This window comes from Haliotis asinina, chromosome 6 (genome assembly GCF_037392515.1).
Source record: "Haliotis asinina isolate JCU_RB_2024 chromosome 6, JCU_Hal_asi_v2, whole genome shotgun sequence".
Lineage (NCBI taxonomy): Eukaryota > Metazoa > Mollusca > Gastropoda > Lepetellida > Haliotidae > Haliotis > Haliotis asinina.
In genome coordinates, this window is record NC_090285.1 from 54,060,399 (window position 1) to 54,128,590 (window position 68,192).

A 68,192-nucleotide genomic window follows, 5' to 3' on the forward strand; every position below is an offset into this window, starting at 1 on the left:
TTAGACATACTTAAAGTCCCAGAAAAACGTTAACTGATACCATAAAAGAACATATCAAAATAGATACAGTTCTAAATAAAGCAAGAGCAAAACGTCACATTTCAGAAACTAACGTAGTCTCTGAACGGCATCTAGAAGTGGTACACGTAAAAATGAAGAAGACAAAGTCATCACTTTCCCCCGCAATGGCAAAATACTTTTCATGAATCAATCGGTAAATAACAGAATCTGGACCAGATAATCCAGTGATTCGGTGATCAACTGCATATGCATCGATCTGCACGAATGATACAGTCATACTTATCTAGTCTCACACATAAATGTCGCTTTCTGACTGGCTGAGCACTCTTCTATTATTTTCAATGTCCCCTGCTTTCAAGCGAGGTGCATTGCAATGCACCTCGTTGCCAATGGCAATTCATTCGGTACTTCTTGGTTGTGCTTCTTTATGTCGAATATCATTGACTCACGTAATGACGTACGAAAATTACCGATGTTTTGTGAATTAAAGTCGATGGAAGGATGAGTGAGTGAGTGTAGTTTAACGCCGCACTTGGCAATATTGCAGCTACATGGCGGCGGTCTGTAAATGATCGAGTCTGCATCAGACAATCCAGTGATCAACAACATGAGCATCGATCTGTGCAATTGGGATCCGATGACATGTGTCAACCAAGTCAGTGAGCCTTACCACCCGATCCCGTTACTCGCCTCTTACGACAAGCATTGTCGCCTTTTATGGCGGCGACTCAACTAAGACAATACCTGCGGGAAAACAGGTATATACAGCTCAAAATTAACATTGAGGTGTTGGGTAAGATAAATACTCGTACCTCGCTCACTGGTCCCTCGGGGACCATGGGTTGAGGTACCCTCTGTTTATGGGCTCAGGGAACATTAACAAACATCGAGGATGCCTCAGCCCATGTCCCTCTCGTGACAGTGAATAAATTATAGTGTCAACCGAGGCTGTAAATATATTACAAAATGGAAGGAAAGTACTTTAAAGTTCTGTTCCGGAAAAAGAGCACTACCACCACTTCCAGTCAAAGTAAAACTTGTTGCCATGGATATCAAAAAACATATTTCATTCAGAAAACCGAAACTATCTAAGGGCGCCACTACACCCCCTGAACTATCTAAGTGCCAAGGTTTGTAAAGAAATATTGCACGGTCTGCTCTGGACAAGCTGGCATCCTCATAGTCACAGCCTAAGACGCGTTCCCATGGAAATAGCAAAAGCTGAAATTGATATCTGGGTCTAAACCCCAAAAGGCACATCTCGGCATCTTGCTCGATATTTGTACCAAGTTTGATGAAACTAGCATGTAGAGTTTAGGAGATCTCCTCCGGACAAGATTCATGTTTCCATGGAAACAACTAAAGATAAAATTCATATCTGGGTCACATCTGGGTATCATGCTTGATATGTGTACTAAAGTTTTGTTAAGCTATCACGAAGAGTTCAGGAGATCTGCTACGGATAAAGTGTGACGGATGCCCGGGCACTCGAAGGGAAGCACGGACGGAGGGACTTAACTCGTTCCTATATTCCCTGCAACTTCGTTGTTACAATAAAGAAGTTTACATCTTGCCATTTAACAGCTTGGCCAATATTTAACTTGCCCTAACATTCCATCTATCCATTGTACTACGCATGTACCCAGGCTAGGAGTCACACTAGACAAGCAAACACAATTCTAAGACAATATTTATGAAGGAAGTACATACCAACGTGTGACGCCGTCTTCATTGGTGTTCAGTTTGTATGCGAAGGTGAGTCCAGAGGTGGAATATGTCCACATCCTACATGTCAGTTGCTTGTTCTTGGGTTTCAAGCAATACCAAGGGAACCCATTGTTCGCCATGGTAAAATTACACCAACTGCCCGATTTTTCCTCGCCTGGCACAGTTATGGAACATCTGCTTGTTTCTTGAAGCTTGTTCTTTCTGAATATAGCATATGTGATCCACAAACTGGTATACTTTTCGAATATTTTATAATAGTAAACAATCTCTTCTCGCCGTGTAGCAATGAACGCTCTTATGGTGCCGTGGCCCACCCAAACAGCTTTGACGACAGCAGTGTAACTTCCGTTGTTGTGATCGAAAACCTGACCGGAAACGGAATTTGAATTCTTGGTGTCTTCCATCCACACTCTCAAAAAATCACCTCCAGTTTTCTTTCTTTTGCCCTGAGAATCATACAGATCTATATGGACTTGGATGAGGTCACCCAGAGAATAGGACTTCCGTTTTAAATACATAAGTGATTTATTTGCATCAGCAAATTTTGAAACATTGTACTTTGGTCCTTTCCGTAAAGTCTCTTCTTTCAAATATAGAGGTCCCCCTGTTGCTGCATCGTTGTTTGTAGTGTTCGGCCATCGATGTAAAAACCTGAATAAACTGGACTGGGAAATCGTCAAGCTGAAACGTAAATTGAAAATAAATCAAGCTACATGTAATATCAGAAAATAATTACAGTCAGCTTCTATGTATAACACTAATAAATTTCTGCTTCCGGAGTCCATTGCATGACTCGGATTATATCACGATTCCCTATCGATTACTGATTATCAGTGATAGTATAGTGATGGTCGGTCAGAGCTCATCGTGTCCTGGTCCATGGAGGGTACCATCATAATCACGTGCAATGATAAGTCAAATAAATAAATCAATTAACAAACAAACTAAGAAACAAACAAATCAATAAATAAATTAAAAAAAACACACGATCCAATCATTCATGGTCATTCAAGTCACAGTAGGCGCTAAAACCAATCAATCAATCAATCAATCAATCAATCGATTGAATCAATCAATCGATCGATCGATCAATTAATCACTCAAATAAATAAATAACCCATTCGATCCAACTATACATGGTCTGTGAGAATTGATGAAGTATCAATTAACATTTTAATCCTTATCGACATGTATACCTTAGTTATATGAATATCTTGTTATACATATCGTTGACTCAGCTATGCTCATTCTGACCAGTGAAGGTCCCGGGATAGAATGGGCCTTCAGCAACCCATGCTTGCCATAAAAGTCGACTATGCTTGTGGTAAGAGGCGACTACCGGGATGGGATGGTCAGGCTCCCTGACATTAGTTGACACACGTCATCGGTTCCCAATTGCGTAGATCGATGCTCATGTTGTTGATCACTGGGTTGTCTGGTCCAGACTATTATTTACAGACCGCCGCCATATAGCTGGAATATTGCTAAGTGCGGCGTAAAACTAAACACTCATTCATTCTTGCTTCATCGGCTCATCGACTATAAAGCGCACTAGAATGAGTTTACTATTTTTAACTTTCAAGTCAGGTTAGGTCAACATCTGAACATGGGAAATATAATCCAGGGTCCATATTTTCGAAGCTCTCTTAGGTTTAAGATAGTTAATGTTAACGTATGGCACTTACGACTATCTTAGCACTAAGACAGCTGTGAAAATCTAGGCCCAGGTTTGTCCAGGAGAAATGGATATGAACAAAGGAAATAATAAACTATATGTAACACGCTGATCTGAATAGGAAGTTAATAAGGTAAGTGAAATCATACAAGGAAATACCAAGTAATACGTGGCTAACAAACCACACCAATCTGCCATCGCTCACGATATTTTTAAATGGTCCAGACAACCAGAAAGGATGTACACTGGCTATGCTCGAAACGGAGGCTAAGAAAGGTTAACATTTTCTTTGGTCACTAATCACTATTTCCTTTGGTCATCCTGATCACTACATTCAAAGTTCAAAGTTATGTACAGCATCATACTCTGTATCCCCGTCATCGTCTACATTATAAAAAATACTTTTATTGCACATTGAAACAAGACTTTAGTAAATACAGCAAAGAGTGTAGGGGTACGACGGAACGTATATAACTGACTGAAGACAAATATGGCAAGACCGTACCTGAAATGCTTAGGAATCCAACAAGCCTGACTGACGCCTTAATGAAACAGTCATCTGAACTCTCTGCTGCATTCGCATATTTTAATCCTAAATTTAAAGGAATGCGTATTCACCTCTCCCTCTCTCTCTCTCTCTCTCTCTCTCTCTCTCTCTCTCTCTCTCTCTCTCTCTCTCTCTCTCTCTCTCTCTCTCTCTCTCTCTCTCTCTCTCTCTCTCTCTCTCTCTCTCTCTCTCACACACACACTATAACGTGATGATATGTATATACGTACAGTGAATACTTGATCGACCCCTTGGTCATATAGATCACACATAGTCCACACCAAATTGTCACACCGATGAACACGCATGCCTTTCTTTTGTTGATGTTCATGACAAATGAGTCCATATGTGCAAACAAGATGACGTATTTCACACCTTTATCCCGACAGTATGTCACACAGCGGTGTTCAAGCCAAGCCGCGCCAACCACTGACTGTGATAAGCCGTGATAAGCCGTCGTATAGTGTCAGCAGCATATAGATACCACTCTCTGCATGGAGTAGTTACAGTGCTGTGCTGTTTGTCAGGTGCTTCACCTGCACGACAGACTGGTTGTAATTTAGACTGCTGGGGTGTTTTTCTTCATTTTATTATTTTATAGCGAACCTGTCTCAGATTGTAAATCAGACCTACATCACTGATCCCCTTACACATATACCCAATACCCCACACGCCCAGCCATAAATCATGAACGGTCCTTAGGTATGGAATCCGAGAAGGGACATTGTCGCGTTGTCGCGTTGTCGCGTTGTCGCCCTCTCAAAAACAAACAAAATGAGGCACAAATTAACCAAAGCGCGACAATGCGACAATGCGACAACGCGACATTTCGCCTATTTGTTGCACTGTCGCGATGTTGCGTGTCGCGTGTCGCGTGTCGCGTTCCGAATATTTTCTCTGTTCCTCCAAAGTTTTCAAGATCAAAATATGTCGCGTTGTCGCATTGTCGCCCTATCTAAGATATGTAAGAATTCACTAAAACGCGACACGCGACAATGCGACAACGCTACATTTCATCAAAATGTCGCGATGTCGCACTGTCGCGTGTCGCGTTTTATTAAAATATTGACCATAGTATGCAGTTAACAAATTGACTGAAACGCGACACGCGACACGCGACACGCGACACGCGACAATGCGGCAAAATGTATGTCGCATTGTCGCGTTGTCGCCCTTTTTGTTGCCGATGCGCATGTGTAGAAAGTCAATTCATCTACTTATGCGCAGAATATGTTATACTCGATTCCAGACTTCACTGGTCTTTCGTTACCTCCAATGGTTTTTAAAATGAAGTAGTGCTCGAAATGGCAATGGGCCTTTTCTTCTTGAACTTAATGCAAATCTTTCTTTATTGTTTTACATATTGCAAATGTATTTAGCCAGTCAAGTGTGTTCTAGAAGCAAAACGAATTAGTAGCACAACTATTCATTGTAATCATGGGGCACTGTACCCCTGTCATTCAAGGCGGGGCAATGTGCTGAGCAGAGTTAGTCTCTTAGTCACACCAGATAGCTATTACCATACGTTCGAATACCAGCACCATACGCATCAATCACTTTGGAGATTTCGATGACAGGTTGTGATTACAGGTTGTGAGAAACTAAAATATTGTTAAAATTCAAGCCACGTCGGCAAATTCATCAGGTGATGTCCTCGAATGGGTCTCTATGTTCCATAAAGTGGCTCCTGACAGTTTCGTGGTACAGTCCTGTCCGACGCTAATGAATTTGTCTGAGATCTGCCTCTGTTCAGCCAGCAGTGGATGGATACCAAGTAGAATGAAATATCACTTAACCATCCGTCACCTCAATGGCAGTTTAGGTCGGCTTTGAACGTGATGATGGGAAAACGCCTTACGAATGGACTGTTAACAGTAGGATATTAGAAACAATGACATGACTTGGTAGAGTTACGTACACTTGTAGTTCCAGAAACCAGCCTTCCCTCCCTCACACCTCTCACTCTTTTCGCCGCTCCACTCCACTCACCTAAGGTGTATTGTTATAAATAGCACGGTATTTCATTACAATGATGTATTGTGATGCCCGTTTTCCTTTCTGTTTGAATCCTATATTATTAATCCTGCACATAGCCTGATTCACAATTTGCCTCATAATTTTTTTCATATGGATACTATATCCAGCGATACACATGTACTTGTATCGTTTCAAACCTACTGCTGCTATATCAAACAAAAATTCAGCAAAAGGGTCAGTCTGAATAGAACCATTCCGTTAAGCAACGACACTCAACCACTCTGGACTTCACGGCTAGATGTACGTTCATTTATTATTGTTCTGATTTCGATCCCTGGGTATCTGAACCCTTTAAAAATATCGAAAAATAATCATGTTTGTGATAGTTTTTTTACATTCCGCTGTAACTAATGAATTTTTTATGAAATGTCGTATTCACGCATTGCCGTGCGTCGCGCTTTGTTAAAATATTGACCACAGCATGTATAATAAGATATTAACTAAAACGCGACACGCGACAATGCGACAACGCGACATTTTCACGAAATGTCGCGTTGTCGCATTGTCGCGTGTCGCGTTTTAGTCAGTATGTTATAATCCATACTGTGATCAATCTTTTAACAAAACTCGACGCGCGACAATACGACAATGCAACATTTCATCAAAATGTCGCGTTGTCGCATTGTCGCGTGTCGTGTTTTATTAGTTACGGCGGAATTAAAAAACTATCACAAGCATGAATAGTTTTATATGTTTTTTAAGAGCTGAGATACCCGTGATTCGAACTCAGAACAATGATAAATGAACATCCATGTTGCCGTGTTAGTGTGTGGGTTAAGGGTGCGTGGTTAATGGAATGCCGTATTCAAACTGTCCATTTTGCTGAAGAATATTATGATTCAGTAGATGCATGTTTGAAACGATACAAGTACATAAGTCTCGCTTGATCAAGTATCCATATGAGAAATTATTGTAAATTATCTCATATGCAGGGTTAATAAGACAGGATTCAAACAGAACTAAAAACAGACATGACAACACATTATTGTATTGAAGTTCCTTGCTAATTTGCGAAGCTTCCCAAACCTTGAGAGAGAGCAGCGACGGAAGAGTGAGGAGTGGTGTGGAGCGAAGTGGAGAGGAGTGGGCTAGGGTGGAGCGGAGTAGAACGGAACGCCGGAGGAGTGAAGGAGGAGGAGGGGAGAGGAGAGGTATGGTGTGGAATGGAGCGGAGCGTCGCAGAGTAGGAGGAGGGAGGGAGGGAGAGTTGGTTTCTGGACTTCAAGGGTACGCAACACTACCAAGCTATTTCATCGTTTCTAATAAACCATCCCTCCAAAAGGAACGCATAGGCGATTTGTGTTTTTACAACTCTTCTGTTGCCATGCGTCTGAATGTTAGTCTGAGCAAGGTATAATGACTTGCAGCTGGCTGCAGCCAAACAGATATAAGAAATCACCGCCCCCTTTCAGGCAGGCCTAGAGTTACCACTGCAACTCAAATAGGTACATGCGGGTACTACAGTTGCGTGATGGTACACCAACGGGTGAGAGTACAACAGCCAGGGCACCTGGGCTTCAGAGGATGTCAGGTCAAACTGTACAGAACAGGCTGAAAGAGGTTCGTTTGAGAACCAGAAAACCCGACGTCAGGGTCGTGCTACGTCGTCATCAATGTCTTCGCTGTCTAGAAGTATATTATATGTTTTATAGACATTACCTTCTTCTGAAGCACATGCACTCATTACTGATGTAAAATTCATGCACTAAAGTCTATTTATGGACGAGTTATACACGTTTTCTCAACAGATTTCTCGTCTATGTGTTTATTTCTTGGGATAGTATATCACAATGATAACAGTCCATTTGTATGGCGTTTTCCCATTATCACGTTCAAAGCCGACCTAAACTGTCTTTGAGGTGTCGGGTGGTTACGTGATATCTCGAGCTCATTCTACTTGGTATCCATCCACTGCTGGCTGAACAGAGGCAGATCTCGAACAAATTCATCAGCGTCGGACAGGACCATACCATGAAATTGTGTCAGGAGCCACATTGTGGAACATAGTGACCCATTCGAGGACGTGACCTGATGCTTCTGCCGATGTGCCTCGAATTTTAACAATATTTCAATTTCTCACAACCTGTCATCTGGATATCGGCGAAATGTTCAAAGTGATTAATGTGTATGGTGCTGGTATTCGAACGTATGATAATAGCTATCTGGTGTGACAAAGAGACATTAATCTGCTCAGCAAATTGCCCCGCCTTGAATGACAAGGCAAACGTGTGCCCTGATTACAATGCAAAGTTGCGCAAATATCTGTCTTGCTGCTAAAACACACTTCATTCACTAAACACATTTATATAGAAAATAATTTTCAAACCAACAATGAAGATTTGCATTAAGTTCAAGAAAAGCAGTCCAACTGCCATTTCAAGCACTACTTCATTTTAAAAACCATTGGAAGTAGCAAAAGGACCATTGAGGTGTGAAATAGAGTTTAACTTTTCCTGCGCATGCGCACTATAATTGACTTTCTAATCGAAAAGGGCGACAACACGGCATTGTCGCGTTTTAGTAAATGTTTAGGGGTTTTTTACACATCGTAGATAGGGCGACAATGCGACAATGCGACAACGCGACATATTTTGACATTGAAAAGTGTCGCTATGTCGTGTGTCGCACTTTGGAGGAACAGAGAAAATGTTATTCCAAACGCGACACGCGACATCGCGACAGTGCGACAAATAGGCGAAATGTCGCGTTGTCGCATTGTCGCATTGTCGCGCTTTGGTTAATTTTTGCCTCATTTTTATGTGTATAAAATATTCGTCCTCCACATTTTTGCGAGCGTGATGACACGACCCCCTTGAACGTCAGAGATGACATCAGGCAGCTATCCGCTCTCTTTACACCGTAGGCTCCACGATCAATAAATATAGTCGTATCGCCCACTTGCCCTCTTGTCTTTGCGAGGATTAAAGATTTTAAATATAGTGCTTTTGATATCACATCCGACTCAAAATACTTCATGGTACAATGCATCATGACAAGAAAGGACACTTGTGTGTTCTCACTCTCGCCCACCAACCTACACGCTTGCAGTGCTGCAGATGCGACAGAGAACACTTTCGCTCAGTTCAGCATTTCCCAAACTGCTGCATTATTGCTAAAAATGCCGCGTAAAACTAAACTCACTCACCCACTCACTTTTCTAACGTTTCCATGAAATATTTCCACACTGTGAACGTTTGAGTTAAACAACGTGCACCGGACAAGGTACTCGTTGTCATGGTTCAACATTGACAGCATAATGCGTACTGAAGACTAAAGGAGGGTAATATTTTCTGTTGTTGTTTTTTAAGGCAACAAATGCTACAGAGGGGAATATCATATTATCAGTGATGGGAATAAGGAACAGATTTTACCTTCGCAGGCCCCATTTCGCCGTGTATTCTACTAAGGTCCGGGCTCCCATGAAGAGCCACCTCCTCGTGGTGGGTGCTGAGTAACGCTAAGAGCTCGTCAGCCACGCTTTGTGGACCAGGGAGTATTTTGGATCCACCAACCTGTTTATCGAGGGTCGGTTGGGGACGGGATTCTGGTGCTGAAATCACTAAGAGCCATAAACCGTGTTCCTTTAGCTCAACACACCACTTTGGCCCTGACTTCACCTACATGGGAGATAGAACTGGCCTGGTTCTATCGGTCGGATGGTCACGCCATGTCCTGTGCATAGAACTAGTTTTGCACCTTTAATTTACTGGGTATTGGTGATTGTAATGTCTAGTATACAAATTATTTTCCAAGTGTTCATGATCTTATATTACCCACAGTTCTATGCCAGAAGGCGGTGGCTCATGGGCCAATATGGTAATGTCATCCTCTGAATTCCGTATGTCTCCAGTTACCTGTTATGGGCCGAACCAGCCTGGCAGCGTTTTGGGGTAGGCAAATACTGGTACGTATTCAGCTTTTGACCTTTCTCTCACAGATGCAGACTTATTAAAAAGAATTTCAACGGTTACTTTACTACGACCTTTGTGGCAGTGATCACCTTCCCACTATTCTGAAGGCCATGACTCCAACTGCAGATTCATAGTCATCTTAGTGGAATTTAAAAAAAGCAAATTGGCAAATGTATGAGATATTACTTACTTCAAACCTAACAACTGATCGTTTTGATAATTCTGAAGATCAATCATAATATTTTCAGATCAGGTCAAAGACATGGCTGATCAAACAAAACCTAAGTTCTCTGAAAATCCTCACATTCGCAAACCATGATTTAATAACCAGTGTAAACAGGCCAGGAAAAGAAGGGTAAAAAGCCGGAAAATATTTACGACGACACCCTACAGCTCACAGTTTGGATAAAGTTAAAAATGCCAAGGCTCGCCGCGCATTTAAACAAAATAAGCGTCGGTCTTGGAGAACTTATGTTTCAAAAAGAATTCGCGCACACCCATTTCAATGGTGTGGAACATGATACAACGAATATAGGATGAAGGTTCTAAATCTAAATAAAAAAAGTTGTTTAACAAACTGTCATTAAAATATTGATACATTTCACTGTTTATTAGGAGGGAAAGGTATTTCAATTCATCCTATCCGTGATCTAATGCATAAGAAGTGGGACACCCAAGTAGGTAATAATAAATAACATACAGCACAGCCTTATATTGGTTATACCTACTTGGGGTGTCAGTCCAAATGTGAAGAGGTCATACCAGATATATTCTTGAATACCTACTGAAAGGTAGGGATCCTCCGTTTGGCATCCCTTGTGATGAAAGAATCACGATCAAGCATGTCTTGCTTGACTGTGTTGAATATTCCATCACAAGGGATGATTTTTTAAATCACGTACTATAAAGGGTCTTTTTAATGATAACTTTATGATTTACTGATTTGTAAATAGATAAATAGTTTATTATTGGAAGTTTGAAAGAGTAACTAAGATTGTTATTGACTGTATCCTCGTGGGGGGAATTAGCACTGTGAAATTATTGTCCTCCTAAGAGGTCAAATAAGTCCCGAAACTTTCAGCTAAATTTAAATCTTACCATTATTTTTAAAAAGTAAATGTAGTAAATCCAACTAGGGTCCATGCGATCTATAACCTGTTTTTGTATTGTCTCGTCTTCTGTAGTAGTTTAGATTTCATTACTAGACATACACACACACACACGCACACACACACATATATGTGTGACAGACAGGTAGACAGATAGGTAGATAGATAGATAGATAGACAGACAGATAGATAGATAGATAGATAGATAGATAGATAGATAGATAGATAGATAGATAGATCAGCTAGTCCCATGTTGACAGATATTTTAAATTAAATACCTTGTTTTCATCGTTATATTGCTGTAATTTTGCGAATGCGATATAAAGCATTAACTCACACTGTAACCCCGAGGTTGTTATACCAAACTGGACCTATCTAGGGAAGGTGCTGTCGAAATATCTGACATTTAAATGTACATATTAAACGTCTGATACTCATGGTATGACAAGCATTAGAATATTGGGTCTTTTAATTCCAATACTGTTTTTGCTTCGCTGTTCATAGTAAAGAAACGTTGGTAACATACACATGTGCGTGTTCCCGCCTATACATAAACGCAGTACAACTTTTACAGTGCAGGGAAACAAGCATATTTGTGCATGTATGTGTTTAGTCATACTGATTCTGAAGCAAATATACCCAATACAGCTAATGCAAGTCGAGATTTTGTAGCAAGACGAGATTAGGTGTCATCATCGGCGAATAAGACATGACTACAGTATGCAACTGAACATTTAAAGATGCTAGCTTGTTCGTGACATTTGCCTCACAAGCCACTTTCATTATCGCTTGGACCTAAACTTAGAGTATATAAGTACAGAATAATACACATATACACACGCACATGCCCACGCACACACAGAAAGACAAAAGTCTTAAGATCCTTGGTTCAAATATAATGTGTGCTAAAGTGAGTGAGGGAGTTTGATTTTATCCAACTTTCTAACAGGTACGTGAAAGTCGTTATGTCCGACGGGTATCGAAAACTCCCAGAAATCCAGATACACATTTTTGTCTTGAAATGACGCGAATTCTTCATGCCAGATATCAGCATACACAAGACCCCAGTAAGATAGCAAATGTTTTCTCGATCTGAAAAATGCATGTTGCCCACGTACTGCAAGTGTTACATTAGGCGCTCTCGCCAAAAATGCAGAAGTAACAAGTCTTCGAACATGTTGCCTGAACACATTGGAATGGACAAGCGTGAAATGAACGTACAGATATTGCACAACGATGTCCTTGGTAGTGTTCGAGAGATGATCAAGAACCATGTGCTAGGTTAGGTTTGATGATCGTGAATAGTGTGGCTTACCATGATAGAAAGGTAATTCGTGAGTGTGGAAAGAAATAGAAAAGTTGTATCCTGAATCTTCTGTAGCGGGCCTGTGCTCGTGTGATTGTGTGTTAATGCCTTAGAATCCAGAGCGTCCTCTCCCTTTCAAATGATCAGGCAAGGCAGGGTGTCAGTGCACAAAAGTGAATACCATTTTCCGTGGAGAAAGTAGCCATTCGGGGACTTCCGTTGCCACGTTACCTTGGGAGGGAGCCTGATACGCGCAGCTTGACTAAAGGCCTCTGTAGACGCTTTGTTTGCTGTAAGTGGAACAAAAGCCACCCTCATCTTCAGTAGTTTGCAGTTGTTAGACATAATGGATTTGACATCCTGGCGATTAGCAGACTTGATGGTCTTCCCATTGTTGGGAGACTTTACTGGTGGGTCAGTTCCATCTTATCTTCAGCAATTTATTCCAAGCAATGCACATGCTGACTGGCCGTTGAGGCATTCCAGCATTTGTCAGGATATTCCCTGGTGTGTTTAAATCAAAATGGAAATTACGTTTTTGAGATGTAGGTTCAATCTGCAATGACTCAGAGAAAACACTTGGCAATGTGAAAAGGAACAAATTATTGGCTTCCCTACAGATATGCAATGTAAATATGCTGTGGCAGAAAAACAAACAGACAGCTGATGGCCATAACTGGCGATGTCCTAAATGCAGAAAAACAAAATAGTGAGAATAAGTAGCTTCTGGGAAGGGTAGAAGCGTAATGTTGGTACCTCATGATATTCAAAGTGTTTTGCATTGATGTACCTACCCTCTTGGATCTCAAAATGCTTGATACTTGTGGGAAAACATTGTAAAATTGGTACAATCTATACAGAGACTCAATGTCTCGTGTATTGTTAGATGAGCCAGGTATTTTGGGGGTGTTAGCCACACTGTAGAGATGGATGAAAGCAAATGGGGTAGTAAGAGAAAATACCACATGTTTCAGTCAGGGTATTCCTACCTATTGGGTTTTTGGTCTCATAGACAGAGACACTAAAAAGTATATTTAGTGTTGAGAACAGAACCACTGGTACATTACTACCCATAGTACTTGCCCTTGTTGAAGCTAGCACTCAGATCATAACTGACGAATTCAAATTATATCTTTGCTCATAGAGATCTGGTTATGAGCACCAAACAGTTTGACACAAAAACAGTTATGTAGATCCTCATCCCGTGGTTCACACCTATACCACTGAGGGCATTTGGGGTAATGCTAATCAAAGTTCAAATTCATCCATGGTGTATTCAAGGGGCAGCTTGGTGCGCAACTTGATGAACTTATGTTCCGTTGGAGCAACAAGAATGAGTACATGTTTTCCTTCATGGCAGATCTGATTAGGAAATACCAACCCTTTAACTAGTTTTTCTGCTTTGTGTTCAGAACTTTACAGAAACAGTATTTACTTATTGGTAAATTCAGACTGAAATGTATGCTGGCTGTGCATGTACTGGAGAATAGGCGATGAGTGAAAAAAAAGAACGTGCTGGACTCGAATCTAGTCAGGATGTATGTGCCAGGATCGAAAGCTTTACATACACTCACACACACATAGACACTCGCACATACATACATACATACATACATACATACATACATACATACATACATACATACATACATACATACATACATACATACATACATACATACATACATACATACATACATACATACATACATACATACATACAGTACATTCACACACGCGCGCGCGCTCGCATACACTTACACATACACCTCTCAACGTGATGAGAAATATATACTTACAATGACTGATTGAATGACTTCTTGTTCACATAGACAACGCATAGTCCACACCAAATTGTCACACCGATGAACACGTTAGCCTGGCTTTTGCCGATGTTCATGACGAATGATTGTATATGTGCGGCCTACATGGATGACATCAAACTGTGCAGTACTAACAGTACTGTACCAATCCGTGTTGACGTCAATATCCTCCGTGCCAGGTCACACAAAACCCATAAGCACTACCCTAATGCTATGACAGAGAATCATTTTATATACCCCACATGCTCTCCCACTCAATCAGCACACAAGAAATAGTCCTGAATGCAGAAAGTGCCGTAATGTTTTGCCAGGTGCACGACAGGCAGAGATTCGATTACAAGGCTGACTAAGATTTACAGATTATGATTTATACATCAGGGCTTACCGTTCTGAAAATGAGTAATCACGGATTAAACACGTTACACGCGACTGATATGTAGATCTAGACGGATCTGTTCATGTAGAACGGTTATTAGTTTGGGGACAATCACCACTGTAAAACACAAATATATGACATTTACTATGCCAAAACACACCAGGGTAAATTATCAATTTACAAGATGTCATTTTCATATTAGCGAAGAGGTGGGTACGATACGTTCACTAACGAGACTTTCAAAACCGCGCAGGAACAAAATGATGGAACTGAACAGTTGGAATATATTAAAGAAAACAAATATTTACAAGTATGTGTTTGGACGTAAGAATCCACACTAGCAGAAACGCCTCAACGAATCTACAAAGTGTCCTTTCAAGTTTTGCCCAAGAAGAGATTTTAATCCATTTGAATATTTAATATAATACTGTGATAACTATGCCTGCATTTCGAAACCATACAAGAGCTGCTAGTGGATGCAAAGCAAGGATGTAAGGCAATGACGTCATTGTCAGTGCACTATAGAAGATAACACAAGATAACTCGTCAAATTGCACAGACAGGCGGGACGTTACAGGTAATTAAGTAAATCAGAAAAAGTCTGCACTGTTCTATTGCACCAATGCAGTATATGACCAGACCTTTCATATACGAAAGAACAGTACAAAGCAATGGAATCCATATACAAGTCCCTTTGAGACAAAAAACTACCGATGAATTTCAATCTAACACAAAAACTAAAATGCATGAAAAAATCAAGTTAATGCAAAGTGCAATAAAATGATATGATTTGTGTCACAAAACTAAAGAAGTTGTTTGAGAAACTGTCATCACTTATACAGTATATTTTGTACGTTTTCCCAGTTTGTTGCAAGGGCGCAGTGGCAACGAAAGCAACAGCAAAAAGCTTACGGCTTTTAACGTTTGTGTTTGAGGAACAGTGTGGTTTAGATTTTCTTTATTGGTACTACAACATTACATTATATTTTTTCTAAGGTTTCATCCATTTCGAAATATGTCCCATAATGTTATACTTTTACATCCACAAGCCAGATAAGTTGTTGTTAGAAACTCTAAAATGATTGATTTCTAAACGGTAGAACATTCACGCAGCGACTATGGGAGCTTAGAAAATGTTCGGTGACTGTTCTTTGTGTCTCAAACACATGGCGATTATCAGTTTAGGTGCTTAGACGCTCTAACCCCGATTGTCGGTTTAGGTGCTAAGACGCTCTATTCTGGCCAAACCAGAACAATTAGCAAAGGGAATCAACACGAATGTAGCATTGAAGTAAAGACTGAAAGACTCAATTTACTTCCCCTTGCTTTGGCTATCAAACGCGCATAATATGACCAGCATGTTATACGAGACTGATAGCCTGTCACTTAGCCAGATCGTGTCAAAACTCGTCTCTCAAATAGCCACAGAAGTATTTGACTGATTGGGGTTAGTGTTTTGATACCGCTTCGTACAGATGAGCTATGGTGTGTTTCAACAAAATGCTCATATAGTGAGATTAGTCAAGTTAAGAAATACAGTTCGCTCTATACCATGTATAATATATTAAAGCACGCTTTCGCCCTGAACTATTATAACGTTAAAGCACTCGCACGCAACTATTATTTAACTATAATAGTTCAGGACGAAAGTGTGCTTTATTACGCTATAAATGGTGGTAGAGCGAGCTGTATTTCTTTTCTAAGATGCCATTTTTAATACCTACCGACGATCAATGTAAGTCACACACACAAAAATGAAAGAACGATGTTGTGGAAGACATAAATGTACCATAAATGATCCGGGCTAACTGACATACCACGAATGTTGACACGGAACTGTGTCGAGTCAACCTGAGGCGTACGTTCCGTGGAAAAAGTTGATAATATTTCGACCAGACATATTAGCTGACTGGAGCAACTGACTGGAGTGCTAACCGAGTTAGTTGCACTGTATGAAACTGCAGTTTGCAGTGACAACTGACTCGGACAACTTTGTAGCTGCTGTAGCGCTGACACCGTGGTTTGTGTACGTTAGTGATAAACACGCTGCTTTGGAGATTGGTTTAAGAGTATTGTCTTCCGTGGGTTGCTGGGAATACCAACGATCAGGGGTAGGCTTTGATAAAGGACGCTGAAAGAAAGAAGTATTAGATGGATTTCTTTTATCAAGGTACAGAGAGAGGCTTTGTACGGGGCTGTTTAGACTTTTCGCGGTTGTTAATGCCATGATGAGGTTTGTCGGACTCATTGTATGCCATACGGAAATATTTAGCTGTCATCAAAGTCTGTTTCGTGTTTTCGGCAACCAGTTCTAAGATTTTCGATCACACATTTTCTAGCTATATTTCTATGGGGAATTCCACCACGCGGCAGGTTTCTCCTTTCAGAGAAACAACAGATCGACAGTATATTTTGTATATACATTATGTATATACTCATTGATAAAGCGTCAACTGATATACTATCCCAAACGGAAACGCATAGGCGATTTTATTTTTGAAAGTCCATTCTTTACCTATTATGTTAAAACAATCGTCAAAATGTGCAACAAAAGCGTTGATTTACAAAAATTGCACAATTAAAAAAAAATTGAAAATCTTGATTTTGATGAGATTTCTTACAAAAGGCATCGCCAAAAACGCAACAGAAATCGCCTTCCACTTGAAGTTGTGCAGCAGAGAGCATGCACTATCTGGCACTAATATTCCAGCTTACTTTCGCAAATTGGTATTCGTTTTGATGGAGTTTCAAGGCAAAATCACTACGTCTACTGTTGCCAGGCGTCTGAATGTTAGTCTGGGCAAGATATCACGGCTTACAGCTCGTTGCAAACAAACATGTATAACAAATGACCTTTTCCGTACGGACAGACCTCGAGTTACCACTACAGCCGAAGATCGGTATGAGCACAGCAGCCAGGGTGCCTGTACTTCGGAGGATATCCGGTCAAACTGCACGGAACAGGTTGAAAGAGATTGGTCTGAGACCAGACGTCGAGCCCCTTCTACGTGATCGCCATCGCTTTAAACGTCTCCGTTACCTAACTGTGTCCTCTTGGTTGTATACACAGTACCCTCTTCTAAACTGGTGTAAAAAATCATGCACTAAAGTCTGTTTGTGGACGAGTTATACATGTTGAAAATACAACATTTTCGCAATGGATTTCGGGCCTATACGTTTCCTTTTGGGAATAGTATGTATAGCACGTAAAGTAACGTTTGTCAGAAATAACAGAAGTAAGGATGTCAACATCATTTGTATAGACCAACCCCCAAAAATGAAACTGACAAACATGAAGCACTCGGTCATTCAATATCCTATCCTCACTCGTCCAAGACACAGGTGCACTTTGAACCCATGCTACTTATCAATTTCAGCTTGCAGAATCCATTCCTCTCCTCTACTAGAGCTCTGTGGAGTCCTGGAATTACAGTGGTGTGCAGTGACATCTGTACACACATCGATCAGTTGGGTTGAGGTCTGGGGAGCATGCTCATTATATTCATCCGTTTTACACTCTGTTGCTTAAGGAATTCCATGACACCTGGCTCTATGCCGCCTTGCAGCAAAGAGGATCGACCATAAAAGCCACGCATGGCTTGCAGGAATCGTACTACTATAGGAGCCAGTGTCGCCCAGATAAAGCTGTCCGGTAAGACTACCGTCGACCACGTGCTGTGGAGTACGTCCAGTTATCCCAAAACACGACTGACCTATTCTGTGATTCGCTCTCCTGTCGAACACCATGGAAGGACAAACTGAATCTGTTTTCAACTGTGAAGAGTACTCGAGTACTGACGTTGATAGCGGGTCGCCTACGGTAGAGTCCGGCTGTCCTTGAACGTCGACAAAGGGTGCTCCTTGCTTTCCATCCTTACATTGTTAACACTGAAATGTTCTGTCTGAACTTCTGCTGCGTCAAGGAATGTCTTCCGTAAGGAAGTTTTAATCATGTGCCAATCATCTCGGACACTGGGGCGATCTGGTCGATGCGCATATTCCATATGATTTGGATTTTCTAACTTTGCACATGTATAACAGTGTTTGTAATTTGTTAATTATTTATTTATTTGAAGGGGGGGGGGTATAAGTTTTGGATTAAAATTGTGTTGTTTGACGAGTGTTTTATTATCTATAGTATTTCGTTTACTAGTTTTGTTTATCAATTTTTCAATTGCTTAGACGGGTCTGTTACGATTGAAACTGTATTGTTTGACGAGCGGGTCATAAATGCTGTTTCTGTGAGGATTAGTTCAGTCGTGAAATTTGATTGCTTTTCTGGGCGTTGATGTATGGGTGCCAATTTGTCAAGTGTTCATGTATATAAGCTATGTGATATATGTGGTTTGTTTTATTTATTTAGTTGTGAAGATATATAGTTGATGAGTTTGCGGGTTTTTAGCTTTAAGGCTGTGTTCAGTTAAGACACATGCTATTGGTTATTATTGCAAGCGCTTCGAGTGTAGGGCTTATGTTGGTATTTATGATTTGTTTGATGAAGGGATTTCTTTGGGTTGATGCCGAGAGGTTCATGGTTAACTGTTGTCGTCTTGGATTTCGCCTGTTAGTGCTTGTAATAGCATAAGCAGAGCTCCAGATAATTTTTTAAGCATTTAGGTATTTACTCCCATACCTGTTTGTATGAGCAATTGCATTTTGCCTACTCCCACTAGTTTAAAGAATTGAGTACTTTTACACATAGTGTCTTTTCCTTATTGGGTAATTAACACTTCTAAATATGCAAATATAAATGCTTCCCAACAGACCGAAGTTTTTTGTAATTCTTATATTCCTAAATATAGTCGACAGCCATTTTTGAAGCGGTAATTATAACTGGAAGTCACGTGACTAGTACAGTCAACTCCAGACAGTGGCTACGGCTATATTAGCACATGTATATATAGGCTGTTGTAGGGTTCGGGCTCCACTACGAATTATCATATGCAAGCCTGTATTTCTCTGAGTAAAGTATTATAGACATATTGGGTTTTCAGCAATTTTAATGCCTTTTTGTACTCCCAGATTTGTAATTAATTGGGTAAATGTGATTTTTATTGAGTAAAATGTGCAAATACTCTCCTTATCTGGAACTCTGGTCATAAGTGAAGTTGATTGTTGTAATTGTTTTTAGGCGCTTACAGGAATAATAGATCACCTTTCGATCCTTAATCCGTGTTTTTGATGTCTCCAGTCAACACACGAGTAGTGATCAATAATGTTAATTAATCTCGTCTGTCATACAGATCCTGAAACAAATATACCAAATACGTATACAACACATGGAATCCTAAAATATCTGATAATGCTAGATCACCGCAGTTGTTTAAAATGAAGAAAGTCTGTGGGATGCTCGTTATTATATTCATATAAACCTGAAGGCTTAGTGTGCTTCTCACTATATATTAAGTTATCTCTTGTTTTCCCACAATAACCTCATTTGAGGTTTTTGTTTTGGAGGGACATGTTTTAATTTTCGCTAGAAAGACCTCTTCCAAGTTTTTCTTTCTGCAATCGTCTTTTCCAAACACTACATATATGAACATCAACATTCAGATAATATTTGCGGTTTAAAGTCAATTGTAAAAAGTCATTCAGAAGTTAGCTGAAAGTACAACTGTTTTGCCTAGCAAGATTGGAAATGCACTCCTCTGATTTCTAAACAGAAGCTGTACCACACGACCACCGGGCCGCCGAAAGACTTGGGGATGAATTATCTAATAATCTGTTTTTACTGTTTCTACGTGCGCTTCAGTCATTCTTATGTATCTTCTTGAAATGATTATCTACATTGTAATTATCATTTACCGTATATATGCTGGAGAATACACTTCTCCTCGGTTTTAGTAGACAATGTAAAATCAAAGGCGCGTTTTACCCTACACATCAAGTCTAATTTAGGAACCGTTTTGGCTGTAAAATATTATCATTTCAGAGACGAGATGTTTAATGTGTGTTTGTGTGGGTGTTTGTATGTATGTGTTTGTACGTGCATGTGTACGTGTGTAACTGTACGTTTGTGTGCCTGTTGTACGTCTCTCTTGAAAATTCGTCAAGGACAGGAAACAGGAAGAATCATTGTCTCTGAGTATGACCTGTCCATTGTTTAGGCAAAGAGATCGGAAAGGAATGATGACTAACAAGGTTTTGGAACGTATGATTCGGTTTGTATACATGTAGTATTTCGGTGATTTGGGAATACGAAAGAAAACTTTGTTTCAACATGTCCAGAGATCCATAAAGGTCCGTAAGAATTTGATCCCACTAAGCTCACCAAATGTGCCAGTTTTCCAAGCGTTTATAGAGCTGAGCCCCCATACTGAGAACGGAGAGGCCATTGAGAAGAGAGTGCGAAGGGAGACAACTCTTGGGACTCTGCGTATTAACGCGATACAACTACTAATGCTTCTCTTACTTACTTACTTACTCTCTTATCCACCCCACCCATTGGAGGATCCAGAAGGGAATGTGCAGGAATGTGCTCTTCCATCATTCTCCCCACATCCATCCCCACACCCATCCCCCACTCCAGTCATGAAATTTCGTTAAATGACCATTGAAACTTAGGTGAAAATTAAGTGTGCACCCCACCCTTTTCTCAAGGGTGTCTAGTCCAGGCTCGACTATTTACAGACCGCCATCATACAGCTGGAATAATGCTGAGTGCGTCATAAAACTAAACTCACTCTCTCACTGTTCTTGTTATGTAAGTCTTAGGCTTCAATGCATCCCACACCGCACGTGTTTAGGACGTAGACCAGACAAGGATGCAACTATTTGAACTCTTTTTCACAGAAGTTCGCGCTTTGTCTAAAACCTACTTCCGCTACTACCACAACAACTACACGGTCGGTGGTGCGCACACACACACACATGCACACACACACACAGACACAGAGAGAGAGAGAGACACACACACACACGGACACAGACACATACACCTGCCATACATTATGAACATAGACTCCAAGAACCCACTCACCAACCACCCACAACCATCTCATCCACCCATCCACTTCACACTTACCACACACTAACTCACCAGCAAGCCATCCGCCACCCACCCGACGAGTTCAAATGCACCGACACCTGACAAACACGCGACTCACGATTACCAGCACTAAATCTATCCCCGGAATGACCAAGTAAATTTCATTACATGTAATTATCAAGGATGAGAAGAGGATAAACCGCAGGTCTTTCCGGCTGTACCGGGGTTACAGATCTCGATCCTCACGTTGTAGCCTTACACCACTGGAGGTGAAAACCCTCGCCTAGTAAACAGCATGAACCGCGAGTAAGCATGACTATTGACTCGGACGACTATGTACGTGAAGGAAATGACGTGACATGGGCGTGATACATCCCCCTCCCAGCGTCCTCGCCCGCACACCTTTTTCATCCTTCCATTGTCACCGTCGGATCATGTAGTCAAATACTGTTATAAGAGCTAACTCTTTAAAACCATAGTCACTGCGTATTTAATAAGAGAGCAAGTTCTCGCGTATGGTGCGTGCGCCACTGTTGTTTTGTAATGTTCTTTCGTATTGTCATGATTAACACATATAAACGAAAACTTCCTTAACTTTTCTCAGTTACACCCTGCCCTCAAACAAGGTGACCGAACACCGAACTATATTGTAACGTCAGAATGAGTGAGTGAGTTTAGTTTTACGCCGATTTTAGCAATATTCCAGCAACATTACGGCGGGCGACACCAGAAATGGGCTTCATACATTGTACCCATGTGAGTACATCGCCCCTTGAACCATCAGAAACAGTAGTTGCTATAAATGAAAAGTTTCAATGTGTTCACTAACGTATTCATTGCTCCATAAAATATGGAGATTTTCAAAAAGTCGAACTGTGTTGACATTATCCTACTACTAAAATATTTGCCCAACTTCTGTGCGATTCTTGCATATCTACATTAAACGTTCCACATGTCATTATATCGTATTCTGCTATCACGAAATTAGGACCCCACTCAACCCTTGAGTCTCTGTCAATGCCCTGACACCAAACTCGGTGAGGGTTCCGTGTGACCTGAATGAAAAGATTCACCGTGCGGAGACTGTGTGTAAACACAACCTTTATTTACATTTAATGTCCCATTAATAACATTTAGGCCTGGCTCAGATCATGCTTACAACGGCTAAGCGTCCATATATACACTTGACACACATTTTTGAATAACCACTGGGCAGTGTATATCTTAATGAGTCTGGTCAGTGTTGGACGGCACTGGAGTGAAAACTGGACGCATACCACGTCTATTTCTGTCTAAACTGTACACCAGCTTTGTATCATATGTCCCAGACTTGCCTGTACGATGAGTGAGAACTGGAAAGATGAATGGTTTTAAGATAGCAGTGTATAAACAGGTATATATCTTTGCATGACGTCAGTGGCATATAACATAAAGAGGACAAGGCATGGTAATGACCCTTTTGATACATGATTAGGTTAATTTACATGAGTTCAAAAGAATGAGAATCACTTTGTTTCAAAACTTTCAACCCATACATACTCTAGTGTATAGTTACGGCTAAGTATGTTAAACAGGATAAATGGTGATATTTGAGAATGTCAGAAGCAATCTTACATAATGAACAAGAAATGTAGATAAATACATTATATAAACAAACGGGAAAAATGTTTTATCATGAAATTTCTCATGATAAGATTTCCTCTTGAAGTTAAGTCTTTTTTGCATGTGTTCTTTAAAACATGACGATGTTAACATGCGAATGAGCTTTGAGAATTTAGTAAATGTTTACTATTGCGAATAAACATTTTATACCATAAAATATACATTTATTATCAAAATCGGATATTTGCACCGAAACACACTGTGTAATTCACAGGTTCCGCTGTCGAAAAGGGTAATCCCGTCTTTCTTCGTTAGTGCTAAAACGCTACAAGTATACCTCAATAATTTAAGCTATATCATGGTTTAAGGATTGGTCGGTGAGTCAGTATAGTTTCAGATGATATTTGAGTTTGGACAAGCTATGATAGCCTAAGCATACTGTTTAGATGCGAGTGATTACCTTTCGCTGCTACCCATCACCAGTCAGAGGAGGTTACTTTACTCTGAGAGTTTAGTGAGGGAATGAGTTTAGATTTACGATTGGGGACACGAGAAACGGGCTTCACACATTGTGCCCATGTTGGGAATCGAAACTGGGTTTTCAACCAGACGCTTCAACCACAACCCTAAACAGACAAAACAACAAAAAAGCCCCCAAAACAAAACGAAAACAAAAAAACAACAAAGACAAACAAACAACATATATGAGTCTCAAACGGGTTTTTAAATGTTCATGTGATGTAGAATGTTAATGTCAGCTGAACACTATCATCCGGGGAATGTTCGCATACGAACGTGATAATTGTTAAACGTCAAGTTTTATTACATAAGAACAGTCATTCAAAACCAACAACCGTGAGTTGAAACGCCAGTTACAAATACCGATGAATTTAACTTGCAGTGAATATCAGATGCCTTTTGTCGTAACCTAAGACTCGATGTCTAGTGAAAGATAAGAATGGATATTTTAAAAAGCAGTTGCACCAGCTTAGTAAAGAAATTTAACAGTTACACGACCCATCGTTTCATTAAACTGAGGGTTTTGTGTAACAAAAGCAACGGGGTCTTAAGGATTGTACTTGAATATATTGCGTTTTGCGAGATAAGTTTTATCACGGTGTCCACTTACGACGTGGGTGGATGAGGTTTCAGGCCGCTTTTAGCAATATTCTAGCAATATGACGGCGGGTGACACCAAAAGTGAGCTTAGCACATTGTAACCACGTGACGAATCGAACCTGCTCTTCGGTGTGACGAATGGGAGCTTAAACCATTGCGAACTCGCTACCACCCCTTTTGACGTGAGATGAAAGGCACTTTTTATTACGACACACTAGCTATAGGCGAAATGTCTATCGTTTTACAGGCTATTGTTTTAATTAAAGGGCTGTTTCGAAGATCCAGCTCATCACGACCCGGAAACAACCCCACACAATGCCCATCCTGGGCATCCTACGCCATGGGGGCCGATCGGGTCATACTGGTCAAACATGTTTGTCATTGGGTGGTCGGGTTTGTTGGCTTGGTTTACACATGCCATCGGTTCTCGTTTGGGCAAATCAATGTTCATGGTGTTGATCACCGGATTGTCTGGTCCAGACTCGATCATTTACAGACCGCTGCAATATATCAGGACTAAAACTAAACTCACTCACACTGTCATTCTAGTCAAACCGATTGGTCTCCATGGTAACACCCTGTTCGATTTCCCACATGGATACAATGTGTGAAGGTCACTTCAGGTGTCTACCGCCATGAGATTGTTAATATCATAAAAGTGACGAATCCCCTCCCCACTAAATAACATTATCGACTTCGCAAATTGTTTGAAATGATGAATGGCTCTTTACACTACAATGATAAATCCGTGAAGATCCGGGTTAGAATTGTATTTCAGCAAAGCATACTTGTCTCCCATGAAGATCTCGGGTTAGAACTGTTTTTCAGTAACCCGGGCTTGTCGTAACGGGATCGATCAGGTGGTCAGACTCACTGACTTGGTTGTGACACATGCCTTCCTCTATCAGCTGCTCTTGATGTTGATCACTGGATTGTCTGGTCCATTTACAGGCCGCTGCCATATAGCTGGTATATTGCTGAGTGCGGCGTAAAACAATAAATCAACAAATCAAACAACTACAGTGGTGATATATCAACAAAACAGTTATCTTCTTGAATTCCTGTAAACATCATATTTGTCATACGGCAATCATGTTATCTGTGACCTATAGTCTATCAGGCTGTCATTCCTCGCGGGGCCCTCTGTAGTAACGCTCCCTGGGAGTGCTAACCGAAACCAGAATAATTCAACCCAGACATTTACACTAAAACTACATTAGTGGCGCTGATAGAACCCGGTACTGACGTCATCAACATGTACCTAGATGACAGAGCCTCGCGGAGAATCGTGATACATGTATCATGAACGCAAACCATCTCAGCATCATATCAAATTGCATTCAACTATGACGTCATTCCAACTGCAGATCACCTGTCACGGTCACTGACCTGCTTTCTGCAACGCACACTTCATGCATTGATCACGAGGACGTACATTGTGTACTAATTAGCTTGGGGTAACCTAACTCTGAAGATCCGGGTTCGGTTCCCTAAAGGGATACTATGTATGAAACCCGTTTCTGGTGTACCCCTTCGTGGAGTCACCGGACTACTGCATAAATTCATACACACCCACTAACTACAACAGCACGAACTGTATAAATACCTCGGCCAATTCTGTTTAAGATTCTCATTTATTATACACAAAGCACGGCAAAAATGCAAAATGTATGTTTAAATCTGTTTATGAAATTATGTAAACTTTCAGACCGTATTTTTATATTCTGATAACGTAGAATTTTGGTGGTGGTGGTGGTGGGGGGTGTGTGTTAGGCTTTATTCTAAGTAGTGAGTGCGTGATTATTATTAGCAGTATCCCAGAAATATCAAATAGGGGGCCCCAGCAATTGTCTTCAAACGTTATACCTACAATATATGTGGGCAAATGGCCGCAATTTCGGTTCGGTATCAAGAGCAAACGCTTTAACCATTAGGCTACTCCACCGTCTGAGACTTACAAGACATTCGTTCAAGGGGAATCGAACTTGGGTCTTCGTCACGACGTATCAACTACAAAACTACTCAACAGAACTTTAAAACATGTAACCAACGCACATGCATATATTGTGGCTAGTCTAACTACATGACCTAATACCTTAATTCATAATCATTCAACACAAATTCTAAACATTCCTTGATAATCACCATAATACGATTGTTTACCATAGCATATTTCAGTTTTAACGATTATGAAATTATTGATCATTCAGTGTAATTCTGAAATACTTATCAGCCTGTCAAACAGTACACTGTCATTACAAAGAGCAAGGGTTACTCTACATTCCAGGGACGACCAGCTACACCCATGCCCCCTCTCAACAACATTCCCGTCCCCACAGACTGTTAACATTTAAAACAGGTGGTAGCCATTATGACGGAAACGCCGAGAGTTCGCGCGACCGTTGACACGTTGTCAAGGCCGGTCAGTGTTTACGTTCCAGGACGGGGTTGACTTTTCCTGATTTCATGCGCAAATGACATCACGAATTCCTCTACTACTGCAGTTTGGATTTTGGTTTAACGAAGAACGAGTCTTAATATACGAGTCTAGAACAGATAACCACATCTGCAACTACAACTACAGCGGCTCCCATTGAAGATCCGGGTTGTAATTGGTCCTCAGGGCAACCCATGCTAGTATGGCCAGGTTTCACAAAGCTATCGTAACGCTACGACTGTCGTAAGTCTGTGTTACAGCCCAGATTTTCGAAGCTCTCCTAGCGCTAAGATTGTCGTAAGTGCCATACATTAACAATAACTTACGACTATCTTCGCGCTAAGAGGGCTTCGAAAATCTAGGCCCTAGGCTCCGTTTCACAAAGCTATCGTAGCTCTAAGACTGTCGTAAGTTTGTGTTACAATATAGGAGGTACGACAATTGCAACGTTACGACGGCTCTGTGAAACGGGTCCCTAGCTCGCTGTTTTATCTATCACGTCATCGAATCGCCTTTGTGTACATTGATGCCCATGCAGTCGATCACTGGATTGTCTGGTCCAATATTCTGAAACTGTTTGGAGACGTACGTATTGGCTTTTCAGAATAAACAGCAAAATGTATAAGCATATAGAGATCCTCAAACACTGACGTTTTTCGTACTGGTTCGATTCTCATTTTGTGTGTTTAGAAATACACTTGTCATCAGAAAATGGCATTGCTTCTCATTTCGCGTAAAAAGTGGGATATGGGTGTCTATTGTGTGTCAGTCTATATATTCATTAATTGGGCGACTGACACATTGACACAGAAACTTGATACATATGGAATTGTGCCTCTGGACAACTAACACACATACTGAGCGATTACTAACACACATACCTTCTAGTTTGTCGAGTGTGTGTAATCACTGTTACTGCTCACCTACTTCAAAATGATTAGTTAACCGCCTACTCGCCTGTCCAATCGAATGAGCCCGGAACCACCTCCACAGCTGGGATTTCAGAGGCTATGAATGGAACAGCACGGGGATATATAAACACAGCTATTGATCGCGTGCTGGGAAGACCTGTCTGCATGTCATGGACTTAGGGATGGAAGTGTAACACAGGTCTCTATAGACCGAATATATTTCACCTCACTCGTCTCAACATTAGCAACCAGAGCATCTACAGTAGTCAAAGGGAAGTGTTCTTTAAGAATAATGTCCACTTTGCCAGGATAATGTGTTTACTTTAGATCAACAACGATAATCTACCCACCTAGAAAGTCACGTGTGCTGTCATCCATAGACAGGACCTGTGTGGATAGTAGTTTCATCTCAATAGGTCATGATGTGCGTTAACTGGAGCACGGGTAAGAGTCACAGTGGCTGCACCCAGAAAAGCAGTCAGGAAGGGAATCTTACGAGAGTTTCCTAGCCAAGATGTTGTCACCGATACGGTCTCTGCTGTTTGGAGTTTATACTGGGGAGATTTACACGATATTGTGTGATGGATATAGTTGGGTACTTGGGTACATAGACGTAGCAACCTAGAAGACTGTGCTGTGAAGTGTGGATCACGATACAGGTTTGTTGCTATAGTTTGTGAGGCAGCTTGTCAAGGAAGTGAATATTAAGACAGGTTTTGAAGATAACGACGTACGAAATGCAGGATATACTTCATAATTGTGAATTCTGAAGGACGTTTATGTTGCATCACCCTGCAAATTATTCCCTGGAGGCATTGGCGGCTATTTGACAGTTGTGGGTCATATTGAATATATACGAATCCTCGTGGATCGGTGTAGCATGCATCATCACAATCACTAGCCGGAGAGAGTTGTTGGATCCATCAGCTGGGCGAGAGTAGTGGGATACGTTTAGATGCACTCTGAAACAGCCTACAGCCTCTGAAGCATCATCTGGACATGTCTTTGATGGATGTCAGTGTACGGCTGTTGAGCCTTGTTGTGATGCTTCTCACGGGCTGCACAACCTTTACAACAAACATACTGCCGGCTGCAAGAATCGTGGTTCACGTGTCTAAGCGAAGAGCTCAATTCTGGGAGCCATGGGAGGTTAACAAACGTGAGTGTTTTGCCTATTGGAAGTATTGTATATATTACGAGTGTTTGGCATATTGGAAGTACTGTGAATATTGCGACTGTTTTGCATGTTGCGAGTGTTGTACATGTTGCGAGTGTTGTGAACGTTACGAGTATAGAAGATGTTGCAAAAGTTGTACATATTGCAAGTATTGTACATGCTGCGTGTATTGTACCTATTGCCAGTATCGAACATGTGTGAGTACTGAACATGTGAGAGTATTGAACATGTGCGAGTATTGAACATGTGAGAGTATTGAACATGTGCGAGTATTGAACATGTGTGAGTTCTGAACATGTGCGAGTATTGAACATGTGTGAGTTCTGAACATGTGAGAGTATTGAACATGTGCGAGAATTGAACGTGTGCGAGTATTGAACATGTGCGAGTATTGAACATGTGCGAGTATTAAACGTATGCGAGTATTGAACATGTGCGAGTATTAAACGTGTGCGAGTATTGAACATGTGCAAGTGTTGTGCATGTTGAGATTGTATGCGTGTTGGAGAGGCTGTGCTGTTTATGTTTACGAGTGTTGTGCCTGTTTTTGTCGGTGTGAGGATGACAGGCGGGGCTGTGTTGGACTGCACACTGTTGCATGTTATAATGTTTTCATGTTTCAGTGGTTTTTTTTATGCCTTTGAAGTGGCAAACCTTTCAAGAACCATTTCCATGCGGCTTTGAAATGTTTTGGGTGTGTTTTGAAAACAGAATTGAATAAAATGTCCTCTTGTTTGCTCGATATAAGAAAACGTCAATCTTCAAATATAAACACCGTGTTTTATATTAAAGTTTCTTTACCTGACTTCAAATGTTTATCCATTCATGTATACGAGATTAAGCCGACTCCGCCTGTCCGGAAAGGCATAGTCAACGTGCAAGTCACAGAATAACTGATCAACCGACATTCATTTTAACGTACCACTAGTGGCTACAGTGTATATTAAAGATAATGCAGCGTCCCTACTCACTGCCCAAAGTATGTACCATCTAACGTCATTACGTATTAAGCATTTACTCAGGTCAATGCAGAGGAGCTACAACGTCAATACACGGGAAAAGAAATAGTATTTAACGTCAATGCACAATATAAACAGTACATAACATCAGTGCACGAAAACACAATAGCTAACGTCAAACAATTAATCACAATAGCTAAATTCACTATATGTAAATTGTAGCTAACGTAAAAAAATGACAGTTTATCTGTAATGCTAAACACTAGCTACAGTTATCACAGGTAACCAGGCTGAAAGTAACACTACGAGCTTGCTCAGTAGCTAACGGCAGTGAACGTAAACAGTCGCTAACGCCATTACACCTACACACACTAGCTAACGTCAGTGCACGTAAATACAGTGACTAACGCCAATGGATGTAACGTCATTACACGTAAACACACTAGCTAACGTCAGTGCACGTAAATAAAGTAACTAACGCCAATGGATGTAACGTCATTACACGTAAACACACTAGCTAACGTCATTACACGTAAACACACTAGCTAACGTCATTACAGGTAAACACACTAGCTAACGTCATTACAGGTAAGAAAGTACTTACTTAAACAAACGAACAGAAGTTTACTAAATACTGTAGCTAACGTCAGTGCACGTAAATCAAGTAACTAACGCAACTTTACTTAAACACGGTAGCAAAGGTCAGTGGATCTAACTCCATTACAAGTAAACAAAGTAACGCCACTTCACGTAAACCGAAGTTTAACTGAGTAGCTGAATCAGTGCAACAAAATAGATAGATGTCAGTGTAATGATTCTGAAAAAAGTGCATTTGAGAAAGCTGAAATCTGTATGTGCATTTCTTCATTGGCATTGAACTGTGACATTATAGGTCACGTACATGAGAGATGTTGATGATAGTAATACACCGCCCTGACCCGGTAAACGCTTTACGGTGAGATTTGGGATAATGAGCATCTTGCTGGCAGCGTGTGGCGTTCTACACCGTGACGACATTTCAAGGTGTAGACGTTGTAACGATAACGCTTGGACGGGGTATTATGTTACCTGATTTGTTAAACATGAGTATATATGTACACGTGCGGGCACGTGTGCGTGTGTGTGACTGCGTGAGGTGTGCCTTTATCGCTACAAAGACAACTTTTTAGTTTCACAGGCCTAAATGTACATCGCAATATTCAGATTAGCAATATTCCAACAATATCATGGCAAGCAAGGTAACCGGTCTTTACCAAAGTGGAACTCGAATTGGCGTCACGAGCGAACACTTTGACTACTTGACTACCCCAATTTCAAATTAATATTACGCATATTTGGCGTGTCGCTGAAATTTCCAATACTAGTGAAAATTTGGTGTCATGTGATTTGCTATGTTGCCGGTTATACATGGTTGTCGTTGGGACTACTATACGGATCGGGGATCATTCGACTGAATAACAGAGAGTCGATGACATGACGTTGCTTAAGCTATCGACCACACGTTTGAGTGGTTCCGTACTCACATTGCACCGTGATGCATCCAGTTCATAGAACCTTTCCTTTCCTTCACCTATCTATAGTCTGTTTGCAGTGAAAACGTACCGATGAAATTCACTTAAGTAAATGAAACAAAGTGAAACTAAGATTGCAAATGCTCGTACTTTTACCTTGCTACCTGAAGATTTAAATCTCAGAATTTTATTCAACTTATGATAAAAGTTGTTTAACAAATGATCATAGATTCAAATCGCTGTTATTGGATTGTATCACAAGAGGTTAAGCATTGTAGTTGGAACAGTGAAACAAATGCACGCGCGATACGTGATGAACGTCAGCTAAGACCAACCCTTCTTGTTCTCGGCGTTTCAGTTAATGTGCATACCCCTTTGTAATACAAACCAATAAATGGAAACAAGGATCTTTTGTAAACAGCTTTTATCCTAAGATGATGAGATCGAATTGTTCAGTTTAGCAATATTAATTTTAGGTGGGGTAGCCTAGTGGTTAAAGCGTTCGCTCGTCACACCGAAGACCCGTATTCGATTCCCCACATGAGCAAAATGTGTGCAGTCCATTTTCTGGTGTCCCCCGTCGTGATATTGCTGGAATATTGTTAAACGCGGCTTAAAACTAAACTCACTCACTCACTCGTCGGTATGTTTTCATTGCAAACAGACTATAAGTGATTAAAGTGCCAGGCCTCATACCAATATCATTATCACAGACTTCACCCATGTTTGTAATGAACCTTGAGCTTCAGAATGACGAAAACAGCTTTAACTATTAAACTCCCTCACCGCCCGTCAACTACAGTACCTGATCGGGTCAGTTCATTAGCATGCACAAGCGCACCTGTACAGGTAAATACGACCTCGACTCGACCAGTGTGTTTTTGTCTGGTTGGCCCAATCGACGAACTCCGACGCACCCTCTCCGTGGTTAAAATCAAAACAAGTCTCCCACTCCATGTTTTCTTTAAGCATTTCTCAAATTTCTGCACTGTAGTCTTCTGTTAGACCCAATTCCGCATGCACCATCAAGGTACATGTATCATGTTTCTAGGGATTTATGATAGTTCTGTTTGTGACGGTTTTAAACCGAAAGCGTGCGCAAACGCTGTTTTGAAATATACCATAAAAACTGTTGTGGAATTTTAAGTGAGCCGTTCACATGCCCATGTAATAATAATTCGAGTGCATGGAGTTTACAAAGCAAACACAGTGTCGTTCTAACCAAACAGACAGGAGTGAGTGAGTTGAGTTTCACGCCGCTTTCACCTATATAGCATCCCATATGGGAATCGAACCTGGGTCTTCGATGTGGCAGGCGAAGGCTTTAAACACTAGGCTACCCAACCATGCCCAAAACAGGGGCAATTCCCTTATATGCAACAGTAAATCAGTATGTTTGATGGATTTGCTGCTCTTTACGGGTTTCGAACCTATGATCAGCGGATTAGCGCACGGCTAAGGGGAATTAGTGTAGTACTGCTCAATTGTTTGACATCCATAGTTCGGTCAAATCCCGCTGATATGTTCTTAACTAATGAGTTTTAGATTTCTCAAAATAAGTAATTTACGGAACTACATTTAAATGAAATAACCATTTCTCTGGCACCTTATCAGAAAATATCGTGTCCTTTTCTAATTTACTTAGGGGGTTAGGGTAACCCAGTAAATAAAAGTTTGACTCGTCACCCGCTGACCCAGGTCTGACTCTCAAAGTCAGTAGTATTTTGTGAAGCCGTTTTTTGTGTTCCCTATCAAACAATGCAGAAAATAAAATAATTTACTCCCCAATCGCTGTATTTTTCATGCCTGTATTGATGTTCACGCGATCGAAAATTGATATGTTATTCCCTGGCTCAATTGGACATTATATGAAAGTGAGTCGGCATGTTTTAACTCGTATCATATCCTACAGGAACACTCAATGATTTGGACATTGAGTCCCCCATGAAGGTTATTCGAATACCTGTTTGATCTGATCATATCTGTAAGTTCGTCAGAACCATACCCGAAACAGTAGGACAACTGCAGCAGTAAATGTGTAAACCCTTCATTATATCGGGTTTTCCTCACACATCAAAACCCAGTTGTGCAGATCAATGCTCGTGCTGTTGATCACTGGATCGTCTGGTTCAGACTCGATTGTTTACAGACCGCCGCGATATAGCTGGAATATTGCTGCCTAAAACTAAACTCACTCACTTACTCACTCACTCACTCACTCATACGTCAAAAATTCACCCCATGATATAAATAAAGTAGAGTGCTACATCGGCGTTTGGTATGATTCCGATATTCCTGTTCAACTTGTTTTAAAGAAACGTTTCTTTAAAGCCATATGGGGACACAGTGGAAGCATAGTGGGGAAAGCGTGCACTCGTTACTGGAGGTGCCGGTTCTATCTCCCACGTGTGTACAAACCCATTAAGCCCATTCCAGGTGCCTTGTCGTGATATTGCTGTGGTATTGTTCAAAATGGCGAAACATACACTCAATCCATCCCTCATTGCAATACAAAACTAAATCCCTCCGAGCGACACAGATCAAAACAGACCTTTAGGCATCAGGAACTACTGTTAATGAACATCCCATCTTGAAAGACTGTGGGTGTAGACTAAAGGTCAACTAGTTGCCTCCCTCATAGCCCCACTCCCCTTGCTAACTCCCCACAGCTGGCCAACTGTTGCAACACATGGCTGCAGAGGTTAGGTCTCTCTGGTCTTCCAGCACAACGTTCAGGGGAAATTGGTCCTCACAGTTGAATCCTTTATGTTTGATGTGACGGTTCTGGTGTCTTTTACATTACTCTTAGAACGCGTCCGTGTTAACATTTCTCAAGATAAGAAACTCCTGTTGGCATAGCTGTGTGTATTAAAATCCAAACGGAATTTGAAAGAAGGGTGTATTTATGATACGCGATCATGGCAAGAGAGTTAACACGGCGATACGTTGGAGTGTGTGATATCCTTGTGACGGGGGTCGTGGGGGAGCCAAGTGCTAAAAAGGTTCCCTCGTCACGACGAAGATCCGGGTTCGATTCCCCATATGGGTACAATTTGTCAAGCATACTTCTGATGTCACCCGCATTGACATTGCTGGAATGTTGCTAAATGCGGTGAAAAACTAAACACACTCCTGATTACTTCGATGGCTGGGATTCTTCTAAACGTTCCCATGCCGTCACAATGTTTCTAAAAGCGACATGAACCCACTGTCAGTAGCATTGTAGCTATATTACAACTGGATGACACGCAGAGACATGGCGTTGACCATCCCTGACATAGGATGGGCACGCTTCCTCAATGTACAACTCGGGCCTGTATGGAGGGCTATGGTTGTTAAGGCCCCTCTGGGAACACTTCATCTCTGCACCTTCCCAAATGTGTCCATATTTCAAAGGTCACAACCTCCCGTTGTTTTACTGGCTCGTCACTCAATCTTTCGAAACTGGCTAAAATTTGGGGAATACTTTCTTGACATCATGAAATGTCCATAGCAAATTAAACTATTCTGCGAGTTCTTCTACATGGCCAGTATTCCAACATTACGAGTCATCTAGGCCGGGTATGTTTCGTTTTCAGGGCATTAATACTTATTGGGTGCACTGTGACCGTTTATCCAGTGCCCCCAACTACGTTATGGGTGAGTGAGTGAGTGAGTTTGAGTTTCACAAAACTGCATTTGAGTTTTAGCAATATTCCAGCCGATGACATCAAAAATGGACTTCACACAGTGTATCATGTGGGGAATCGAACTCGGGTCTTGATACTCGGGTCAACATGCTACCCCAACGGCCACATACGTTAAGATATATGCATATATATTTATGGTCAGCAATTATGTGTCCCTGGTTTGAACTCCAATCTGTATACATTCTGTAAGTCCTTCTATGATAAAGATGTTTTTGTAATATGGAGGTTAAGCCTTTCGTGTATACACGATCACACGTGTATACAACGCTATTTGGTTCACGGGTACGAGCAGCTTTGCATGTTATCACAAGGCTGACTCGCTGCGCTTGCTTTGTTACCTGAGGACTTTATACACGAGACTCTTTCATAAAGGAATTCCAATTATGTTTGCATAGCATGGCCGCGCGGTTCTGTAGTAGCCATAGACTGCCAACGAAATCTGTGTAAAATATTACAAAATAGACGAATCCATATGGGTGTCTGGGAAACGGAGAGCAAACAGAACCTTGTGAAGCGTTGCGGGCTCTGCGTCTGACAGATTCCTACGAATGTGGTTGGAATCCTAGATTCTCCTGGGTTAAGATTCCAGTTTTTTTGTGTGTGGGTTTTGTTCTTTTTATTGTTCCCATGAATACATATTTGCAGGATATGTATACAGATAGTGATATGTTAGTATACATTGCTGATACATGAAATATATATGTATATATTGCCATGGAAGTTCAACGGTTAACAATGGTAATTCCGGAACACACAGTTGGAATATTCCGGTAGACGAAACCATGTGTATGAGAATTTATCGAAAAAATTGTTTCTTTTGAATATGAATTTTTCAATCATGAAAATGTCTTTTAAAATCTTTATAGAGTTTTCTAAGTTGAGAATTATATTTTTCAGGGAGCAAATATAGATGTGACTTTAGCAGAAAGTATTGTATGATAAAGCAGTGGGTTATTACTTAGAGAACCAAACGTGAAATGTTGTCAGTTGTAATTCTTGTATGCTTGACGTTATTTTCTCATATTCGAAATGTATATGACATGTGTTTTCATTACAGAAAGTACATATTAAATGGTCATCCAGTTTCATCTTTAAAAGTTCTCTTTTGGTATAAACAACTCCATGTTCTAGGTTAGTCAGTTCCCTGCATGTGCTCGAAGGTCTCAGCAAAGGCCTGGAACCTGTATGAATTCGGGCATTCCTTGCACAACAAACTGAAGGACCAAATTGTCTAACTGGGTGTTTGGTGAGGACGAACGCCATCTTTGTCTTTATGAGGAGCCAAACAAGATGAATGCACAAGGTTTTATATGAAGATCGAATTAACTGAATACGACAGGCTACACGTCTCAAAGATGAAGTCTACCTTCAGCTCTGATGGAGTGAGGGCTTTCTCGTTGATTCCTAATTTCTTCCTAAGTCAAAGTTTATGGATAGGGGTTACACTGACACGTGTTTGTTCCACTGGCTCGTTATCAGGGAGACTCGTGATCCTGAAAACACCGCCGATACCGCAACCCAATAGTTTCCGGACGTCATGCAATAGTTCGCACTGAGAGGAAGAAAATACATCAATACTCTAAAAAGACAGTCGACTTGGTAATGTCACCTTTTTGTGAAAAAATTAATCACCTGCCACTAATTCGGCACGTACTGGCAAAGGCAGCCGTTTGCAATTGGTTAGCCTTGCTCCAAGACTGTACTGAATGCTGAGACCATGGATGTATAGTAATTCTTCCTTTAAAGAGGCAGGTCTAGATAAGCCGACAGAAGACTTGCTCCAAGACTGTACTGAATGCTGAGCCCATGGATGTATAGTAATTCTTCCCTTTAAAGAGGCAGGTCTAGATAAGCCGACAGAAGACTTGCTCCAAGACTGTACTGAATGCTGAGCCCATGGATGTATAGTAATTCTTCCCTTTAAAGAGGCAGGTCTAGATAAGCCGACAGAAGACTTGCTCCAAGACTGTACTGAATGCTGAGCCCATGGATGTATAGTAATTCTTCCCTTTAAAGAGGCAGGTCTAGATAAGCCGACAGAAGACTTGCTCCAAGACTGTACTGAATGCTGAGACCATGGATGTATAGTAATTCTTCCCTTTAAAGAGGCAGGTCTAGATAAGCCGACAGAAGACTTGCTCCAAGACTGTACTGAATGCTGAGACCATGGATGTATAGTAATTCTTCCTTTAAAGAGGCAGGTCTAGATAAGCCGACAGAAGACTTGCTCCAAGACTGTACTGAATGCTGAGCCCATGGATGTATAGTAATTCTTCCCTTTAAAGAGGCAGGTCTAGATAAGCCGACAGTAGACTTGCTTCAAGACTGTACTGAATGCTGAGCCCATGGATGTATAGTAATTCTTCCCTTTAAAGAGGCAGGTCTAGATAAGCCGACAGTAGACTTGCTTCAAGACTCTTCCCTTTAAAGATACAGGTATAGACAGTACACATCTGAGGACACCTGTCTGTTTGAGGAACCATGTGTTGTTTTTGTTTATTCATACGACTGTCTATTTATTTTCTTTTTTTTTTAGAATGTTTTATTTGAGCTATAAAATATTACCATTCGAAACTTATGCAAGTCTACCCCTTGGGTAACAACTGGCCTACATAAATGCATGTCAAACTTACAAATCCACCACGACGGTGTATAATCTAACCGAGGTGTCATGTTTTGGGCTAAGGAAAGTAAATGTTCTTAGAGCTCTTTTGGTGGCGTCAGAGTTGAAATATGAGTAACCAGAGAAACAATTAACCAATCTTTGGTGAGTTCCAAGGAGGGAGGGAGGGTGGTTTCTCAACAAATAGTAACCGGGCTCTAGTGACAGACCTGTAACAACATTCGCGCATTACCCAGATGGGCATTAAGTAGACACGAAGAAGCATTACGCTAAATACCAGATTTACGTCTATTACTCAACAGGGCCAGGTTGCGTGACGGTGGAGGTGAGATAACCATTCTGTGATGTTTAAGTGCGGCAGTGTTTTTTTGGTCTTTTCCTTTCTTTTAATCTCCATCATCCCATCTATTGCCGTTGATTGTTACAGTATGTTGTGTCTAATGGAATTGTGATTAATGGGGTTTACTTCAAGTGCTAGAAAGTATCAATTTTGAAACACATTTACTTGCACAGGGTGGTATAAAAAGTTTTATATAACTGAAAACTGGAGGAGCTGTTGAATGTGGTTATGTGTATTTAACCACTTCAATTCAGGTCGTGTAATTCTTTGTGAAAATGATACAAATAAACAGGGAACGGGTATGAAATGAATTTGGCCCCTGCCATGTTTCAAATGTTGATAAAAGTGATAAAATAATTATTGATATTTTTAACCTCATGCGGTGGGGAATGAAGTATCCTAGTGCTTAAGGGGTTTAATCGTCACATCGAAAACCCGGGTGCGATTCCCCACACGGGTACAATGTATGAAGCCCGTTCATGTGTTCCTGGGTGTCATGTTCCGGGAATATTGTTAAAAGTAGCGTAAAATTATATGTCTAATATATATAACTTACAATTTATATATTCAGAGACTAAGCCATAGTCTAATTCACTACTTCAGTGTCCAAGTCCATCGTTAAATGATCACACGTGCATCCCCGTGTGAATATACGCCTTAATATACATTAAACATAAATAAACATGTCGGTATTCCACAATAGTTACACCTTTACACCTCTTCACCTTTCAGCCAAGCAAGTCCTCTGTATAACATTATATCTATTCACCGGCACTGACACACACCTAGGTAGAATTTTCCACGGGTAATTAAGCATTCCTTCCTTGTCAGGTGGGCTAAATATCGCTGAATGAATTTAACTAACAAGAATAGGGTCGTTTCAAATGGACAACGGAATGAACGGATGAAATACTTTGATGCGTAGTTGTACAAGGTATTTATTCAGGTTACACTTCATGTGAAGAAACGTGTATGCATGAGGTGTAAACGACGTAAACACAGGTAGTGTGGGTGATGTGACTGAGACACACCCGGGCCACCTGCAGGTAACTGAGGCGGATGGATTACGTGAATTGTGTTTGTCGTTCACAACGTGTAACCATTGTAGCTTAAGTATATGAAAAATAAAGCAATACCACCTCTCTCTCTCTCTCTCCCTCTCTCTCTACCCCTCTCTCTGTCTGTCTCTCTCTCTCTCTCTACCTCGATCGTTCTATCGATCGATCGATCGACCGACCAAACAAGCAACTAGCATACTAGTCGCAGTGTGTTTGTGTTCCAGGGATCTGTCCGCCGTCCCTGTGCAAATTTTCCGACCCACAGACAGGTGGCCGCGAAGAACAGCCCCAAATACCAAGGGGCACAGGTGGGTATGGTACCGTGCTTTTCGCTTCAAGAATTTTCCTATTTCCATTGATCTCGGAGAAAGGAAGACCCAGCATGGCGATCCAGCAGGGGCCTGTATACAAATAAAAGGCTTTCCATCTGTGTTATTTGGACCCGATAAAATCCAGGTTAGAACTGATCTTCAGACACCCGTGCTTGCTATAAAATGCGACTATGCTTGTCGCAAGAGGCGACTAACGGAATCGGGTGGTCAGACTCGCTGACTTGGTTAACACATGTCATCTGTTCCCAACTGCGTAGATCGATGCTCATGCTGTTAATCACTGAATTGTCTGGTTCATAATATTGACATACCGACGCAATATAGCTGGAATATTGCTGAGTGTGGCCTTACAACAAACCAACAGACCACGCAATTATGTTATTTCACTCAAGATTGTTACTTCATTATGCCAGGTGTCTTGATTGTCTTACGATGTAAAGCATCTCAACTGTCCTCTCGCATCATGTTCATCGCTCTCTCCTGTGTCATCCATCTCAACTGTGCTCTTATGTATCGACATCTGAATCTGAAGTGTTCTCATGTGTAAAGAAGCTGAACTGTCCTCATGTGTAAAGAATCCGAACTGTCCTCATGTGTAAAGAATTGGAACTGTCCTCATGTGTAAAGAATCTGAACTCTCCTTTTGTGTAAAGAATCTGAATTGCCCTTTTGTGTAAGTAATCTGAACTCTCCTTTTGTGTAAAGAATCTGAATTGCCCTTTAGAGTAAAGAATCTTAACTCTCCTTTGTGTAAAGAATCTGAACTCTCCTTTTGTGTAAGGAATGTAATTAACCAAAAGCTCGTAGCAAACGCTATCACAGTCCCATTGTCCTCTGTCCTCAGCGGGCACGCCGTTCTACCAGGGTGACATCGTCTTGAAGAAGGATGACGAGAACTTCATTTACCCCGAATCCCGGAGACGGAGGAAGCGAGCAACCATGAGGTTCCGGAACAAGCTTTGGAAGGACGCTGTCGTCCCCTACATAATGGATGAAGGAATAAGTGAGTGAGAGCGTGAGTGACGTTAGTTTAAAATCCGCTTTGAACAACATTTCAGTCAAACACCATTTAAGTCGTAGACGAGTTCTAAATCCGCTGGACAGTTCAAGCGTGTTATTAGATATGCTACGTTTTCCTAGTATCTGTATGCTGGTATCTGTATGCTGGTATCTGTATGCTGGTATCTGTATGCTGGTATCGGTATACTACATTGTAAACTGGTAGTTATTATGGGAGAACAGATATTGTACAGGGAAAACTAGAGTTTGTGGTGCATGGTTTATTCCAGGTATACTTATATCTCAAAAGGGGCGGTATGAAGCCTAATGGTTAAAGTTTTCGCTCGTCAAACAGAAGACCCGGGTTCGACTGCAAACATGGGTACAATGTGTGAAGCCCATTTCTGGTGTCCCCTGCCGTGGTGCTGCTGGAATATTACTAAAAGTATCGTAAAAGCATACTCTCTCACTCAAATCTCAAACTATTATCTGGATATAGATACACCGTTCATATACGCATTGAAATTTGTCTTCAGCAGAAAGACAAAGATACGGGTTAGAATGCAACCCATCCTTGTCGTAAGAGGCGACTAACGGGATCTGGTGGCCATGCTAACTGATTTGGTTGACACGTCATCGTATCCCAACGGCGTAGATCGACGCTCATGCCGTTGATCACTTGATTGTCTTGTCCAAATTCGATTATTGACAGCCAGCTGCCACTTAGCTAGAATATTGCTGGCTGTGGCGTAAAACGAACCCACTCACTCGCTGTATCCTGCAACCCATGCTTGCTGTCAAAGACGTGACCGGGATCTGGTGGTCAGGCTTGCTGACGTATGATGCATGTCTTCTTAACTTGTTTGTGTACAACGGCCATGATATCAGTCACCAGATCATCTCGTCCAAACACCACTAGTTTCCAGAAGGACGTCATATACAGGGCGGCAATAAATAATGTGAAACATTGTTAATACTAAAAATACAATATTATGCAATTGTAAAATTACTCAATATTCCTGTTTTCAGACCCAGCCTCCGAGAAGGTGATCAAGCGCGCCATCCAACAGATTGAGCTCCACACTTGCATAAAGTTTAAGAAGAAGACAGAGAAAGACAAGGACTATGTGCGGTACATCAGTGAACCAGGGTACGTAGTACGACACATATACCCATACTCGTAGGCGTGAGTATGGGTTTACGCCGCTTCTAGGAATATTCTAGCAATACTGTGACGGGGGACACCAGAAAAGGGCTTCAGACACTGTGCCTATGTAGGGAATCGAACCCAGGTCTTCAGCGTGACGAGCGAACGCTTTAACCACTGGGCTACCCTGGGGCCCTTACGCGATCTAGTGGAAGAGTATGGTTTTATGCCACTTTTAGCAATGTTCCAGCAATATCACGGGTGTGGAACTTACCCCTCTCTTTTGGGGCAATCAGTTTATCAACAAAGTTCGCTGTTAAAGGTAAAATGTGTACAATGTGTGTTAACGCGTAAACCCGATCCGACTTTTTCCAAGTGAACCCAGGGACTGGACTGGGGTCACTGATACACTGCGGTCACTATTTTTCATTCCTTAACTGTTTTAAAGTGTGTGTAACCATTTATTTTCTGCGAACTGTGCCCTGAGTGACTCCACAGGCTGGTACAATGGAACAAGACGACGATACATAGCGCCGTAGGGAGACCAGGGGACAGAGGGGAAGCAGCCACCACCCCCCCCCCCCCCCCCCCAATTTTTTGTACAGATTCGTTTCTGTTTATCAATACTATTGATTTTAACATATATAATGTTGAAAGTGCCCCCTCTATTGAGAAAAGTTAAGTACAGTCCTGATCCACATACATGTACACGGATGTTGACGGAAAGGAAATACCTATGCTCCAATTAGGAAACCAACTTGCACCTGGAAAAATAGGAACAGGAATAAAAGCGAAACGAAAGAATGCCATGCACATGTTAAGTAGACAGCCAAACTAGCGTCCTGCTTGTAACAATTGTGGGCACGGCATTGGAGACTGTATGTCATTTGTATGTTAAGTGTGTACACTTTACCGGTGTTTTTTGCCTGGACTGTTCAGTGTGAATGAAACACAGGAACTGGTGACCGGCTCTTGTGAGCAGCCTGGTTCCCGGGTTCTGCTGCTCTACGAAGCGCAACGCAGCAGACTCCGGGAACAGGGTAGTCTAAGGCAAATGCCCCTGTGTACATATATTTCTGATAGTAACAAATAAACTCATTTAAACTGAAAAGGAGCTCCAGTGAGATGGGAGATTCACAACCTGGGGAAATGTAGACTTGCTTCATTGGGGATTAAACATTGTAGGGAGGACTACTGAAGCATTACGTGAAATAATGTGGTTCAGGATCTTTATCTCGGACTAGGAACCAGGCTGACCGTGTCATTTGAAGAGGAGTTAAGGGGCCTGATGAAGGAGTAAGCATTAACTCCGAAACGTTGTGTTCTCATATAAAGAAGTTGATATCCATAAAATCTTCATTCTTATGCATTTCACTTCTAAATGCCCTTCAAAGACTTGAGTTAAGGGACGGACAGTAATATGTTTACACTGGTTCCACAGTGGGTGCGCACAGCAAAATTTGCTAGCAACTAAGTGACGCGACGAAAAAGTGGCTCATTACTATTAAAACCGATTATAAGTTCGCAAGTGGAGCGTCCTAAAACACATTAGAAAGAAAAAAACTGAATACATATCTATAACCCCACATTAAGTACTGGATTATGTTCATTATCACTAACTAGTCTGATGGTGAGAGCACTTCAAGTTCACAAACTTTCCACAGTCCTCTGTGTATTTCATTACCTACAGTAAAGTTATATTTAGAGTTGTGAAAACACATCCTCTAGAAAAGTCGTTTATTAGACAGAAAGTTATTTGTGGGATTTTCTGTTGGTAAACATGTTTGTTTATGTTCCACTGGGACTGAATGTTTACAGGTAACATTTTTGTAGTCGAGAGGACAAGTGTCTTCTGTAATTTTGTGAGCACTGACACAATATTTGATATTTCTTTGGCAAAATCTAGACATGTTTCTGCATGGTGAGCTCATTGTGTTAACTGTTGGGGCGGCATTATACAATCAACAGTGTTATACCGAACTTACTGTGTGTCGAAGTAGAAACGTGATTCCAGCGTATTTCTTATTTAATCATCGTTTTGTGATTGTGTTTACATGGATCCCTCCATTTCGATAGAACGGCTTCTACGCTAACAAGACATTTATGTATCAAGGGTTATACAGATCACGTAATCCGTACATATCCCTGTCTTCGTAACGGCAAAGACCATATAATAATATGGCCAAGGGCCTTCTTGTTCAACATCGCCTCTGAACCTAAAGTTCATATCGTAAAAATTCAGCACTGACACAAGCTGTCCAGACAAAATATCCACCTATAGATTAGTAAGCACTAAAATGTTCTACAACTCTGACTTTTCCCGAAACGTTCAGAATTTGAACTTTCTAATGGATCCCACGTTCTACTCACGTACAAAACTGTTGCGTGATTCAACCCTTGAAATGTTCCCCTGTTCGAAAACAAAACAAAAAACTAATGGAAATAAGCTTAGTCAAGTCAACCTCATCAGGTTATAAATTCCTATAGGTCTTGTATGTGTTTTGTTTCGTTACAGAACATGTATAGACGGCTAGAGAGTTTCGACAGAAACCACACAGGCAGTCAGTAAGACCTTAGGGCGGTTCCTTACGATAATATTACACAAATATTGTGAGAGCGGTCACAGCGTTGTAATTAAAAAGACTTGCGGAATGTTGATAAATGTCTTCAGAAAACTTGGTGTTAAGTGCAATGGGCAGTATTACATGTGTACTGGTTCTTTTCCAAGGGAGGCGTAGCCTAGAGAATCGCCCCTCACGCTGAAAATCCGGGTTCGATTCCCAAAATGGGTACAAAGTGTGACGCCCAGTTGTGCTGTCCCCGCCGTGATATTGCTGTAATGTTGTCAATTCTTGCTCACTCACTCAAATATTACTTGGTTTGGCAGGAGCACAACGATGCGTGTTGGGTTCACCAGGCTGGTAAACGTGTGAAGTCAGCGCATCCCTCTCGCATTGTCACATGGATAACCTGCAACATATAGTTTCCCTGATTAAGCTGACACGCCGTGATATAGCTGCATATTGTTCAAATCGTCGTTAAAATTAACCCTACTTCTTCACTCAGGTGTGTCAAGTGTTGACGTATATTCATCTCAATGGTAACACATTTTAAAATTATGAATGTTGTTCGGCGTCTGCATTATTCATGTATATTTGTAGGTGCTGGTCGAACGTTGGGAAAAGAGGCGGGGCGCAACTTGTCAGCATTGGGAGAGGTTGTGAAAACGTCGGTACTGCTATCCACGAAACTAATCATGCTTTGGGCGTCTGGCACGAACAGGTATTGGAACTCTGTGATTCCATGCGTCTTAATTACAAATATCACTCAGACGAAACACCAAGTAACACTGATGTTTAACTTTTACGAGAAGAGAAGAGCGAAGAAGAATTTTTAAACGATTAATCGACTGCGAAGGTGTCGTAATGCTATTTTACATTTCAACCATATCGTATTAATTAGTTATTTGTGTTTGATTTAAGCACGGCCCGACTGAAATGAATACATCACATTGATGTTAAGCGTTCATTAAATAGTTTTGGGTTTTTAAATAAACAAGCAACTGCGGAGGGGCACTGTTGTTTTACATCCAACATATATAGTATTTCTTCATTTACTTGTTTGAGTTTTATTTAGGCACGACCCGACCGAGACGAATACATCAAGGTTCTGAAGGATAACATCTCTCCTAGGTTCCTTCCTGATTTTAAAAAACTCAGCAAGAAGCTGGCCACGTCAAGGGGCTTTCCTTACGACTATTCCAGTATCATGCATTATAACAAGTGGGCCTTCACGCGGATGGGGGAACCAACACTCAAGGTACGTTCTTAGTCTAACACACTGTTAGTGTAAACAACAGGATTTGTAAACAAGTAGGATTTGTACTGAAATAATCAGTCCATTTTGTCTGAACCTGAAGGAAGTGACCCGTTGAGATAATTTATCACTTGAATCTGTAAACGTACTTAAAGCAGTCAGTAATTACCATAAGTGGGTTGCACGTAAAGTATCACTCCTGATGGACCAGTATACCATTGACCAAACTCAGGTGTGTTACCGGAAGTGGCAATCCTGAAAGGTAACAAAAGTAACAAGTAATCATTCAAGTTTTACTAAAGCTTTACTAAAGCGTCAGCCATATAGACCTTACGTAAAGGTAACATGAGTAATCAGTAATCAATCGTCAAAGGAGTGTCGCGTAAGTATCGTCCTCGAAGACCATGGAGAGGTAACTCGGGTGAACAGCTGATTGGTTTTCTCATCACGTTATCTATGAAAATGTACCTGTTACTGAATTAATTAATCCTGACGTGTCTGTGTGACATCCTGTTGCACATGGGTACTGAACTCATCATTCCTTAAGATGTCTTACGCCGCAAGTAGTGGATCTTAGTGGATTTACTGATGAAGTAATTAAGCATGACATACATATTACAGAAGATATGGGTTAGAATTGCTCTTCGGCAACCCATGCTTGTCGAAACACACGACTAACGGAATTGGGTGGTCAGACTCGCTGACTTGATATAATCGATCCTCAATTGCGCAGATCGATACTGATGGTGTCATTCTCTGGATTGTCTGCTCCAAAGACGGTTATTTACAAGTCGCCGTCATATAGCCGGAATATTGCTGCGTGAGGCGTTAAAAATAAAGCAAACAAACATACAAACATATACTACAAACAGTTAGTATTTAAAAACGGGCTTGTTACAAATGTAATCCAACACGATTAATCTGTTACGGTAGTATAACGCCCAATGATTCTTGCTGGAGAAGTTAATACAATACTAAAACCCGTTACGTCTGTTACGATCTGTTCAACCTAAACCTGTACACATGTAAACAAGGCTGTCCTACTGTTGCAGGTGATAGGTATTGGAAAGAAGCTCGGCATGACGATCGGCCAGAGACGGGCTCTGAGCACCATTGACATCGCCCAGCTACGAGCCATGTACCACTGTAACGAGAAGGAAGACAGCGCTGTCACATGTAGGTATCTCTAGACTGCCGTTGCAAAGAATGTCGATATGACCAACTAAAGTATCATATGTAGTACTAGATTCTCATAATGTACCATTAAAACTCCACATGTACCCTCATCTACGTTGTGTACCACCACAATGTTATTAAATACCACTGACTCTGTACCACTACGCCGCCAGTATGCACCATATCCCCTCACAATGTAACTCAAGAATTCCAGTGTGTGAGTCTCGACTGTCAATATACACCCCTTGGCCTGCCCCATTAGATTACCTTTTGGTATTATTAGACTGTCTTTAGGTACCAACAGACTGTCTTGGGTATTGTAAGACCGCCTTTAGATACCACTCATTTGATACGAGTAGACGGTCATACAAGTAGACGGTCGTTATAACTCGGCTGGGATCGTGGACTGCTAAGGTACTTGTACAGCCGGGTCAGCATGGGGTATTTGGTGCGGACGTTATCATATGTTCCTGAAAAGGAAACCAGTCTCGCAGTCACCCCATGTTAGTGCCATCTGCCGCGTTTGGTCAGTGAGGTCAAGTTTTTCAACTCAAACGTCCTCCATATGGGAAATAACTTCCATTGAGGTAAAAGAAAGCTAAAAGCAAAACCACATGCAGCAGAGCTGGTAAGTCATCGGTACGACCAGCCTGGCTATCACTTTACTTGGGCTGGTTATTCGTTGTTGCCGTATTCAGCAAAATTCCAGTTGAACTACAGCATTCTCTTATCCAAACAAGTGTTTGATATAACGAAATAGGTCTGAACAAGATGACATGTTATAAACCAAGTAAAGAGACTGTCCATTCAATCTAGTTTAGTCTTACCATAAACACGAGTTGCATGGGAACCAGTTGTTTGGGGACAAACTCTGCCTGAATGTTTGTGTAAGGTATGTGATGTATTGAGGTATGGTTAAAGGGAGATGGAAGGGAGTTTAACGTCGCGTTCATGATATTTGGATACCAATCGGGAGGTGAAAAGGAGATTATTGCACGTATATGGAGATGGGCATGCGGGTGTGTGCGTGTGCGTGCGCGTGCGCGTTTCCCTGTCCATACGCGACTATGTACTCATATAGAGACTGCCATGGACCAGCGACCGTGATGATTGTACCAGACAATGTAACTAAGTGACATGTCATATTGCAACTGTAACATCCTTATCCAGTTCAGAGACATTGACTTTGACATGATGTATTACCCCTGTAGGTCGACCCCATGCCAAGTTAACAGTGAGTACTGCCGTTTAACGTCTTTGGTTACACAATGTGGCGAATCAGACTACCAACCTTTCTCGATCCCGGTTGACACTATCCACTGCACCATGGAACGTCCTGTAGAGAAAGGATTAATTATGAACTATTTATGTAGCTCCTGCAGAATATGTTCCTAAATATCAAATGATGGTACATGTAGTTTGTAACCGAAGGCGCAATTTAGATATAGCGTTTTCGATGCAACTCTAGCTGTTGTCGTACAGTTTTAAGGTTGTACTTCAATGTGTAAAAAAATCTGCATTTCGTAAAAAATGTTTCAATGTCACTCTTACAAATGTCAACCTGCAATAACTAAGCAAGAATTGCATTGCTTACTATTAGTGCCGCGGAGATGTTATCTTCAAATAAGGCGTTATAACTGGACATGGTGTTATCTGAAACCTCAAATTGACCAATCAGAATCAAGTATTGTGACATTACGGCAGCCGTCATCGACGTCTTGTACGCTGCCACACGGTTCACACAACACGGAGTTTTATAAACAGATGTGAACAATCGAATTTTGAAAGCGGGGACATTAATTCAAATATAATTTACTCGGGTTCATTTTGTTTAATGCATTCCCGCCTGGTGGAACAATGAACGTTTGGGATATTTCAGGATATTGTCCTAATTACCTACACAGGGACGTAACGACATCCATATGACGACAGTGTGTTTATCAGCCTGTCTAGACTCGTAGCCTGCATATGGCACAGTGAACTATGTGATAGTGTAACATATCGCAACGTAAGCAATATGAAACCGCTCAACCAGACTTCAATATGCGAGGACTTCTTGATATGCTAGCCTAACAGAAGTGATAGATATCCGTTGTACAAAACAGCAATATTTGAGAATTTGTTAATATGTGGGAGTTTGTTGATACGTGTATGTGTTGTTTATTTACTTCTGTCAGATTCAACAGTTTCAAGGTGGCTTCTTTCGAAAGGTCAAGGCGCTAACACTTTGTCGGCTCAATATATCTATGGTAACATTCTGTCTCTTAAAAACGGTCACGTATTTGTCCGTATGTTCAGGTGTCCGTATGTTCAGGTTCAGGTGTATACAACGCTTGATATCATCAGGTTCCATTTCTTGGGATTTAAGGTTACGATCAAGACCCTGTATATGTTTGCGTGGTGATCTATTGGATCTGGTGTTTAGGCTTGGTTCGATGGTGGTAACGTCAATAATGGGATTGCATGGTCCTATAATATTTTCAGGCTGCGGGTAGACATCGAGTACCTTCCTACATACATTGTGTATTTCTTTCCAGTTTGTCCAAAGAGCTGGTTCAAGTTCAAGACAAGCTGCTACAGGCTCCACAACAGGCCAAAGCACCAGTTCTCAGCAGCGTATAAGGAATGCCAGAACGAAAATGCATATCTGGTAAGCATAGAAAGCAAGAGTGAAGAAAAGTTCCTGGTGAAGCTTGTCAGCAAGAAGTTCCCCAAGGTGCACATCTGGAGAACCGGCGGTAAGGCGGTCAACGGGTCAATGGTGTGGTACAAAGGCGAGAAGAGGAAGCCGAAGAATATGAAGTTCACAAATTGGGGAAAAGGAATGCCGGGCACCTATACTTCCATGGCGTTAGTGAAGGACAAGTCCACCAAGAAGTTCCTCTGGCAGGGCGTTTGGACTGGCTCAGTCTCACAGCTTCCCAACCACATATACGCTTTCATATGCGAAAAGCGGGCTAAAAGTAAGTTGAAAAGAGTTATTTGTACTAGTGAGTGAGTCCAGCTTTACGCCGCACTCAGCAGCGTTTAGGGTGTGTGTCGGCGCTCTGTAAATAATTGAGTCTGTACCAGAAAATCCTGTGGTCCACAGCACTAGCATCGATCTTATCAGTACTAATTAACGCACAGTTGTTTCAGGAGTGGTGAGTGAGTTTAGTTTTACTCCGCATTTGGCAATATTCCAGCATTTTCAGAACAATTCCTTGGTTTACTGATGGTTCTAGTTTCTGCAAGTGATTCCCAGTGTTATCAGTGTGTGACAGCTCGTAGGTTCTCCAGGGAAGAGGAGGTAGGTGGTTCAGGCGTCAGGTGACGCCGAAGACCCAGGTTCGATTCCCCACATACTGATTAAACAAGTGCGTGCGTGCGTATGTGTGTGTGCGCGTAGTGATTTAAGCGCTTGGGTTATCCTGTTTTCCATTCCTCGCATGGAGACAATTTTAAAGCCCACTTTTGGCGTCTCCGACAGGATATTGCTAGAAACGGAGTAAAACCACACTCACTCAGTGAAAACCTCATACAGCCGGTGGTTTCTAAATTCTCTGTACCGCCAAGAAAATAGATCGTTATCAATCGATTCAACGAGAAAGCTTTTCATTCCTCACTCCACATTGAGGCTAGTATTACATCAGACACTGTCACCAGGGTCTGGCCTGTTCCCACTCTGGTGAGAGGGACCTGTGGACGGGGGTAGGGGCTGTTGTTTGCTCTTTATCTCCCTGGTAACCAGGACGTGTCACGTTATCAAAATTTTCACGCTTAGCATTGGTCCTTCATATAGCTTTTAACTCTTACATGAAACAAGTGAATGTGATAAGCGTTATTGTATTAAGGTGATAGGTAGCATAAATGCTATGGCTGAATGGTCAAAACGTTCGCTCGTCACACCAAAGAACTTAGCGATTTTAAAGTTGCCTGACTCTTGGTTTGTGGGCTCGATGTGACTTTACTGAGAAAGCGTAATCTCTAAAAAACTATAACGTGTTACATTTGACCATTTTCAAAATGGCACTGTGTACTATTTTTTGAAAGGCATGTGACTGGAGAACGGCGATATCACTGTAATTAACATGTTCAAAATTAGCTAGTGTAGGGTTCTCATAGATGCTATATATTGGCGGATCTGTTCTCTGTACAGAAAAGCGATATGTCGAGTTTAGTGTACATCTGTCTGCATTAAGGTGGTTTTGTTTAATGGTATGAATACAGCTGAATTATAATTATGCATTGGAGTTGGTGATTTTATGGAAACTTAAACACCGCCGTAGTGTAATTTAACGAGTTTCATAAAACAAAAATGTATCACTCTCTGATATGGCATTGACAAATAAGTAATGTTTAATGTGTCCAATGTAAAGAAGCATATGGATTCACTGAGACAATATGAGGATGACCCACTGTCCTTTTATTTTTAGATACTATTTTATTGTTTTATGTTCGATGGTGATGTCAAGTGGCATCGATGATGAGGTAGCAGACCCATTCACGTGTTGCTATGGTTTCAGGAAAGTGCAAGCAAGGTCAGTACAAGGACGGTCGCGATTACAGAGGCAAACTTGACCATACTCTTGACGGCATCACGTGTCAGAAGTGGTCTGAGCAATACCCCCACAGTCACAAACTCAAGCCTAAGACATCGGGAGGTCGTGAAGACAGTGATGGGTTGGGAGACCACAACCACTGTCGGAACCCCAGCGGAATGAGGAGGAAAAAGCCATGGTGCTTCACCACGAAGGAGAAGAAACAGTGGCAGTACTGCGACATCACTATATGTTCAAAGAAAAAGGACAAAAATGAAGTTAATCCACCAAACAAATCGAAACCTACCAGAAAACCTGCTCAACGTCGTCGACCTACTCAAAGGCAAAGGTCAAGGACGAATCAGCGCCGTCAGCCAGGAAGCAGACGACAAGTTCCAAGAGAGAGAACTGTACGTAAACCTGATCTAAGAGTTCAACAGAATGCGAAAAGGAAAGCAAAGGACAGAGTTAAATTTCCGAACAAGAGCAAGAACAGGAAACCGAAAGGTAATCGGAATTCGGACAGGAGGATACAACGGCCGGGTAAATGAAGAGTCGGATTCATGACGATGTAGTGGTATAAACTAGACCGTTATGCTTCAGCATTACGTCAACCTTCTGTCGTGTTTCCGCGAGACTGTTGTGCTTTTAGTCGTCTCAGGAACACAAGCATTTAAGACCGATCTCAAGGTGTTTGTAAACACTGCATTATGAGCGAGTGTCTGCTCAATAGCCATGTGATATGTTGTATGAGATTCAGCGTACAGGATTTATTGAGAACTTTATCTGTACCGGTACGTTTGAAAATGTTCAACGTATATTGTTTTCAACAAGCTTCCGATGGCTTTACATACTGAATCCACATAGGTATCGGACCCGGGCGTCCGACGTGTCGAGCAAACGCTGTAATAACCATGACACCCTAGCGGCCCTTCAGGAACTGTGCTGAGTGTGCGTGTTGTATATAAATCATTTTAGTGAATCAAGCCGTTTGCGGACAGTTACATCTTTCTCAGTTATCCTACGTTAAGGATACCAGGAACATCTCTGTTATATTTATAGTTAACCCACGTGGTTTGTGGGTTCGAAGTCCGACATTCAGAGGAAGTGTCATTTGTGATTCACAAGACTGATTGTTTTGAAAGTGAAATTTAAAAATACCATACCGCCTACTGTGTAGGAGATTGTAAAAAGTGGTCATGACATAACTGTGCGCGTTCGCGCTTTTTGCACTCACATTGCGACATGGCTGTTCCCAAACTAAAACTAACGTTAATGGCTAGCCCACCATGCTGACATGTATACCCAACTCACACAGTATACCGAATCCGAACCTGCATACCCCGAAGTATTATCTACAGAGTTCAAACACGTCGGTAAATAACCGTTGTCCCATCTACTCAGTGCCGAGCTATTATTTTATGTATTACAATATGATACAGGCGAGTTTCGAAACCATGTTCCGACAGCTGATCTGTCCACTAAACCATGGAGGTGGTCCCTCATAGCGGGAAAACAGGGCTCAGCCAAGATGGAGATATGTCAAAGAAACTCTTGAAAAAACACCAACAGAAAATGCGCTGAAAGTGTCGTACCTGTAATTCTTTAAAGAATCAATTGCATGTTTTCGTAAATATACTAACTGTAACTAGACTGTATGTGAGAGTACATTTCCGATTGGTGACGTTGTTGACTATATGGTGTCACCTGAACTCTTGAACGCGTTTGTATTTTTATACAGTGTTCGCAATATATAGAAATACCGGTCTTTAGTTAATGAATGTCGCTATGTCCATAAGACTTAACACACAAACCACCCTTACGTACAGACACGGTAATCGTGTATGATCTTAGAGTTGCCGGGTACTGAACAGCCATGGGGGGAATGGCCTTCAAATGCACTTGTCTCTACAAGTACTGGATTGACACCTCCACCCACATTATCTCCCAGGCGCCACGAAATTGAATAAATGGTGTGATTTTACTTGGATGTTGGTAGTACAGCAGTTATTTCAAGCCAGAGTGTTGATAAGGGGATAATGCAAGCAGCAAAAGAAAGAATCATATTCGCAGATAAATGAGTGAGTGAGTTTAGTTTTACGCCGCACTCAGCAATATTGCAGCTACATGCATATGGCGGCGATCTGTAAATAATGAAGTCCGGAACAGACAATCCTGTGATCAACAGCATGAGCATCGATCTGGGCAACTGGGAACCGATGTGCAGATAAAGGTTGACGTTTGTGTAGGTAGCCATTGCTGATACCCGATACACTATTAGGACGCTTCATGGGGGACCGGTGTCCCTATTCTGCCTCATCTGAACCCGTGAGTGAGTAAGCATGTGTGATTCAGTCACATGTTCCACCTTCAGGACGCGTAGCATGATGTATGAATGATGTATATGAAACATCTTGATAACAGGGTCGTCTCAGCAAAATTGCAGCCTTCCGCGACTACACGTGAAGGATACCGTGAATATCTCCTTTATCTTTACAGTTAAGCCACGTAAAGGATACCATGAATATCTCTTTTATCTTTACAGTTAAGCCACGTAAAGGATACCATGAATATCTCTTTTATCTTTACAGTTAACCCACGTGAAGGATATCATGAATATCTCTTTTATCTTTACAGTTAACCCACGTAAAGGATACCATGAATATCTTTTATATTTACAGTTAACCCACGTAAAGGATACCATGAATATCTATTTTATCTATACAGTTAACCCACGTGAAGGATACCACGAAACATCTCTATTAGCTTTAACCTGCGAGTACAACTGGAGTACTGTCTCTCTCTGTGTGTGTGTGTGTGTGTCTCTTTGTGTGTGTGTCTGTGTGTGTGTGTGTGTGTGTGTGTGTGTGTGTGTGTGTGTGTGTGTGTGTAAACTCTGCTGCCATCGTGCTTATGTAACTGTATATACGGTAACGAGTGTGGTTAACGTTTGCTCCTCAGTACCGGTTGTACTAAGTGAGCCAAGTACTGTACAACTTTAATTACCCAGTATGTATGAAATATGCCCATTATAATGCTGTGCACTGCATAATCAAATTAACTATCATACCTTTCTTTTGGATCTGGTTTGAAAGACATCATGCCAACATTGCAGTGTATTTACGCAACTGAAACTACTAGTGACAATAGAAAACTCGACTCACTCTGTTGCTGTCTAAAAAGGATCGGGATTTTTTTTCGTTTCTTTTCTCTTTTGTTAACATATAGTTTACTTAATGCCATGTTACAGCATTGCAGCAGTGTTCACTGAATGTTCAGTTACGATCGAGTCTGGACCAAACAACCCAGTGACTAACATCATGAGCATCCTTCCAGACAAATGTGACACAATGACCTGTCAGCGAGTCTGACAACCTAATCCCGTCCGTCGGCTCACAGGCATTGGTTGCTGGAGAACAATTCTAGTCCGATTCTTCCAAAGCAGACTAGGCGCCCTGTCTTCTGGCAGTATCACTGTCATTGAAAGCACTGGCTAGTTCGTAAACTGTGAGTGAGTATATATTTCTCAACGGTGCATCAGCAAGATTGCAGCTGTTCGCGGCGATTAAGCTCGTGACGATGGTTGATGGCTGAGACGTTTCCCAAACAAGTAGTCCAGGAGACCCCTGAAAGCATTGAACACCCCCTCTCCTCCCCTCCCCTCCCCTCCAGTTGCCTGTCATGGGCTCAGGAAATGGCCTGTAGCACTCTCAGACTGTGGTATCATGTCATGCTCATGTCGTTTACAGGCCATAATATGTAATGGAGGTCTGCGAGCATTTTCGCAACATTTGGTTTGCTTCCGGACAACACCTCCAAGTTATACTGAATAGTTTTACTACTATCAATCTGATCACTGTCATTTTGACGTCTGTGTATTGCTAAAGGATATACATATGTTTGTTTGTTGTAAAGAGTACGATGGCTAAAGGTCCCCAGGCTTTGATCATAACAGAACGGATACAGTGAATAGTTAGAATGAGTATTGTTAAACATGTCACATTTACATTAGAGTCGCGTTCTAGTCGAGACTTGAGTGGCCTAGTGGTTCAAGGGGTCGCTTAATTCCCGGGTTCGATTCCCCACATGGATACAAGAGCCCTTTTCTGGTGTTCCAGCGTTGTTAAAAGCGGCATAATAACACTCTCAATTCTGGTCGAGTCTGAAGGGAACAAACCATCGGAGAATCGACCCAAAACCTAGACATGTAGCATACCAAATGATTCAATGGTCGCATCAATTCAAGTACAGCTAATCGTGAAAGAACAGATTCACATCAGTATTGTGATGTTTGGCGCCTGTAAGAAAATTGACATTTTTCATGTAACCATTAGAAAAATATTTGAATATACGGTTAACCATCATATTCCGTATCATATAAGCTCCGTCGTGTTTGTAGCAGCTGTTTGGTGATTTTATTATACATTAACGTCATTGTGTGATGTATAAAGAATATGTATTTATGAAATGTATCACCCTTGGAATAAAAATTAAGTATTGTCAGGTGTTGGTGTTTGAGTCTCTATGGTAGTATTAGTACAAGCGAGTGAATTTTTTGCCAGTTTTGATATGCAACGCAGCAGCTGAAGACAGCCCAGTCAAGATCTTACTAACAGGTGACTGAGACAGGTGATCCTCACTACGTGACTGATATTATACTCACCCTCTCCAACAGGAACTCAACATGTGAGTGAGTATGTTTTTATGCCGCTTTTAGCAATAATCCAACAATATCACGACGGGGGGCACCAGAAATGGGCTTCACACATTGTACCCATGTGGGGAATCGAACCCGGGTCTTCGGAGTTCCAAACGAAAGCTTTACCCACTAGGCTATCCACCGCCACGCGGGAACCAAGGAACACATACAAGCTCACCTCAAGTTACGATCTGGGTTTCACTTGATCTACAGCAACTCATGCTTGTAGTAAGAGACGATTAAGGGGATCGGGTGGTCAGGATCGCTGACTTGTTTGGCACGTCATCGGTTCCAAATTGAGTGCATCGATGCTCCTGTCGTTGATCACTGGTCCAGACTATTATTTACAGATCGCCGCCATATAGCTGTAATGATGACACTGATTAAACAATGATTGGACAGTGATTCGACTTCATTTGTTACAACCTCGGTTCTGAAATGTCAATCTCAACCAAAGAAAAACAAAACAAATCTTTAGATATGCCGTAGATATCAACCATTAAACGTATAAAACATCGTCTCTTATTTATTCAGAACTGTCCATGCACGTTCGCCTTCGAGATCGACAGTAAGTGCCCTCTTCAAAATCTTCAATCACTTATCTAAGTAAAATCAGAAACCTCTACGTCTACTGATTATAAAGTTTAGCTGGCGTGACTAATCAGTCTGACATGTTTGGCCAAAGACGTCGTGTGATCAAATCCCAACGACGTTGATCGTAGTTCATGCTATCAACAACTGGTTTCCCTTGAAGAGACTCGATGCTCTCCAGGGGCGATCGGGTAGTCAAGTGGTTAAAGTGTTCGCTCATTACACTGAAGACCGGGTTCAATTCCCCACATTAGTACCATGAGTGAAGCCCATTTCTGGCGTCGACCGCTGGACATTGCTGTAATATTGTTTAAAGCGGCGTAAAACTCACTCAATAATTTCAAGCCACCACATACAGCTGAAATAGTGAAATACTTAACTGCCGTTAAACAAATTCCATGTACTTTTAAGTGTTGATTTTACGTCGAGAAGAATCCAGTTGCAAAAGTAATCACCCATGGCAGGTGTCTCACTAACCCTGAAACGCAACATGCATTTGAGCATCGATAACATCTGGAATTTCGAGGTTCTGGCGACAGAACAACATTTTGTAAATGAGGTGCATTGGATTTTACGTGGGCTTCGAAAAATGTTAACTTGTAACACAAAGTGACATCGGCAGTGGTTTAGCCATAGTCGTGAAACAAGATATTATTGGTATATTGTAGGTCTCAAAGATAGATTCCAGATTTGTTCGTTTATTCTATGCTGAAAGCCACATTCCAATTATATGCTGGCGACATGCAAGCAACTGTCCACAGATCATTATATAGATTCAACCTAATTATAACCTGAGGCTAGTCACACGGTTCCTCTAACCATTACTGCCTATTTACTCATCTTCTTATCCCCTACTAGACGTTGATGTTTTTGTTGTATATATACTGAGAGAAACAAATATGAGAACACGGGAAATTTCAAGCGTCCCTATAATCTGTTTGCAGTGTAAGGAGTAAGCACAGTAGTTGGAACAGTGAAACGAATGCACGTGTAGTACGTGATGAACGTTAACATAGACCATCATCACTTGATCTTGGTGTTTCATTTAATGTACATACCCCCTTGTAATACAAACCAATATTAGCCATTTGAAACTATGTTTGTTAAACAACTTTCATCCTGAGTTGAATAAAATTCTCAGATATAAAAATCCTTTCAAGGTAAAATCTCAATTTCACTTTATTCCATTTACTGTTTTGTGTAAAGTGAAATTCATTCGTATGTTTTCACTGCAAACAGACTATATAATATTTTCCAATTTTCATCACCAGCTTTGAATATCACCGAGGGAGGAAATCTGAGAATAGATAAAGAAACACTGCAATGAAGTGGTGTCACCTTATTTGTTTCCCTCAGTATATTTAGAATATTTTCACTCTCCCTCAGTCCTGCATCTTCAGTGTGACCGGCAACACAAGCACAGTGCTACCTCACCCACATCAACAACTTTGTTTTTTTCTGTTAACATAAAAATTGTCAATACTTCCTTGGTGGGTATATAATACATGCGAAAAAAAAACAAAGCTGCTAAGATGTCAAAATACTTCTTCATTTGCAAAGAACATTCTATCCAGATTAAATAGAAACATACTTTGGCAACAAATGCAAACAAGACAGGGGTTCAAAAATATGTTGAAAAGCCACTTGCCACAGGGCAAGTGACTTCAAGAAAGTAACATGTCCTGACTAATATTCCACTTGCCCTGGTTTTATAACACAATGCATGATGTTAATGTTTATTGGACTACTTATCAGAGAGTGATAATTTCACTCTCTATGGGCTCTACTTTATTATTTTTGCGAACTTTAATAGCTTCATTATGAACAGATATTAAATCACATCTAGGATCATTTGCAGTTTGAAACCATCAGTGGTAATTATGTAGTTGTTCACGGACAAGTAAGATACCATTATTTGATTGCCCAAAATGAAAACAGATCTGTTTCGGGCATCAGGCGATGGGATTTTTTCACCCCTGCAAGATGTGAAGATGTACTTGTATTTAAGTTGTAATTTAAAAGACTAGCATTAATTACAATATGGTCACCATCCATTTCATCAAGCTATGAACTAGTATCCATTAAAAATCCTTTATATAGTCCCAGCCCATGGGACATATATATATATATATATATATATATATATATATGTGAATAGGTGATTTCCGCAGGTGTACAAGTAATAAATATGTAAGAAGTGAGTCCAGATATTTCTTCTTGCAAAGGCCAAAAGCACCGTTCTATCCCTACAAGATCTTTTCCCACTCAAAATCTCTTCAGGAGTTCAATGAAAACTGTTTTCACTGAACACATGAAGAGCTGTTGAACAGTGAAAGATATGATCTTGTGGGGATGTAAACAGGTTTTTGCAAATTTTGTAAGAAGAAACATCTGGACTTATCTTAAGTCTGAAGATCATTAGCACAGAAATAATTTCTGACTGATTTCACACTATTAATGTGATCATCATGAGAATAGCGTATAGCTAGAATACTGCTTAGAGCATTGTGAAACTTCACTCACTCACTCACTCACCCAAGTAGATGTGTAACAGCCAGAGCTGGTTCAGAATTGCAGCCCCCCTCAAATGATGCTAAGGGGCCTCATCACAGACTAGTACACTGGCATTAGTTTGGAAGGCTGTTGTAATCCACTTGCCCTACACACAAGCATCCAAAACATGCATCCCATACATGCATCTCATACATGCAGCCAACACCAACGAGGACAGTATGGACAACACCAAACATCTTGCCCAGACCCATTCAATCAAACAATGCAGTGTGTCAGATCCAGTCATCTTGCTAAATGTATGGCACTTTCTAGTTCCTTCAGTGACATCCTGCCCTTGGTCAACATCATCTTGATTGTCTCCTGAAATGATGAAAAAAGTTGGCTGGTTATTTGTTAGTGTTCAATACTGCACTATACATTATCACAGCTATGTAATGGCAGTTTGTAAATAATCAAATCTGGACCAGACAATCCAGTAATCAACAGCATGAACACAGACCTACTCTAATAAGATGCAATGAAGTTTCAACCAGCGAGTATGACCAGCTAATCCCGTTTGCTACCTCTCACCACAAGCATGAGAAAGAAAGAAAGGTGAAGGTTATGGCACTTATATTACGTGTCATCGTCATCATTGTCGTCGTCATTGCATTAATCATCGTCATCGCCATCATCATCATCACCATCGTCGTCATCATCATCGCCATCAACATCATCGTCATGTGTGTGGCTGCTTGAGTGAAGTTGGGTTTTACACCAGGTTTAGTAACGCCAGCACTATCATGGCGGGGGACACCAGAAATGGGCTTAAACCTTTGTACCCATATGGGGAATCAAACCCGAGTTTTCAGTGTGATGAGTGAACACTTTACCATCTGGCAGTATATACTGTGTCAACTCACTGAGATTCCATTCCACAATTACACATGGTACTCTACTCGGTTCCTGATAAAGTTATTGTTATAACCTCTAAAATCTCAGGACACAAGGTCTGGGGTACAATAGGCCCTTGCAACTCATGCTTGCCATAAATGGCGATTATGGTTATCGTTAGAGGCAACTGACAGGATCGGGTGGTCAGGCTCGCTGACAACTGGCGAAGGCAACCTAAAAAGCATCCAACCCAACAACAACAGTGCCCGTCAAACTGCATTCTAGCCAACCTGTTTTATTTAACAGTCAACTACATTTTAGTTAGTACAGTACCGAGCACTAACTCACCTCATCTTGGTGGTGTTTGTTCTGCTTGAAGTCATACCTGACCCATTCTGTAAGTTCACGTCTGTGGCTTGCGTCTGGCACCTGCCTGATAGCTCTCATCATTTCACGATACAGTTTTAGCACCTCACTTCGAAGCATAAACTGAAACATCATGAGAATGCAAAATTCCTACTTTTAAATATATTATATATAGGAGACGATCTATAAGCATGGACGAGTTGTTGGTGCAATTATAGAACATGCTATCAACCTTATTGTGGGACTATTTTACCACGTTTTTTAATAATCCTCTCCTCTAATACTCAGGGTTAGGTTAGGGTTTGGGTTTGGTTTAACCCTTCTGTCTTTTTCTGCTTGAGTGGCGAACATATCCTATACCAGTTCGAATATCATCATCGTAACGGGGCAGGGGGTTCTACTTTAGGACAGCGAACATTAGACGTCAAATTTAACAATGTTTTTTCTCTTCTAGTTAAAGCCATTGTTTTGCATTCTAGTAGCATATGCCATTATTTCTCGACTATCATAGTCTAAGTGCATGGGTTTCTACGTTGAGCTGACGAGAACAATGATCGAAAACTGAACGATGCGATTTTAATTAAAGTTTGTCTTCCAAATAGTCTAAGGCACTTATCAGAAGATATATGTTCTAAACGAAATTGGGTATGACATCATAAGAAAGAATATGAGATCCTTTGCTTATACAGAAATATTAACCTGTACACACTCGTTTCAAAGAGACGGTATTGCCGAATCTGGAAGCCATGATGACCAAGGGACATAACTCTTACATACTTCCAATCTCACCACAGCACTGTCCAGAACATTGGAATGTTCACGAGTGAATTTACATTGAATGGCAAACGTTCTCCTTGCGGCATACCGACATGTTACCTATATACGTAAGCATGGGTATAAATGTTAGGAGCCTTTTGATATAGCGGAGTGCTCTAAAAATAAAAAATACTGACTTATAAATGATTTGCATGTTTAAGGTAAATGTAGTCAATCATTTTATTTGTGGAAATATATTACCTAAATATTTGATTTCAGCACATCTTGTCATTTGCCTTTGTATGATCAGTGACCATGTAATAAATTAGTATATAGTCTGGAATATGAGTAAAACCTTCAAAACGTTGAACTATAGGAATTCAGAAATTGTTTCATCACCCACTGACTATAATTAAAGGAGAATTGCGGGAATAGTTAGAAAACAGAACCCCTCTTTTTGTGCTTCTTGTAATAGTACCTTTGAAATAATCTGAGAAGATGGGTCTTACGGGTAATTTATTTATTTGTTTGTTTGATTGGTTGGTTGGTTTTGTTTTGTTTTGTTTTGTTTTGTTTTGTTTTGTTTTGTTTTGTTTTGTTTGTTTACGGTGTAAAACACGCTGGCAACTGACACATTGTTATCAGCTTAATTTATTGCGTGGCGCGGGGGAGGGGGCAACTGATGTGGGCTTTACACAATGAACTCCTGTAAAGAATCGAATCGTGGGTCTTCGGCGTGACGAGCGAGCACTTTAACCACTAGGCTACCCACTCTCTGCAGTATTGCTTGATGACAATGACCTTGTCGACGCACGAGGAGATCCGAGTCAACATGGAGCTCTGAACACTACAAATCGTGAGTTGCTGACTTGATGTCAAATCAGGTTATGTCCTGTTGCCTCGTATGTGAATAAGCAGGGAGAGTAGCAAGTAAGATCCGAGTAAACTGAGGTTCATGTGGCTTCAGTGTACGTGTACATGTGACAGTAACATTCCCGGCAGTACTGTTCTATGTTTCTTCCGCCAATCACTAGCCTTGAGTTAGATATTTACTAAATTACGAAATGTGTGATTTTTATCTAAACGTCTTTACTGTCCCAGTATATACCGGGCAAAATGATTTAGGGATACTGGTATTTCTATGATTGATATTTCATCAGGTTGTCAATGAATAAATAGATCATTATTCATAATTTCAAAATTAACATATATCCCTATTTGTGTCCAGTGTATTATATCGTCTGGCGTTCAACAAGTAAATTGAGATTTTATGAGTGTCTCAACATATAATGCACACAAATACTGATACACATCATCACCTTTTCACAGATTATTGGAGATTGTTTAATCTCCTGCGATACTAACGCCAATGTAAGATGTAATATCTTAAGTCTGACATCAACCATTAGCAACATACACATGTAAGACATGTGTGTCACGGTTTTGTTCGTGTATGAGCTAAACACCAGCTCTCTCAAACACATTGTGTTCTCATTGTCCAGCTTTAGTGGTTATACAAGTTATATTGCTGAAATATTCATTGCAGAATTCCCCGATACCGGCTGCTAAACTATCAGCTGATGTCTGTGATGGCCAACAGTATACACCTACAAGGGTTCTGTGCCCATGTATGAAATGTGACTTTACACAGGGGTACACAAATTACTGATGTTATATGCAATCTACATTGTGAACTGATGTTAAGCACAAACCTGATGGACCAAAGGCCTTATGCCGTAAAATATTGTCTTTGATCAAAAAATACAAACGTGTTCATCAACCACCGAACAACCCTGCAAACTTAAGTTTGAAAAAACACTAAACGCAGTTTTAAAAGCAGAATTTGATATTGCAGGTGTTATATCGTTTGTTGTTGAACGCCTCAATATACCACATATAGTCTGGACGAGTCGAGTCTGGACCTGGCAGTTCAATTATCAATTAATAGCGTGAGTATCGATGTACGTACCTGTACCCGATGATATGTGTCAACCAAGTCAACGAGCCTGACCAACCGATCCCGTTAGCCGCCTCTCACGACGACCCCCATAGGAATCATACACTAAACTGTCATGATATTTCTGGATTGCTTTTCTTTCTGCCACGATTTATATGTTTGTGAATACTTTATTTTTATTTTGCTGAGCAAACTGTTGGACACTTTTTTGTGAAGGCATTCATGTTTTTGAAAAAAACATGCTACCAACAACAGCGAACGAGCAAATACGGTTTTACGCTGTTTTGGGTAATGGGCTTCGCACATTGTACCCATGTGGGGAATCGAATCCAGGTCTTCGGTGTGATGTGCGGACGCTTTGACATCTACGATGGGTAGATGTCAAAAATGTGCTTCACATTTGCAGATATGTGAGGAACAAAAACTCCCTGAATATATACACAGGTGTATGTTTTAAATGATAGAGTGGCAGGGTATATTGAGACACAATCTTCTGAATATATACACAGGTGTATGATTTAAATGATACAGTACCAGGATATATTGAGACACAATATTCTGATATTATTTGTTTATGTGGAGCTGTTTACTACAATCCTTCAAATCGGTCAACCGAAAATATGTCACCAATACACACAGAGAAATCCTCAAGCTTTGACAGAAACTTCAAAGTGTTAATTAATGCTGCGGTTCTATTTTACTTAAATCATAAATAGCTTTCTTCCTTCCAACCAAACATCGCATGGCCCTGGTAAGTAATTAATCGACTGTTTTATCCGTGTTGATCTTGTGATATCACTGAATTGAAGGAACGTGAGCTAAAACAAAAAGGTTAAAACACAGTGACTCATATTTCTTAGTTTATTTAGACATGAGGTTGCGAATCCTCTATCAACATGAAGGTTTTTTCATATCACAAAATAAAGATAAAGATACACACACATTCCAATCGTGACTACGCGTGTGAATCCGGGACAAGCCGAAACAGATGGAAACTGACGAGGTTTGACAAATATACAATACTGTATAATTTCCTTCTGATCTATGCACTAGTGAGTGAGTATGGTTTTACGTCGCCTCTAGCAATATTACAGCAACATCACAGCGGGGAGAGACCAGAAATGGGCTTCACACATTGTATCTATATACTATCGAGTACTGATACACACTGAAATGAAAGAAAAGGACAAGACAAGAAACTGTGTATGGCAGTTTTAATCTGTCAGCATTATTCCAGCAAGATATCACGGCTTTAGATAGGAACGTCTTAAGAGGAAGGGTGGGGGGTTGGTATTAAGAGAAACTATCGACCCACGCTATCAGGGTATGAAGACAAGCATCAGGGCTACACAGCCTTGATACTGTGACCTATCCTGTCCCTGAATTCCCCAAGAAGGTAAGCCTTGATACTGTGATCTATCCTGTCCCTGAATTCCCCAAGAAGGTAAGCCTTGATACCGTGATCTATCCTGTCCCTGAAGTCCCCAAGAAGGTAAGCCTTGATACTGTGATCTATCCTGTCCCTGAAGTCCCCAAGAAGGTAAGCCTTTATACCGTGACCTATCCTGTCCCTGAATTCCCCAAGAAGGTAAGCCTTGATACTGTGATCTATCCTGTCCCTGAATTCCCCAAGAAGGTAAGCCTTGATACAGTGACCTATCCTGTCCCTGAAGTCCCCAAGAAGGTAAGCCTTGATACCGTGATCTATCCTGTCCCTGAATTCCCCAAGAAGGTAAGCCTTTATACCGTGACCTATCCTGTCCCTGAATTCCCCAAGAAGGTAAGCCTTTATACCGTGACCTATCCTGTCCCTGAAGTCCCCAAGAAGGTAAGCCTTGATACCGTGATCTATCCTGTCCCTGAAGTCCCCAAGAAGGTAAGCCTTGATACTGTGATCTATCCTGTCCCTGAAGTCCCCAAGAAGGTAAGCCTTGATACCGTGATCTATCCTGTCCCTGAAGTCCCCAAGAAGGTAAGCCTTGATACCGTGATCTATCCTGTCCCTGAAGTCCCCAAGAAGGTAAGCCTTGATACCGTGATCTATCCTGTCCCTGAAGTCCCCAAGAAGGTAAGCCTTGATACTGTGATCTATCCTGTCCCTGAAGTCCCCAAGAAGGTAAGCCTTGATACCGTGATCTATCCTGTCCCTGAAGTCCCCAAGAAGGTAAGCCTTGATACCGTGATCTATCCTGTCCCTGAATTCCCCAAGAAGGTAAGCCTTTATACCGTGACCTATCCTGTCCCTGAATTCCCCAAGAAGGTAAGCCTTTATACCGTGACCTATCCTGTCCCTGAAGTCCCCAAGAAGGTAAGCCTTGATACCGTGATCTATCCTGTCCCTGAAGTCCCCAAGAAGGTAAGCCTTGATACCGTGATCTATCCTGTCCCTGAATTCCCCAAGAAGGTAAGCCTTGATACCGTGATCTATCCTGTCCCTGAATTCCCCAAGAAGGTAAGCCTTGATACCGTGATCTATCCTGTCCCTGAATTCCCCAAGAAGGTAAGCCTTGATACCGTGATCTATCCTGTCCCTGAAGTCCCCAAGAAGTTAAGCCTTGATACCGTGATCTATCCTGTCCCTGAATTCCCCAAGAAGGTAAGCCTTGATACCGTGATCTATCCTGTCCCTGAATTCCCCAAGAAGGTAAGCCTTGATACCGTGATCTATCCTGTCCCTGAATTCCCCAAGAAGGTAAGCCTTGATACCGTGATCTATCCTGTCCCTGAATTCCCCAAGAAGGTAAGCCTTGATACCGTGATCTATCCTGTCCCTGAATTCCCCAAGAAGGTAAGCCTTGATACCGTGATCTATCCTGTCCCTGAATTCCCCAAGAAGGTAAGCCTTGATACCGTGATCTATCCTGTCCCTGAATTCCCCAAGAAGGTAAGCCTTGATACCGTGATCTATCCTGTCCCTGAATTCCCCAAGAAGGTAAGCCTTGATACTGTGACCTATCCTGTCCCTGAATTCCCCAAGAAGGTAAGCCTTGATACCGTGATCTATCCTGTCCCTGAATTCCCCAAGAAGGTAAGCCTTGATACCGTGATCTATCCTGTCCCTGAATTCCCCAAGAAGGTAAGCCTTGATACCGTGATCTATCCTGTCCCTGAATTCCCCAAGAAGGTAAGCCTTGATACTGTGATCTATCCTGTCCCTGAAGTCCCCAAGAAGGTAAGCCTTGATACTGTGACCTATCCTGTCCCTGAATTCCCCAAGAAGGTAAGCCTTGATACCGTGATCTATCCTGTCCCTGAAGTCCCCAAGAAGGTAAGCCTTGATACCGTGATCTATCCTGTCCCTGAATTCCCCAAGAAGGTAAGCCTTGATACCGTGATCTATCCTGTCCCTGAATTCCCCAAGAAGGTAAGCCTTGATACTGTGATCTATCCTGTCCCTGAAGTCCCCAAGAAGGTAAGCCTTGATACTGTGACCTATCCTGTCCCTGAAGTCCCCAAGAAGGTAAGCCTTGATACTGTGACCTATCCTGTCCCTGAATTCCCCAAGAAGGTAAGCCTTGATACTGTGACCTATCCTGTCCCTGAATTCCCCAAGAAGTTAAGCCTTGATACTGTGACCTATCCTGTCCCTGAATTCCCCAAGAAGGTAAGCCTTGATACTGTGAATTATCTTGTCCCTGAATTCCCCAAGAAGGTAAGCCTTGATACGGTGACCTATCCTGTCCCTGAATTCCCCAAGAAGGTAAGCCTTTATACTGTGAACAATCCTGTCCCTGAAGTCCCCAAGAAGGTAAGCCTTGATACTGTGACCTACTCTGTCCCTGAATTCCCCAAGAAGTTAAACCTTTATACTGTGAACTATCCTGTCCCTGAATTCCCCAAGAAGGTAAGCCTTGATACTGTGACCTATCCTCTCCCTGAATTCCCCAAGAAGGTAAGCCTTGATACTGTGACCTATCCTGTCCCTGAAGTCCCCAAGAAGGTAAGCCTTGATTCTGTGACCTATCCTGTCCCTGAATTCCCCAAGAAGGTAAGCCTTGATACTGTGACCTATCCTGTCCCTGAATTCCCCAAGAAGGTAAGCCTTGATACTGTGAATTATCTTGTCCCTGAATTCCCCAAAAAGGCAAGCCTTGATACTGTGACCTACTCTGTCCCTGAATTCCCCAAGAAGTTAAGCCATGATACTGTGACCTATCCTGCCTCTGAATTCCCCAAGAAGTTAAGCCTTGATACTGTGAACAATCCTGTACCTGAAGTCCCCAAGAAGGTAAGCCTTGATACTGTGACCTACTCTGTCCCTGAATTCCCCAAGAAGGTAAGCCTTTATACTGTGATCTATCCTGTCCCTGAATTCCCCAAGAAGGTAAGCCTTGATACCGTGATCTATCCTGTCCCTGAAGTCCCCAAGAAGTTAAGCCTTGATACCGTGATCTATCCTGTCCCTGAATTCCCCAAGAAGGTAAGCCTTGATACCGTGATCTATCCTGTCCCTGAATTCCCCAAGAAGGTAAGCCTTGATACCGTGATCTATCCTGTCCCTGAATTCCCCAAGAAGGTAAGCCTTGATACCGTGATCTATCCTGTCCCTGAATTCCCCAAGAAGGTAAGCCTTGATACCGTGATCTATCCTGTCCCTGAATTCCCCAAGAAGGTAAGCCTTGATACCGTGATCTATCCTGTCCCTGAATTCCCCAAGAAGGTAAGCCTTGATACCGTGATCTATCCTGTCCCTGAATTCCCCAAGAAGGTAAGCCTTGATACCGTGATCTATCCTGTCCCTGAATTCCCCAAGAAGGTAAGCCTTGATACTGTGACCTATCCTGTCCCTGAATTCCCCAAGAAGGTAAGCCTTGATACCGTGATCTATCCTGTCCCTGAATTCCCCAAGAAGGTAAGCCTTGATACCGTGATCTATCCTGTCCCTGAATTCCCCAAGAAGGTAAGCCTTGATACCGTGATCTATCCTGTCCCTGAATTCCCCAAGAAGGTAAGCCTTGATACTGTGATCTATCCTGTCCCTGAAGTCCCCAAGAAGGTAAGCCTTGATACTGTGACCTATCCTGTCCCTGAATTCCCCAAGAAGGTAAGCCTTGATACCGTGATCTATCCTGTCCCTGAAGTCCCCAAGAAGGTAAGCCTTGATACCGTGATCTATCCTGTCCCTGAATTCCCCAAGAAGGTAAGCCTTGATACCGTGATCTATCCTGTCCCTGAATTCCCCAAGAAGGTAAGCCTTGATACTGTGATCTATCCTGTCCCTGAAGTCCCCAAGAAGGTAAGCCTTGATACTGTGACCTATCCTGTCCCTGAAGTCCCCAAGAAGGTAAGCCTTGATACTGTGACCTATCCTGTCCCTGAATTCCCCAAGAAGGTAAGCCTTGATACTGTGACCTATCCTGTCCCTGAATTCCCCAAGAAGTTAAGCCTTGATACTGTGACCTATCCTGTCCCTGAATTCCCCAAGAAGGTAAGCCTTGATACTGTGAATTATCTTGTCCCTGAATTCCCCAAGAAGGTAAGCCTTGATACGGTGACCTA

The 68,192-nt window shown here is 41.5% G+C and overlaps 3 protein-coding genes and 1 pseudogene across 3 annotated transcripts in view; 1 reads left to right on the top strand and 3 right to left on the bottom strand.

The window, feature by feature from the left end:
• LOC137287426 (NXPE family member 3-like) overlaps positions 1 to 4,302 on the bottom strand; it is a 6,008-nt gene extending 1,706 nt beyond the window's left edge. The window contains exons 1-2 of the mRNA XM_067819696.1: positions 4,202 to 4,302; positions 1,732 to 2,430 (exon numbers count right to left, since the gene is read on the bottom strand). Of these exons, the coding sequence (XP_067675797.1) occupies positions 1,732 to 2,430; positions 4,202 to 4,302 (800 nt within the window). The remainder of the gene's footprint in view (positions 1 to 1,731; positions 2,431 to 4,201) is intronic.
• A 7,631-nt stretch (positions 4,303 to 11,933) lies between these two features.
• Positions 11,934 to 12,679, bottom strand: LOC137287957 (uncharacterized; annotated as a pseudogene).
• Positions 12,680 to 27,742: 15,063 nt separating this feature from the next.
• Positions 27,743 to 52,488, top strand: LOC137287571 (uncharacterized). Its single transcript, XM_067819936.1, has 9 exons — positions 27,743 to 28,749; positions 39,172 to 39,255; positions 40,124 to 40,282; positions 41,308 to 41,428; positions 44,587 to 44,707; positions 45,062 to 45,244; positions 46,294 to 46,417; positions 48,955 to 49,380; positions 50,923 to 52,488. Exons 1-9 carry the CDS (start codon positions 28,590 to 28,592, stop codon positions 51,486 to 51,488), a joined length of 1,944 nt encoding a protein of 647 aa, XP_067676037.1. The 5' UTR covers positions 27,743 to 28,589; the 3' UTR covers positions 51,489 to 52,488.
• A 5,267-nt stretch (positions 52,489 to 57,755) lies between these two features.
• On the bottom strand, positions 57,756 to 60,739 carry LOC137287194 (LYR motif-containing protein 2-like). Its single transcript, XM_067819379.1, has 3 exons — positions 60,690 to 60,739; positions 59,963 to 60,103; positions 57,756 to 59,101 (listed from the first exon to the last, which is right to left on the bottom strand). Exons 1-3 carry the CDS (start codon positions 60,726 to 60,728, stop codon positions 59,024 to 59,026), a joined length of 258 nt encoding a protein of 85 aa, XP_067675480.1. The 5' UTR covers positions 60,729 to 60,739; the 3' UTR covers positions 57,756 to 59,023.
• Between the last annotated feature and the right edge of the window lie 7,453 nt (positions 60,740 to 68,192).

Bases quoted from the DNA above. Each gene is read 5' to 3' on its own strand.
- LOC137287194 (XM_067819379.1), bottom strand. From the start codon at position 60,728: ATGGCTTCCAGATTCGGCAATACCGTCTCTTTGAAACGA. The intron at 60,104-60,689 runs GTGTGTACAGGT...ATGATGTTTCAG, and splicing joins ATACCGTCTCTTTGAAACGA to TTTATGCTTCGAAGTGAGGT. The intron at 59,102-59,962 runs GTGAGTTAGTGC...TCATCATTTCAG, and splicing joins ACAAACACCACCAAGATGAG to GAGACAATCAAGATGATGTT.
- LOC137287571 (XM_067819936.1), top strand. From the start codon at position 28,590: ATGTCTTTGATGGATGTCAGTGTACGGCTGTTGAGCCTTGTTGTGATG. The intron at 28,750-39,171 runs GTGAGTGTTTTG...TTTGTGTTCCAG, and splicing joins GCCATGGGAGGTTAACAAAC to GGATCTGTCCGCCGTCCCTG. The intron at 49,381-50,922 runs GTAAGTTGAAAA...CTATGGTTTCAG, and splicing joins ATGCGAAAAGCGGGCTAAAA to GAAAGTGCAAGCAAGGTCAG.